General features: G+C 37.6%; 2 protein-coding genes and 1 long non-coding RNA gene across 7 annotated transcripts; 2 read left to right on the plus strand and 1 right to left on the minus strand.

Moving 5' to 3' along the window:
- The first annotated feature begins 1,271 nt into the window (after nucleotides 1-1,271).
- LOC109175159 (putative late blight resistance protein homolog R1A-3) lies at nucleotides 1,272-50,739 on the plus strand. 5 transcript variants are annotated; one of them, XM_019324412.1, is made up of 6 exons: nucleotides 1,272-1,350; nucleotides 10,638-11,348; nucleotides 11,514-12,388; nucleotides 31,442-31,882; nucleotides 37,507-37,596; nucleotides 50,632-50,690. In XM_019324412.1, the coding sequence occupies exons 2-5, from the start codon at nucleotides 11,207-11,209 to the stop codon at nucleotides 37,585-37,587; spliced, it is 1,539 nt and encodes a 512-aa protein (XP_019179957.1). In that variant the 5' UTR covers nucleotides 1,272-1,350; nucleotides 10,638-11,206; the 3' UTR covers nucleotides 37,588-37,596; nucleotides 50,632-50,690. The 5 variants fall into 5 exon arrangements, 3 of the variants coding, with proteins under 3 accessions (XP_019179957.1, XP_019179958.1, XP_019179959.1); XR_002053251.1 differs by lacking the exons at nucleotides 1,272-1,350; nucleotides 31,442-31,882; nucleotides 37,507-37,596; nucleotides 50,632-50,690 and adding exons at nucleotides 2,398-2,409; nucleotides 21,053-21,301; nucleotides 34,579-34,771 and having other exon boundaries at nucleotides 10,500-11,348; nucleotides 11,514-12,829; XR_002053253.1 differs by lacking the exons at nucleotides 1,272-1,350; nucleotides 10,638-11,348; nucleotides 11,514-12,388; ... (1 more) ...; nucleotides 37,507-37,596; nucleotides 50,632-50,690 and adding exons at nucleotides 6,259-6,347; nucleotides 7,349-7,631; nucleotides 21,053-21,301; nucleotides 34,579-34,771.
- On the plus strand, nucleotides 32,133-32,360 carry LOC109175164. Its single transcript, XR_002053256.1, has 2 exons — nucleotides 32,133-32,163; nucleotides 32,226-32,360. It is a non-coding gene; the product is annotated as an uncharacterized LOC109175164 (long non-coding RNA).
- Nucleotides 50,740-59,681: 8,942 nt separating the features above from the next.
- On the minus strand, nucleotides 59,682-61,580 carry LOC109175140 (uncharacterized mitochondrial protein AtMg00810-like). Its single transcript, XM_019324391.1, has 6 exons — nucleotides 61,541-61,580; nucleotides 61,365-61,417; nucleotides 61,136-61,295; nucleotides 60,256-60,360; nucleotides 60,081-60,223; nucleotides 59,682-60,005 (listed from the first exon to the last, which is right to left on the minus strand). Exons 1-6 carry the CDS (start codon nucleotides 61,578-61,580, stop codon nucleotides 59,682-59,684), a joined length of 825 nt encoding a protein of 274 aa, XP_019179936.1.
- Nucleotides 61,581-72,089: the final 10,509 nt, after the last annotated feature.

Genomic DNA, 72,089 nt, shown 5'->3' on the forward strand with positions numbered 1-72,089 from the left:
GTTACCGATGCTTTGGTTTTTCTTCATAATAATATTCACTACAGTGGGGTAAAACTCTCAAAAATCTCACCGGTCGTCGCCGGAGAAAATGAATGAAAATTTAGGAACTAGTTGTCGTTCTGCAGCTTCTGCTGATGATGTCAGCAATGGCTTTTCAACGCAACCGCCGCCGCCGTCCTCTGCAGAGCGATGCTGCTGACGCGAATTGATGATAAGATGATAAAGCATTAAAATCAAACGGACAACGGGAACAAGAATGGCGCGTATAACGCCGACGAGAAGAAGCCACCGTTTATTCCCTTTTTTCTCAGACCAAATTGACCATTTTACACCCCCAAAAAATTAATAAACAATTGAATTTGTTTTTCCGGCGAAAATCTACCGGCAAATTAGCCGGAAGGACTTAATGTGTAAAAAAAAAGCATACTAAAAGGACTAAATCTGTTAATTTTAAAAGTCACGAACTGAAATTACCACCCCCTATAGTCATAGGACCAAAAGTGTAATTTTCTCTTTAATTATATTACAACTGAGCTAAGGAAAAATAAAAAGGATTTGCACTTGCAGACAACACATGGCAACATAAACAAATTTTCGCTAACTGTAAGATTCCACTAAACATTAAACAATTGCAGCTCATATTATGTTGTCATTCTCTAACTCTAATCTTTACAAGTTACAATTCTGCTAACCAACTCATCTCTTACAATAAACACCTTCATTCTCCAATCTCTCCACAAAAACCTCAGATATCTCCAATCTCTCACGTCAATGGTCTTTCGCATTACCCAATTCCACTATTCATCTTGCTTCTGCTAATCTTCACACCTACACCAACAGATATAGAGATAGAGAGAGAGAAAAGAATGGCTTGTGTAGCTGTAAATTCTCTTATTAGAACATTAGAGCTTGAGTTCTTGCAACCTCACCCTCGTCCATTCGTAGAAGAAATGGAACTCATCCCTTTTAACAAAGACCTCATCCAATCTCTCCATGCAAAGCTTGGTTTTCTGATACAACTGTTCGACAAGAGCAGAATGGATGGTGCTGAAGCAATTAAATACTTAGAAACAAAGCTCAGAGATGTAGCTTTCAGAGTAGAAGATGAAATTGAACTCCATGTGGTAGATCTTTATAAAGCATTGGAAGCTGATCCCTATCTCTCTTTGGAAGATCTCTTTAAAGAAGCTGACGAGGAAATGGGACAAGGGGACACTGAAGACAAACAAACCCAGCATTCTCATAGACTTAGTCATGTATTGCAACAAGCAATAGAAGACATTGATGCCATTAAAGAAGAGCTGGAGAAAGTCATGATGGAGTACAAGCATGTCGTAGCTGTGCAAGAAAGTCATGAACTTGTCAAGATGGACGGTTCGGGTTCCTCCAATCATGCTTCACACACTGAGGGCATAATGGTCGGAAAAAACAATGAGTTGGACACTATAATGAAGATGCTAATACAACATCCATCTAAACAACGAGAAGTTGTCTCAATTCAAGGTATGGGAGGAATCGGCAAGACAACTTTAGCTAGACGAGTTTATGAAAATCCATCTATTGTCTCCCACTTTGACAAGCAAATATGGGTTGTTGTATCACAACATCAGAATAAGAGGCAAATGCTCTTAGATCTTCTTGGTTCTAAAGACAATCTAAAAAACAGCAGTGATGAGGACCTAGCATTACAGCTATACCAAAGTTTGAAGTGTCAAAGGTACTTGGTAGTGATGGATGATGTATGGAGCATAGAGTCATGGAATGATGTTAAATCTTGCTTTCCAGATGATATAAATGGGAGTCGAGTATTGTTGACTACTCGCGTTGCAGAGGTGGCTACTTGTTTTGGCTCTAACAATTACTTCTCCCATCAAATGCAGTTCTTAAATCAAAGTGAAAGTTGGGATTTATTTCATAAAAAGACATGCAAATCTCATGGTGTTGAATTTGAGACAATTGGGAGACCTATTGTTGAGAAGTGTAAAGGACTGCCGTTGGCAATTGTTGTGATAGCAGGTTTATTTTCAAAACTCAATACACTAGATGAGTGGAAGAATACTGCTAATGCTCTAATAAGTTTTTCAACTTCAACTCTAGATGATGAAGAATGTTGGAGAATTCTGTCATTGAGTTATAGTCACCTGCCCCATAATTTGAAAGCCTGTTTTTTATATTTTGGATTTTTTCCAGAAGATTATAAGATCGATGATAGCGACCTTGCAAGGTTATGGGCTGCGGAAGGACTTGTAAAGGCATTCAAGAATGAGAGTTTTGAATCGGTGGCTGAAAGGTACATAAATGAACTTATGGATAGAAATTTAATTCTTGTAAGCGAAAGAAGTAGTTGTGGGAGAAAAATTAAGAAGTTTAGAGTACATGATTTATTGCATGCCTTTTGTGTAAGAGAAGGTCAGAAGCAGAGTCTTTTGCATGTTGCGGATGAAAGTGGTTGCAATTTCCCAGAGAAAGGTGTCCGTTGGATAAGAATCCAACGGGTGTCATTTGAAGATTATGAAATCTCTGCGTTACATTCTCTGTCAAAACACTGCCGCTCCATCTTTTATTTGGCCAATCATTCAATAAATTTGGAATTTTTCAGCCTATTGAGGGTACTCTGTGTTACTGAATTCCATTCGGCGACTGTTCATATTCATTTGAGATACCTATTTACATCATGGTCACCTAATCCTTATAATTCTTCATTACTCTCCAACGCTTGGAATCTTCAAACATATATTGCTGAGCAGGAAGATATGAAATTGAACCATTTAAAGTCTCCACAACTACAGTATATTGACTGTGAAAATTTTTATGGAGCTTTTCCGAAATCTGTTCATCAAAAGTTGCAGGTCATTTATAGATTGCAGGCTAGTCAATGCGACCAAGAGTCCTTAACAAAAGTTCCATACCTAAAGAAGGTAACTATTGTTATAGGCAACCCCAATGATTGCATTAAGAACATTGTCTGTTTACAGCAGCTTGAGAGTTTGTCTCTTTTTGTTGGTCCATTGAACCTTGAAATTCCGGATATGATGGCTCAAATCATTAACAATATACTTCTCTTGAAAAACATTAGGAAGCTGAAGTTTGATTATTTGAAATGTGAGTGGAAGGCAATTAATGTTTTGAGCAAGTTACCAAGGATTGAGGTGCTCAAGTTATGGTATTCTGACCTTGGCAAAAAGTGGGAACTACCAGAGAATGTGAAATTCTGCCACTTAATTTGTTTGGAAATTCAGTCTGAAATTTTCAAGCATTGGGAAGCTGGTGCTGATAATTTTCCAAAACTTGAGCGCCTATTCCTTTATGGATGCTCTGAATTGAGAGAGATCCCGAATAGCTTTGCAGAAATTTCAACATTGAACTTAATCCATTTAGAGCGGTGTCATCCTTCTATAGTGATGTCAGCCAAGCAAATTCAGGCTGAACAACATGACTATAGAAACGAGAATATGGTTGTCATTGAGATAGACACAAGAAAGGTCTCTCGATCAATCTCCATTTCTTTTTCTCAATTGCTTTATATTTCACTCTCCTTTAATTTTTCTCCCAACTTCATTTAGTTTCATCACTTGTTTTCTAGCTTGAATAGGGTATATATTACTATATTAAATTACTGTCTTGTATCTGCTTCTAGGAATGAACAATATAATCTGCTGGATTTAAGGCTTGCTAGACATATGGATTTAAGAATTTTAGATTTTTTGTTATAAGTATTACAATATTTATCATCAGTAACAATCAATTTTATTCTAAATAGTATCACAGTTTCACATATAGTCCCGCCTTCTTTTTGCCTACTTGAAGGGAGGAACCTTGCTACTCGAGCAATACATCGATTCTATATCTTTTCAATTAACTTTGGAATCAAGAATGAAAACTAGTAAATTATAGACACTGATTCTTAGTTTTGACATTTTGGGTTGCTGAGATGAAACTGATACAAGGAAAATATGGTCCTTTAAATGCTCAAGTCCTCTCTGGCTCTTTTCAATCATTAATTAAATATTTTGATTGATTTATTTATTGGTTGATGGTATTATGGCAGGCTATAGCAACACAAAACAAGGAACAAGCTCGCCAAATATTACATAAAATTCCTAACTTACCTTATAAATACCATTCCCACCCCCAGAATTTCCTGCAAGATTCCTTGCACACAACTCATCATCATCTTCATCTTCATCATCATAGCTACTTTACCTTAGCTTCATCATCTGTTTTAACGTCTCCATCCAAACACAAAATCATGGCACCAACGTTTCTCTTTGTCTTCTTCTTCATCTTCATCGTCATCATCATTAATGCCATTGGAAAGTTCAGAGGGTGGCATCTCTAAGACTTCTCTCTAATAAATTCCTCTGTGTCATCTAATTCTTTATGATGGAAGTGCTGCTTTCAAGAATGAAAATTGCTGTTATTCTCTATGTGATTTCTGTATTGCTAAATGCAATTATTGTCCAGGGATACATTTTGAATCCTTTATGCAACCAATAAAAAGCCTTTACTCATCATTTGTTTATGACTAAGAGTTGATCCCATTAGCACTGAAATAGAAATGACCGTGGGAGTCCAATAACTGTACTAAATATATGCCTGAACTCTTGAATGATTTAACTGATTTACTGATTTATCATTCACAATCCAAGTTGTAAAAGTAGTTTCTATGCATTATTATGGAGTTTCATCTTTTGTATTATTTGTTGTCAAATGCCTTTCTGGAATCTTAATTTGTACTATTTAAAGCATATGTATGATTTTCAAGAAGTGCTATGATCTTTTTGCCTTGTCTTTTTAGCTTTTGGCCCCTAATAGGCTAATAGTGTCATTAAGATTTGCACTACAAACTTTTGATTGTCTATGTTTTTTCTCGTCAGGCTAGTTACGGATTCTGTGAATACAAGGATGAAGAAACTGCCCTGAGTGCTCTCCAGGGATATGAGATCAATGGTCGCCAATTAAGAGTTGATTTTGCTGAGAATGATAAAAATGCTGACAAGAATCGTGAACAAGTAAGATGTTTGGATGTCTAAAATAGATTTAACTCAATTATTTTCTTGACACTGGTTTCTAGTGGGCATTGTTCCTCTGTAATGATCTCTTTATGCTCTGCTTATTTGAATTTAAAAGTTTATTTAAAAATTTTGGAGCTTTATATTTTATGACACTCTAGGGTTGGCTATTAATATAGTAGTTGAGTAATGGTTCTACTACTGGAAGTCTGGAAATAGAGTAATTGAATCCTACCACGCATAGAATTATAGAGTGACTGTTTTTTTGCTTTGTTAGTTGATGAATTTGTATCAATCCCAATTCCCACAATATTCATGATGTCCAAAATGTAGGCAAGAATGTGGGATCTGCAAAACAAGGCTTTTAGCAATTTTGGGCCTTAGATCATCTTAAAAGCAAAGAATGAAAACTATCCCTAATCATTGTAGGAAAATAGTATAGATTCCTTCTATGTCTTGACTTTTGCCATTTTGCTAAGTCTTGATGAATTTGTGAAAATTTGAAGGTGAAAACTCCTGTCTCAGATTCCCCAACTATAAAAGAACTCATTCTTGAGTTCAAGGAATCATTACTCATCATCTTTTTAATAAATATTTGGAGTATAAAGAAATCTTCATGGTCTTCTTAAGTGCTAATAGAACCAATTCAATCTTCCCTAACTTTGGTGGTTTGTGTTTACTTGATTAAACATTTAAACCAACTGATTCCTTAAGTCATGCATATTTATTCAACTCCAATAAAATATACTTTCTCATAATTGTGCAAATCCACATCAAAATCATTATTAGGATTTAGGGTTCTCTTCTCTAATTACGCTTCTATCATCAACTGCTCAATTATCTCCATTTTACAAAATCAATCATCTCTTGGAACATCTTTAGAATAACTCATGTGAACCTCCAACATGCTATTTTCAAAATTGTGTTAATGAACATCCAGAACTGTTTGTTTTAATTCTTCTAAAATATCACCAATGAATCTCACTTTCTTCTCTTCATCTACAGCATAGCACATTCATTTCTAACTTGATCAATTAAAACTAAATCCTTACTGACAATGCTTCAAAATATTTCATTTGGAAATTGATCTGTATTATGGTGCCTTTAATTCCTTTCACAGTTGGTGATGTAAAAATGCTTCAAAATATTTCATTGAAGCTATTCGGCCACAGGGTAATTTGAGTGCTACCCTGGCCTGCCGATTCAAGTTGCCACTTCCACTTCCTCTTCTTTGAAGCAGGGCTTGATCCTTCTGCTAATTTGGCATATACTAGTCAACCTGCTGCACCAAATGCTGCATTCCAACCTTCACCAGCAACAGAAAAAGTTTTTCAGGTAACAATCTTAACCTGTCAGTGTATACATCAACTCGGAGATTGGGTAAATACTGTATTTTGAAATTGCTATACGAACTGGTTTAGCTTAACATTCTTTGGCCCTGTTTGGTAAAATAGTTAGCGTATTAGTCAATTTTGACTTATTTGACCACTATTAGTTGTTTGACTTGGTTAAACAATCAACATGAGTGCTTGATTAATTAGCTTTTTGTAACACAACTTTTTGCTCCAAAATGCTAAAATTCCTTTTTGAGAAAGTCATTGTTTGTAATTAGCTAACAGCTAACATCCAATTTACCAAACACTTTTCTACAATCAACTAGTTAAACTTACTTACCAAATCAGTTATCAATTAACAGCCATTTACGAAACACCCTTATGCATTTATCAAATACATGTATTTATGTGAGTAATTGTAGTATCAATGTGGTGGTAGCTCCTTGGTACCTTTTAATGGAACTCTTAAAAAAACATAAGTAGAACCGTTTTAGGGTAACATTCTTTATTGATTAAGCCCTAAGGTAATGCATTTATCTGTGCAACTACTATGTTATTAACTGGAGTTCATTGGAATGTTGATATTTTTAGTTGTGCCAATTTCATACTTATTCATAATGGAAAATGCATTTTTCCCCTCCTGATGTGCGTGCCTTATATTATGACTCAAATCCTTAAAATGACATGAGAGCTGAGGTTGAGCTAACACCTGGTGACCTGGGGATGTAATGTTGTATCCTTAATTATGGGTATGAGGGGATTATGGGAATTTAATGTTCATATGAGAAGTAATTTGAGACAGAATATGCAAAATAATAAAGATGCCTACGTAACTTGAATAGTTTTTTTTTTTTTTTTTTTTTGATAATTTGCTTTTACAACAGTATGCACGTTTCATGCTTGAAATTTTGGTCTTCACGGAGTTTTCAGTTCTTTTGGATTTTTTATTCTTTTTGACAATATGTGGTAGATGTTTTTTATTAATCTTTTTTTTTTTAACAGCCAAGCTCTTCGGCATTGTCTACTCCTCTGGAGAACATTATTAAGGGTCGTCTTGAAATCCAGATTGTTGCTAACAATTCTGCTTGGGTCAATAAAACAATTCCCACGTCAGGTTTGGCAGAGAGAGCTAGAGCCCCAAATGATAGTATAGATGCAATGAATCATCACCCATCAAAGTTACGTTGTCAAAACTAAATGATGGAAGGAGTTCCTATTTAGCTTATCTGGAAATCAAATTTCCGGAACAAAAGAGGCTTCTAGTTCTGAGAAGCATGCTCTTCAGGTAAGCTTTAACAAACATTCCTGTATTGCATCCATCTTAAGAACGGCAGAGGCTTCTAGTTCTGAGAAGCATGCTCTTCAGGTAAGCTTTAACAAACATTCCTGTATTGCATCCATCTTAAGAACTGCTGTTATTATTATTATTGCTAGTGTTTTATATCCCATCAAATGCAAGTGAATTACTTATACGACTAGTGTATTATTTGTTGTGTTTCAAACAGTTTAGTATATTGTTCTTAAGGTCCCAGTGTATTATTTGTTGTGTTTCAAACAGTTTAGTATATTGTTCTTAAGGTCCCATTTGATTTCCTTTAAAATCCTGAATCAATTTTCATCCAAGACCTCTCTTTCACACCTGCAGATGTAGAGTTTGCCTTATTAAATGAGTACTATCTCAAGGTAACTTATATAATTTTTATTTATTTTCAATTTGTAACTACTTTGAAGTTAGTAAATTTAGTTTTCACTTTTCAATTAATAACTTAGGATTCCATTAATTAAAAGAATTCAATACCTAGCCAATTGTTTGATGGACTCCAACTTTTTTTTTTATTACAAAGGAAGGGGGATACTCATACAAATTACACCTACAATGAGGCTCAAAACCTAGACCTCCCACATAGGAGAGCAATCCAATACCAGTGAATCACAAGCCACTTGATATGGACTCCAACTTTGATAATCATGAAATAAATTTATCATATTTCTTTTACTTTATTAATTGGAAACAAATTTATCGAATTTCTTATATTGTATCTTAATATATATGTATTCGGAACGGATACATGTTACTCTTCAATTCTTATACAATATTTGTTCCTTTGAAACAAAATTACGTTACAGCTACACAAGTACATTATATTCCCAAATGATTGGCTGAGAGATACTATTGCAACTGTCTTCTACACACTTGAACTATTCCCAAATGTTTTGCACCGTTAATGTTGTTGGGTAATATGGTTGAAAATCCCAAAAATAATAATAATTCTACGGAAAGATTAATATTATTTGGGAAAACAGAAAATTGGGAAGGAAAAGGTTGAGTGTTTGGGTATAGGTTTAGCACGAGTTCGAACACAAGGTTCTTTTCCTTAAAACCTTATTTGCTACCTCCCACAAGTGCTAGGAGCGTTGTAGCCTAGGTTTCCCAGGATAAAACGTGCTACGATTCCTTGTTTAAGCACCTAAACAAGGAACCCGGCAAACAAAGCAAAGTAGAGAACACTAGTTGGTAAAGAAGAGAGTAGAAGCAGAGTTTTGGGAAGCTGAAAGCTACTGGAATTCCTTTCGTTTTTGTACTGTGTAAAATGCTACTGCTTCTACCTCTCTTTATATAGGGATGTTGGAGTGATAGCATTCAACATGGCCATTAAATTGGTGTTAAAACCAATTGTGTAATACCTGTAACGGTCACCACTAAGTAGGATTAAACTCAGAATTTAAAAATTGGAATTAAAACAGTATTAATTCCGTAACAGATGAGTTTAATCTTCTGCACTTTCGGGTTGCAGGTTCACACGGACCAGTCGTCGTGCCCGCAGGTGCCGGCGAGCTCGGGCTTGATATCAAGCCCGGGTTTCAGACCGTTGGGTTGCAGGTTCACACGGACCAGTCGTCGTGCCCGCTCAGACCGTTGGGTTGCAGGTTCACACGGACCAGTCGTCGTGCCCGCAGGTGCCGGCGAGCTCGGGCTTGATATCAAGCCTTTTTTATGTCCTCTAGTTGGATTTTGATTTGCACCCCCCCCCCCCCCCGCGCGCGCGCGAGAGAGCCTCTATGCTATACAATTCTACAAGCTTGAAAAGAGCTCATGTATATAAGGGGGGCAAATCTTGTTTCCAAACCAATGTGGGACAAAGTCCTACATTTTCCCTTCATTTCCCAACTTAAATGGGTCTACTTTGAGAATCAATATCTCATTCACCCATTATCCGTTTTGAGCGTACAATATATCAATCTCTTCGTCTTACTACGAAGAATCCGAATCCACTTTGACCCGACCCAAATCGGAAGTGGACCCCACTGATAATTGTACCACAAAATAGCCACTTAATATGCCATTTTAAGCTAATTTTCCCAACAAATGTAAGTTGTTGATTGGTAGTTTCTTACATATCACATAAATCTGGGAGATTATGATATAAATCCACTTATGAGAACAATTAAGATTGAACTCTTGCAAATTTTGAAGATCAAAACTTCCAAATCTAGAAGATAATACTGCACTGGGTCTCATTTTGTGGGACGAAACTAATTCAGTTCAAATTTACTCAGATCATTCTTCCGTCTCTATTTGATTGGTTGGTGAAAAAAAAAAAAAAAAAAAAAAACATTATGCCCTGGCCTACTTTTGAATTATTGCACCAAGTAGTGGAAACTTTAGAGCTGGAAAGCTAAAGGTTAAAAAAGCTGTCGGCAATGAATTATTGCACTCAGATCAGTGGCATTACCCAATTCCACCCATCGTGCTTTACTTCGATCTGCTAATCTGCACTCAAACAATCTGAGAAAAACTATTCTCATTTGATTTACATTACACCTATACTAACACAGATATATAGAGAGAAAAGAATGGCTTGTGTAGCTGTAAATTCTCTTATCACAACATTAGAGCTTGAGTTCTTGCAACCTCACCCTCGTCCAATCCTACAACAAATGGAACTCATCCCTTTTAATGAAGAGCTGATCCAATCTCTCCATGGAAAGCTTGGTTTTTTGATACAACTGTTTGACGAGAGCAGAATGGATGGTGTTGAAGCAATTAAAGAGTTGGAAACAAAGCTCAGAGATGTAGCTTTCGGAGTAGAAGATGAAATTGAACTCCATGTGGTAGATCTCTACAAAGAAGCTAACAAGAAAAATAGACGAGGGGACACTGAAGCCAAAAAAACCCAGCATTCTCATAGACTTAGTCATGTATTGCAACAAGCAATAGAAGACATTGATTCCATTAAAGAAGAGGTGGAGAAAGTCATGATGGAGTACAAGCATGTCATAGCTGCGCAAGGAAGGAAGACTACACTTGATGATGATGTTATTCCGAAATTTGATGATGAACTTGTCAAGATGGACAGTTCCGATTCCTCCAATCATGCTTCACAGACTAAGGACATAATGGTTGGGAAAAACAATGAGTTTGAGACTATAAGGAAGATGCTAATACAACATCCATCTAAACAACGAGAAGTTGTCTCAATTCAAGGTATGGGAGGAATTGGCAAGACAACGTTAGCTAGACGAGTTTATGAAGATCCATCTATTGGCTCCCACTTTGACAAGCAAATATGGGTTGTTGTATCACAACATCACAATAAGAGGCAAATGCTCTTAGATCTTGTTGCAGGTTCTAAAGACAATCTAAAAGACAACAGTGATGATGACCTAGCATTACGGCTCTACCAAAGTTTGAAGGGTCAAAGGTACTTGGTAGTGATGGATGATGTATGGAGCAGAGAGTCATGGAATGAAGTTAACTCTTGCTTTCCAGATGATATAAATGGGAGTTGAGTATTGTTGACTACTCGCGTTGCAGAGGTGGCTACTTGTATTGGCTCTAACAATTACTTTTCCCATCAAATGCAGTTTTTAGATCAAAGTGAAAGTTGGGAATTATTTCATAAAAAGGCATGCAAATCTCAGGGTGTTGAATTTGAGACAATTGGGAGACCAATTGTTGAGAAATGTAAAGGATTGCCTTTGGGAATTGTTGTGGTAGCAGGTTTATTTTCAAAACTAAATACACTACATGAGTGGAAGAAAACTGCTAATGCTCTAATAAGTTCTACTTCAACATCAACTCTAGATGACGAAGAATGTTGGACAATCCTCTCATTGAGTTATAGTCACTTGCCCCATAATTTGAAAGCTTGTTTTTTATATTTAGGAGTTTTTCCAGTAGATGAAGTGATCAATGCTAACAACCTTGCAAGGTTATGGGCTGCGGAAGGACTTGTAAAAGCATTCAAGAATGAGAGTTTTGAAGCGGTGGCTAAAAGGTACATAAATGAACTTATGGATAGAAACTTAATTCTTGTAAGCAAAAGAAGTTGTTGTGGAAGAAAAATTAAGGAGTTTAGAGTACATGATTTATTGCATGCCTTTTGTGTAAGAGAAGGTCAGAACCAAAGTCTTTTGCATGTTGTCGATGAAAGTGGTTGCAATTTCCCTCAGAAAGGTGTCCGTTGGATAAGAATTGAAAGGGTGTCATTTAAAGATTTTGACATCTGTGCACTACATTCTCTGTCAAAACACTGCCGGTCCATCTTTCATTTTGGGCGGTCGCCCACAGATTCAATAATTTTGGAAATTTTCAGCCAATTGAGGGTACTCTATGTTGCTGAATACCTTTCGCCAACTTCGACTGATGTTCATATTCATTTGAGATACCTATGGATAACCAGGCAATGTGATTCTTCTCATTCATTTTTCTCCAACGCTTGGAATCTTCAGACATATAGAGTGAATGAAGGTATAGAATTGAACCATTTGAAGTTTCCACAACTACAGTATATTAAGTGTCATGAACTTTATGGATCTTTTCCCAAATCTGTTCATCAAAACTTGCAGGTCATTAATAGATTGCGGGCTAGTAAATGTGACCAAGAGTCTTTAACAAAAGTTCCATACCTAAAGAAGGTATCTATTACTATAGACGACCCCAATGATTGCGTTAAGAACATTGACTGTTTACAGCAGCTCGAGAGTTTGTCTCTTCATTTTGATTCATGGAGCTATGGAATTCCGGATATGATGGCTCAAATAATTAACAATATTCTTCTCTTGAAAAACATTAGGAAGCTGACGTTTGATTATATGACATGTGAGTGGAAGGTAATTAATGTTTTGAGCAAGTTACCAAAGCTTGAGGTGCTCAAGTTAATGGTTTGTGACCTTGGCAAAAAGTGGGAAGTACCAGAGAATGTGAAATTCTGCCACTTAATTTGTTTGAAAATTTCGTTTGGTAGTCTCAAGCATTGGGAAGTTGGTGCTGATAATTTTCCAAAACTTGAGCGCCTATTCCTTCAAAGTTGCTATTCATTGAGAGAGATCCCGAATAGCTTTGCAGAAATTCCAACATTGAACTTAATCCAATTACAGTGGTGTCTTCCTTCTGCAGTGATGTCAGCCAAGCAAATTCAGGCTGAACAGCATGAATATGGAAATGAGAATATGATTGTCATTGAGGAAAACACAATACAGGTCTCTCTATCAATCTCCATTTCTTTTTCTCAATTGTTTTTTATTTCACTCTGATCTCCTTTAATTTTTCTTTATTTAGTTTCATCACATCCTAATTTGTTTTCATTCATTCATGACAGCCTAACCCTGAAGATGAAGTCGAGTCTGATGAAGATTTGGAGTAGATGATGCAAAGCTATAGCAAAGAAACTAAGGGTGTGGGAAGAGCAGATGGTTGTTAGTTGTGGCTGTTTTTGGTGTTTGAAATGGTTTGTGGTTCACATACAGCTTCTTCAGCTGCAAATTTGAATAGGGTATACATTACTATATTACTGTCTTGTATTGGCTGCTTCTAGGAATGAACAATATAATCTGCTGGATTTAAGGCTTGCTAGATGGATTTAAGAAATGTAAAAATATTTTGATCTGATCAACAATATTATTCTCTTTAACTTCAACGTTGCTGCATTAGCTTGGTGTTCTTGATCTAATATTTATAACCAAAGCTACCCTCCCCTCTAAAATTTTCTCTTATAATCTTCCCTCCTTACATGACATTTTCTAATTGGGTAATTAATTAACTTTCTTTTTAACTAATGGTGTGGGGCAAAAGCTTGTGTGGAACCGTCTCACAGATTCTTATCCGTGATATGAGTTGAGCTATAGACAACCGGGTGAGATGCTCAATGAAGGCACACTTTGTACGTACAATCCTCAAATAAAAAAAAAAAAAATCTAAAAAGAGTTGAATGATTCATGACAGCCTGAGACTAAGGAAGATGATGAGTTTGGTGCAGTTGAAGAGTAGAGGATGCAAAGCTTGAGCAATGATCATAAAAGACTCTAATCTAAAGTACTGCATATTTAGAGTACTTACTGTCTATATATATATATATATATATATATATATATATATATATATATCCTTGAGGCAAGCATGTGCAGAACTGTTGAATTTGAAGCAATGAATGAACAAAGAGGCATTGCATTTGGGCCTTTAATTTGAATTCGATCTTCCAATATATATGTATGTAATTGTACTATCAGTTCTTGAATCTTCATGTGTACTGTCATATTCATATTTCAGCAAATGTTGAACTTGGAATACTTTGAGCCTTCAAAATCTGCTCTCTACTACTTACTCAATATTTATTTGTCAACTTTATTTTCTTAAACTGCGGTTACTACGGCAAATTATGCTATGCGCACGTGCGCACCTTGCAAGGTGCGCATGGCGCACGGCGCTAAAACGGCGTCATTTTCACTGAAAACGACGTCGTTTTAACTAAAAAAAAAATATTTGTTCGAAACGCCGTTAACGGCGTTAACGGCATATTCGTTATGAAATTATGAATATACAGTTATGACATTATGAATGTACAGTTATAGAATTATGAATGTACATTTATGGAATTATGAACTTACAATTATGAACATAGAGCTTCGAAAATTATGAATGTTCGGTATGGAATTATGAATATATAGTATGGAATTATGAATGTACAGTTATGAAATTATGAATGTACAGTTATGAAATTATGAACGTACAGTTATGAAATTATGAACATAGAACTCTGACATTATGAACATAGAGCTTCGAAAATTATGAATTTACAGTTATTGAATTATGAATGTACAATTACGGAATTATGAATGTACAGTTATGAAATTATGAATGTACAGTTATGAAATTATGAACACAAAGCTGTGAATATATGCTCCTATAACGAACCGGTCTGAAAATAAAATTTATAAAATAAAATAAAAAAAAAAAAAAAAAAAAAAAAGAGGAAGATAACGTTACCGTGCCCATGATGCACGCTGGGCACGATTCCACAGCATAACGTCTCGGTTACTACTGGACTTAAACACATATGTAATTATCTTCATCTCATCTTGTTTTGTTTAACATTTTTCTTGCTATGGGAAACCGCAGACAGTTAAATGAAGCACTGGGAAACCGCAGCTGCAAAAAAAAAAAAACAAAAAACAAAAAACAAAAAAAAACAAAAAAAAAAAAAACAAAAGGTGACTTTACTTTGAAGCTATTAAAGCAGTGAGAAGCATACATCTGTGTAGCTCTCTCTCTTTCTGTGTAGCTCTAGGGTTAGTCAACCACACCTTAAATACAAGTTGGTTCTAAACTGATATGGTATGCCAATATTTAGTTTCCTAAAATATGGGATACTCAATCACACAGAATATTCTATAACACTCCCCCTCAAGTTGGAGCAAAGATATTGATCATGCCCAACTTGTTACACAAATAACTGACTCGGGTTCCAGTAAGGGCCTTTGTGAATAAGTCCCCGAGTTGTTCTCCTGTCTTCATAAATCCTGTGGAGATTAACCCTTGTTGTATCTTCTCACGTACAAAGTGACAGTCAATTTCTATGTGCTTAGTTCGTTCATGGAACACCGGGTTTGAAACCAGACTCATACAAAAGGTTGTGTATCTACATCACTTCACTTGTTGATTGTGCCATCGCTCTATATTCAGACTTTGCACTCGAACGAGATACTACATTCTGCTTCTTACTCTTCCAGGAAACCAGATTACCTCCAAAGAAAACACAATATCCAGTTGTTGATCTACGATCCTCTTTGGAACCTACCCAATCTGCATCAGTAAAACACTCAATCCGAGTGACCATGATTCTTATACAAGATTCCGTGTCCTGGGGCTCCCTTTAAGTAACTCAAGATGTGCTCCACAGCTGCCCAGTGATCAATAGTTGGAGATGACATGTATTGACTCAAAACGCTAACTGGGTATGCAATATCTGGACGGGTTACGGTCAAGTAGTTTAGCTTCCCAACCAATCTCCTATACCTCTCAGGATCTTCAAACAATTCCCCCTCCTTTGTCAATTGCAAGTTCGGTATCATGGGAGTATTGCATGGTTTAGTCCCTAGTTTTTCCGTTTCAGAGAGTAAGTCAATAACATATTTTCGTTGAGATAGTAATACACCTGTCTTGTTCCTCATAACTTCGATACCCAGGAAATACTTCAGTGGTCCCAAATCTTTTGTTTGGAATTGACTGTGAAGAAATGACTCGAGAGACAAAATCCCTTCGGTGTCGTTCCCTGTAATGACAATGTCATATGCATAAATCACCAACCAGATGATACCTGTTTTGGACCACTTGTAGAACATGGAATGATCCGATTTGCCTTTCACCATCCCAAAATTCTCAACAACCTGACTAAATTTTCCAAACCATGCACGTGGACTTTGTTTCAGCCCATACAACGATCGCCGAAGACGACATACTTTTCCAGACTCCCCCTGAGCAACAAACCCAGGAGGTTGCTCCATGTACACCTCTTCATGAAGATCCCCATGAAAAAAGGCGTTCTTGATATCAAGCTGATGCAAAGGCCAATCATGAATGGTAGCCATTGAGATGAGTAACCTTACAGAAGTAAGCTTAGCCACAGGTGAAAAAGTGTCAGAATAATCAACTCCATAAGTTCGGACATATCCCTTAGCCACAAGACGAGCTTTCAATCGAGCCACAGACCCATCCGAATTAACTTTGACGGTAAACACCCATTTACAACCAATAGGTCTTTTACCTGTAGGCATAGTGACCAACTCCCAAGTACCGTTGTGATCCAAAGCGTCCATCTCCTCAATCATGGCATTTCGCCACCCAGGATGGGACAAGGCGTCCCTAACAGTCTTAGGAATCGATATAGAATCAAGGGAAGCAATGAAAGAAAACGAGGCAGGTGACAGCCTATCATATGATGCAACATAGGATATAGGATAAGTACAACTACGTTTACCTTTCCGGGTAGCAATCAGACGTTCATCAACTAAGACTGGATCAAATGACACAGAGGTGGTGTGAGGGCATGGAGCTGAATCTGGAAGGGGAGCGGGAAGTGGTGTCGGTACGAGTGTGTCAGGCCGAGGTCGACGAGAATACACATGTAAGACAAGAGGGGTAGGAACAGGGGAAGGAACAGACGCCGTGACCGTATACATCAATATATCTTCCTCCTCCCCCTTACGAACAACCTCTGGGGGTGAAGGAAAGAAAGGGACGTCCTTATGAAAGGCAACATCAATGGAAACCAGATACCTTCCAAGCTCAGGAGAGTAACACCTATACCTTTTTTGCACACGGGAATATCCAAGAAACACACACTTCAAAGACTTGGGATCTAACTTGGTGACATGGGGACGGATATCCCGAACAAAGCATACACAGCCGAATATACGCGGGTCAACATGGAACAAAGTCTTTGAAGGAAACAGAGTGTGGAAAGGTGTTTTCCCACCCAAGACCGCAGAGGGCATCCGATTGATCAAGAAACAAGCTGTGGAAATGGCATCAGCCCAAAACTGCTTGGGAACCCCCATTTGAAACATCAAGGCTCTTGCAGTTTCAAGCAGATGCCGATTTTTGCGCTCAGCGACCCCATTCTGAGAAGGTATATCAACACAAGAGGACTAATGTAACATACCCTTCTGACGCATATAAGAGACAAAAGAGAGCGAAAAATATTCTTTAGCATTGTCACTACGTAAAATTTTCATAGGAACACCAAATTGAGTCTTAATTTCAACGCAGAATCCACAAAACACCTCAAAAAGTTCAGAACGAGACTTCAGTAGATATAACCATGTTATTCGAGAAAAATCATCAACAAACGTAACAAAATATTTAAAACCGAGTTTAGAGGTCAAAGAACACGGACCCCAAATATCATAATGCAATAACTCAAAAGGAGCAGGCGCTCGTTTGTAAACTCTAGGACTCAAAGGCACACGATGGTGCTTGGACAACTGACACGACTCACAATGTAAAGAAGACAAACTTGAAAACTGCGGACACAATTTCTTCAATAAGGGTAGGGATGGATGCCCCAAACGACAATGAGCTTCTACTGGAGTGACAACACCCGAACAAGCAACAGGCTCTCGCCTCGTGGTGTCAAGAACGTAGAGGCCCCCAGACTCGCGCCCCTTACCAATAACCCTCTTCGTCAAAAGATCTTCAAACAGACAATAATCAAGGAAGAACGTAACAGAACAGTTTAAAGTATGGGTAAGTTGGCTGACCGAAATTAAGTTGAATGAAAAATTAGGTAGATGCAAGACAGAAGACAAGGGGAGCGAAGGGATGGGCGTAATGGTACCAGACTCAAGAACATGGGAGGTAGAACCATCTGCTAAGGTGACGGGGGAACTGTGTGGGCGAGAAGAAAGCGTGGAAAACAGAATAGAGTTACCTGTCATATGATCCGTGGCACTCGAGTCTATAACCCACTTGGAAGAGGATGAGAGAAGGCACGTAGTTGCATTACCTGAGTCAGCAATAGCAATGATTGAAGAGGATGAACGCTTTAAAGATTCTTGATACTGAGAAAACTTGGCAAACTTGTCGGCAGATACAGTGATCAACTTGGAAGATGCCTCAGTTGTGGATGCAGCATTAGCAGTCGGATTTCCTCGCTCCCTCAACCATCTCCTACAATCCCTTTTTATGTGGCCAGGTTTATGGCAATAATGACACACAATACCACCAGAAGTGTATCCCTGGGAATTTTTCCCATTCCCACTGCGAGGATGACGGCCAACGAGAGCATTGTTTGATGGGATGGTAGCCTCAGACATACTTGGTTGCGATTGCATCGATCGAATCAGACGTGACAAAATATTAGCAAGAGAAGGGATTGCAGAGCTACTAAGAATTGCAGACCTCGCCGTGTCAAACTCAGAAGGGAGACCTGCCAAAAAACTCAGAACAGCCAATTGTTCACGTTGGTTTTGCTGCTCTTTAATGTCAGCAGTGAATGGCATAAGCTGATTAAGTGCCTCATAAGTCTTCTTAAATTCCATAAAGTATGCAGGGAGAGACAAATCATGTTTTTCAGCACGGAAAAGGACTTACAAACATCATAAACACGAGTGATATTCCATTTCCCAGCGTATAAGTATTCCAAATACTCCATCAACTCCTTAACAGAGGCACAATGACTAATGAACCCAACAATACCCTCATCAATAGAATTACGGATTTGCAGGAACAAACGGGCATCATCCCGTACCCAAGTAGCATCTTGGTCAGCCAAAGGTTTGGATAGGTGGTCACTCTTATCCAAACTAGTAAGATAAAGCTTAATGACATGAATCCATTCCAAGTAATTAGAGTCATTAAACTTACAATCCGTGAGTTTAGAATTAACAGGAACTATATCAGTGACAACCACAGACATATTCCCAGCCATACCCACAAATTTATGACTGCAAACAGATCAGAAAACACACAAAAAATGGAGCCGAAGGGTAACGAAACAACCTGACCTTAGAACCGAAAAGACCGACGCTAAACTGGTCCAAACTGAGCCCGGAACCGAGACCCCCGAACTCAGGCGACCCTGGGAAGACCGACCGGAAGAAATTCAGGTCACCGGAGACCCCTCACGCGCCGGCACGTGGCGGCGGCTGTCGATGGCGAGTGGCGGTGGACCGGCGGTGAGGACAGGAGACGCCGAAAAAAAAAAAACTATTGCCCTGGCTCTGTTACCATGTTAAAGCAGTGAGAAGCATACCTCTGTGTAGCTCTCTCTCTTTCTGTGTAGCTCTAGGGTTAGTCAACCACACCTTAAATACAAGTTGGTTCTAAACTGATATGGTATGCCAATATTTAGTTTCCTAAAATATGGGATACTCAATTACACAGAATATTCTATAACAGAAGCTAAAATTTAAATTACATAAGCAAAAAAAAAATGTTAATGTTAAATAACTTAAAAATAAGATTCACATGTTCTCAAAAATTTTACATGCACAATAACATTCATGAAAAAAAAAATTCTAGCTACTTTTTTAAATGCAAAACAATTCATAACCGCCTTTTTTCCCCCTCATCTCAAGCCTTGGATCATCAAAGCAAAGAATGAAAACTATCCCCAGCTAATCATTGTAGGAAAATAGTGTAGATTCCTTCTATGTCTTGACTTTTGCCATTTTGCTAAGTCTTGATGAATTTGTGAAAATTTGAAGGTGAAAACTCCTGTCTCAGATTCCCCAACTATAAAAGAACTCATTCTTGAGTTCAAGGAATCATTTTTCATCATCTTTTTAATAACTATTTGGAATACAAAGAAATCTTCATGGTCTTCTTAAGTGCTAATAGAACCTATTCAATATTCCTTGGACATGTGGTTATTATCACACTGTATTTAATGATCTTTCAAATTTGTAGTTACAGATGCCTAATATTCGACAGTCCTCTGTTCCTCCACCTCATTCCATATTGCCAGACAGTTAGAACACTTCCTTGGGGGATACCTCCCCCTCAGAGTTCATTGGACCAGACACAACCTCAGCTTCAGCTTCCACAAGCAGCTGAAAACAACATTTTGCAACATGGGTATTAATTTGACTCAAGCTATTTGGCCACAGGGTAATTTGAGTGCTACCCTGCCGATTCAAGTTGGCACTTCCACTTCCTCTTCTTTGAAGCATCAAATGCATCATCCTTTGTTACCTCAAGTAGGGCTTCTTCCTTATGCAAATTTGACATATACTAGTCAATCAAAATAATATTAATAAAGATGCCAACCTAACTTGAATAGTTTTTTTTCAAGTTTTCATTGGGTTTTTGCATCTTTTTGACAATATGTGGAAGATGTTTTTTATTATCTTTTTTTTTTTTAACAGCCAAGCTCTTCGGCATTGTCTACTCTCTGGACAACATTATTAAGGGTCGTCTTGAAACCCAGATTGTTGCTAAAAATTTTGCTTGGCTCAATAAAATGTACATCAATTCCCACTTCAAGTTTGGCAGAGAGAGCTAGAGTCCCAAATGATAGTATAGATGCGATGAATCATCGCCCATTAAAGTTGTCAAAAATAAATGATGGAAGGAGTTCTTATTCACCAACTGAATTAAATGTTGGTAACAAGACCTTCAAGGTCAACTAGCTTATCTGGAAATCAAATTTCCGGAACAGAAGAGGCTTCTAGTTCAATTCTGAGAAGCATGCTCTTCTGGTAAGCTTTAATAGACATTCCTATATTGCATCCATCTTAAGAACTGTTGTTATTATTATTATTATTGTGAGTGTTTTATACCCCTTCAAATGCAGGTGAATTACTTATACGACTAGCGTATTATTTGTTGTTTTTTAAACAGTTTAGTATATTGTTCTTTAAGGTCCCATTTGATTTTCGTTAATCCTGAATCAATTTTCATCCAAGACCTCTCTTTCACACCTGCAGATAACCCCAGATGTAGAGTCTGCCTTATTGCAGCAAGTGATGAGTCTCACGCCAGAACAGTTAAACTCATTGCCCCCGGATCAGTGACAACAGGTCCTTCAGCTTCAACAGATGCTTCGGCAGCCAACATAGGCCAAAGGATCGGACTGAGAGTTCGGATCCCCAGTACAGTTATCAGTGAGCTGCTCTTCCACTCATCCGAACAAATATCGAATGGGGGTCATCATCAGCACAGCCACGAAGCAGAATGTGTACAAAACGGTTGCCTTTGTGTGGCATGCAATGCTGTTTCTTAAATCAATTTTCCTATTGTAAATTTATCTTATTTTTTAAAGATTAGCATAGGATAAATTCTAGAAAGGTTTTCCATTCATGTAACGATGTATTAGCACAGATTGAATGAATAGGGAGGAGAAAATTTTGGGATTTTTTTGGCACTGTTTTGCTCACTATAGTTTGAGATGGACTGAGTTACAAATTCATGTTGAGAACTATATACATAAACTATATTGTTTTCTCTTTTCCCTCCACTCATAATACTTGCCTATTACCTTATCGTTTATACAAACATGTATGAAAGAACTATTATAGTGTATAACATGTATGAAAGAACTATTATAGTGTATGGTTTAGAGTGAATCAAATAATATTTTGTGAAAACTAAACTTATTTATGAATTTGATACCTATTTAAAAAACCCTATGGATTAATGGTTAATTCCTCATATTGAATAATGTTGATTAAATGTGGCAATGTCACAATAATCAACGACCAAAATTGAAAAATTTGTCAAAAAAATTAAGTAAAACTCTAAATGAGTTTAATAGTTCTGTTCCAACACCGTAAACTAAAACTTGAGCAACTCTTTCTTTGGAATTAGCGTAAATTGAGAGAGATCCCAATTGACTTTGCTGAAATTTCAACAATGAGGTTAATCGAATTACTATGTTTTCTATTTAGAACGAACGACGTGAGATGAGAGTGTATGTAAAAGTGTTGTATTTAGTAGTAATGTCTGAGAGTACAGATAGCGAATATATGATACTAGATAGAGTCCTAGTTTAACACGAATAATATAGTCCTAGTCTAATATGAATAATATAGTCCTAATACTCTCCTCAAGCACAAGGTTGGCTAGCCAAAACATTGAGCTTGTCACGAAGAGAATTAAAACGAAGAGACGAAAGAGACTTTGTAAAGATATCCGCTAGTTGATCCTTGGTTGAAATAAAGTGCACCTCTAACTCCTTTTTAGCAACTTTATCGCGAACAAAATGATAGTCAATCTCAATGTGCTTCATGCGGGCATGAAACACTGGATTGGCACATAAGTAAGTAGCTCCCAAATTATCACACCATAGTCGAGGAGGAAACGCAGGAGGGATGCCGATTTCGTTTAACAGGGAAACAAGCCATGTAACCTCTGCAAATACATCAACTAGCCCCTTGTATTCTGCTTCAGTTGAAGAACATGCCACAGTCCGTTGCTTCCGACATACCCAAGATATAAGATTACTGCCCAAGAACACAGTAAAGCCACTAGTAGACTTGCGATCATTCGGATCGCCAGCCCAATCTGAGTCAGAATAGGAGTGAATATCCATAGATGTAGACCAAGAAATCCGTAGACCAAGATTCAGGGTGCCCTTGACATACCGCAGGACTGTTTTCAAAGAGGCCTAGTCCGTAGTAGTGGATGCATGCATGTGTTGACACAAGAGATTAACAACATAAGATAAATCAGGACGAGTTACCGTAAGATACTGGAGAGCACCTGTAAGACTCCTGTACTGTGTAGGATCAGCATAGGGAACGGCGACTTCGTTGGTGATTTTCGCAGAAGAGACGGGCGTGACTACTGGCTTGCAGTCAACCATGCCAGCACGTTTGAGAATATCCTTCATGTACCGTTGTTGTGATAAAAGCATACCGCCAGATAACGTGACAGTTTCAATACCCAAAAGGAAAGAAGGCACACCCATATCACGAACCTTAAACTCAAGGGCCAATTTATCAATAATAGCAGTAACACGATCTGAGTCAGAACCCATAATCAAAATGCATGTCATCAACATACACCAAGAAATAAAGACGAATATTGTCACGAGAATAGATAAAAAGAGACACATCAGTCTTTGAAGGCGAGAAGCGCACAGAGACAAGAAAATCATGCAATCTTGTGAACCAAGCATGCGGAGCCTGTTTGAGCCCGTATAGAGATTTTTGAAGCAAACACACATGATCAGTTAATGACTTGTCCTCATAACCAGGCAGCTGTTGCATATAAACAGTCTCAGCTAGCTCACCATTTAAAAAGGCGTTGTGAATATCCAATTGGCGAATAGTCCACCCACGAGATAGGGCTAAAGATAAGAGAAGGTGTACAGTAGTGGGCTCAACCACGAGACTAAAGGTCTCAAAAAAGTCTTCTCCAGCAACCTGATTAAAACCCTTGGCCACCAGCCTAGCTTTATGACGTTCTATTGAACCATCGGCCTTTTGTTTGGTTCTGAAAACCCACTTGCAACTAACAACATTCATACCTGGGTGAAACGGAACAAGACACCACGTATGATTATGGACCAAGGCATTGATCTCGGCGTCTATCGCATCACGCCACTCAGGAAACTTGACCGCCTGAGTGTAACAGGTGGGCTCAAGCACTATGGTAGAAATAGTGGGTAAGGCAACATGTTGATGCGGACCCGAGCTACGAGTGTTCATAGCATGCGACCGAGGAGGAGGAGTGACTTGCCGAGGACGTCCGTGCGGCCTGCCGCGCTGCTCAACCTGCTGGTCCGAGACAGTCTGCTCACTTGATGAGGACTGCTCGAGACCATTATCGTCACCATCGCCAGAAGCCGAGACGGGCTCATCAAATTATCGAGCGTTATCAACAGCCGTGGCTGAGACACTACCACCTCGGCACGTCACAATTGGTGCAGTAGCCCAAGGTTCGGAACATGGTCTAGCAACCTGCGAGGCAACAGGAGAAACAAAGGGAAACACAGTCTCATCGAATCGCACATGGCGACAGATAAAAACCTTGTTAGTGTTAGTGTCCAAACAGCGATAGCCGCGATAAGACGGAGGATAACCTAGAAAAACACAGGGAGACGAACGAAACTGGAGTTTATTGCGATTATATGGACGAAGGACAGGAAAGCACAAACAACCAAACACTCGCAAGTAAGAGTAGGAAGGGGGAGAACGATGCAAACGAAAATGTGGAGACTCATCAGACAGAACACGAGTAGGCATTTTATTTATAAGATAAACAACAGTCTCAAACGCATAGTCCCAAAAACGAGAAGGAACAGATGCCTGAGCCATCAAAGACAGTCCTGTCTCAACAACATGATGATGTCTGTGTTCCACTCGACCATTTTGCTCGTGAGTCACATGATTTCCTGTGACGAATACCCAGAGAAGAAAGAGCGGAACCAAGCTTTTTATATTCTCCCCCTAAATCATATTGAAAAGAAATAATCTTGCGAGAAAAAGAACGTTCAACCAGTGACCGAAACTTATCAAATATGTCATATAACTCAGATTTAGCATGCATTAGATAATACTACATATAATGTGTATAATCATCCACAAACAACACAAAATATTTAAAGCCATTCGCAGAAAGTAACGGTGCAGGGCTCCAAATATCATAATAAATTAATTCTAAAGGATGCGTACTAGTGGTTTCAACACGAGATAATGGAAAATGAGAAGATTTTCTCAATTGACAAGATGGACAAACATTGGGAAGATCACTATAATTAAATTTACTAACAGATGAAGACGCTATAATTTTACGTAGGCCACTTGTAGAGACCCCAGACGCATGCCCCTTAAAAAGAACCTTCTTTGTCAAAATGTCCTTCACATAGAAACAAAGTGGGTGAAACTCAAAGAAAACATTATTGTCTTTCGCAAAGCGTTGAACAGACAGCAAAGAAGAGGAGAGACCAGGGACATGCAAAACATTATGTAACTTAAAAAACCTAGAATCAGTAGCTAACGAAGCGGAACCAACATTAACAATAGGCAAACATGTACCACTACCGACTCGCAGAGTTTCCGGGCCATCATAACTTGTCGCGAAAGTCATCAAGGATGAATCAGGCGTAGCATGATTCGTAGCACTAGTGTCCGGGAACCATTCATGAGGACCACTGGGATCACCATTCTCACCTTAGACAACCACATTTTCTTGCGTTGCCGGGGGTCGAGAAACGATACTTACACGAGAGGGCCCCGTGTCTTTGTTTGTCACAGATCTGGCACCGTGGTCCCGTGCTCGAGCCACGCCCGCGTCCACGGCCACGCCTGCCGCCTGAGCCCCGACCGCGACCTTGCTGTTGCGTCACACCGCCACGGCCAGAAGTCGCACCGCCACGACCAGTGGCCATCGCAACCGGCGGTACACCGTCGACTCCATTGTCAGCGCAGATCCACTCCTGCGACACCAAGAAATCCGCCACCTCCGCAAGCGGAACCGCAGAACCTCGAGCTAGGGTTGCTACAAGCGAACGAAATTCAGACCGTAAGCCACGAAAGACGTATAAGTTCTGATCGTCTAACGTAACATCATGACTGGCAAGAACGAGATCATCAATCAAAAGTTGTGCACAACCAACATAATCTGCTATGGAAGAGTCACCCTGCCGAAGAACTTGCAACTCACCGAACAACCGCAACGCCCGAGAACGCGAGGAAGAAGCGAGAGATTGTTCGATGGTGAGCCAGAGTTGCCGCGAAGTAGAACGACCAACGGCGAACCGCATCGTCTCCTCTGAAAGGGACGAAATTAAGAGAGACAATATGGCTTTGTCTTGCCTCCTCCAAGCCACCTGCCGGGCTACGAGCTCACCCGCCGCTGCTAGGCTGTCAGCGGTCGAGGCAATGACGTCGGCGGCGGTGACCGGTGCTGCGATCGGATACGGTATACTACCATCGATGAAACCAAGAAGACCTTGACCCTCTAGGAATGGCAACATCTGTGTTCGCCAAAAAAGATAATTACGGGGTCAGTTTCAAAGAGACAAAGTGATGAGCCGATGAGAGGCTGTTCCCGGTGGGCACAGGGGAGGTCTCGGTAACGGCCCGTTCAGAAGACCGAACAGAGCCATCATCAGGGAAACCGAGACCATCCATGAGAGAAAAACCTGAAAGCTGATACCAGATGAGAGTGTATGTAAAAGTGTTGTATTCAGTAGTAATGTTTGAGAGTACAGAGAGCAAATATATAGATACTAGATAGAGTCCTAGTCTAACACGAATAATATAGTCCTAGTCTAATATAAATAATATAGTCCTAATAGTGACTATGAAAACTAAAATATAGTTGCTATTAAGAAATGTACATTCATGTATGTTGCCTTTTCTCTTCCTCAATTACATTTTTTCAACTTGTGCTAAGCAAATATAAATTCAATGATTCATGACATGATTGAGGATCATAGAAAAGGGTGAGGCAATAAAGAAGAGTCAGAAGATAACGGTTAAGAATACTAGTATTTTCATCTGTGCGTTGTACGAAATGGATTTGTTATAATATTTTAAGAATATTTGAATCGATATACAATTATATAAATTATAACAACGAATATTATATAGTGCAATTGATGAAATGAGTTGGATTGATTATGTTTTCAAATGTTATTCTTGTTTGAATTCGAGCAAATAATTGCCCAATTACCCGTGCGATCCACATATAAAATTTTTGTTATATTATTTATATTGTTAGATAATAAAACTAAAGATGAAATTTTAAACAATTCTAATATTTGAAAGCGTGCATTTATTTGGTTAAAAGATTAGTGCAAAAGTATTACTCAAATAATTAAATAATATATGACTTGTTTGTCTACAATTATCTTTAAAAAATCCAAATTCAATATGATTTGTGTAATTATATTAGGGGAAAGTGTCAAATTGGCCCCCTAAATCATTTGAATAGTGCAATTAGATCCCCTAAGTAAAAAAAGTTTCATTCGGGTCCCCTAAACCTGTAAAATAGTTCAATTGAGTCCAAATTTACTTGTATAGCAGGTTAATTCATCCACAACTTGACACGTGTCGCCTTTAAAATATTTTTTTTATATTCTTTTAAAAAATTATTTATTATTAGATTATTAGAAATTGAAAATTAAAAATTTTTTTTAAAAAAAAGAAAAAAAAAAAGAAATTTCAGCCACCGGCTGTCTGGCGAGGACAACTGGTGGCTGCCTCCTTCACGGACAGCCACAGCTGTCAATATGAGGTCCAGATCTGGACCTCAAACGGTTGAGAATGAGGGCGGCGGCCATGGCCCCCGCCCTCGTTCCCGGCCATGGACGGCCATGGCTGTTCGAGACTAGTGGCTGAATTTTTTTTTTTATTTCATTTTTTAATTTTTAATAATTTAATAATAAATAATTTTTTTAAAGAATAAAAATAAAAAAAATATTTTAAAGGTGACACGTGTCAAGATGTGGATGAATTAACCTGCTATATAGGTAAATTTGGACTCAATTGAACTATTTTTCAGGTTTAGGGGACCTGAATGGAGTTTTTTTTTTGTTTTTTCTTTTTTTTTTTTTACTTAGGGGACCTAATTGCACTATCCGAATGACTTAGGGGGCCAATTTAACACTTTTCCCATTATATTAATACTAAAATAAATATGAAATCATATGAGAAATAATTTAATTATAATTATTATAAAAATAAATCCAACGACTCATGTTTAGCTTAATTACCATTATAATTATTAGATAATTATTATTAAAAAATTATATTAATATCTGTGCAATTAAATTTTTATATCTTTAAGTATATCCCTTTCACTATATGGCATTTACTTTTTTCCTCCACCCTCCATATTTGAATGAATTAATTGTAATTATTATAAAAAAAATTGACCCATTTTTAATTGTAATTATATTAATATCCGTGTCATTATTAACTTAATTAACATAATAATTATTAGTCGATGATACTAATATATGTGTAATTAATTCCTTAATTACCATAATAATTATTAGGTAATTATACTAATATTGTGCGATAACACTTTTTTGCCTTCACTCTCTCTCTCTCTCTCTCTCTCTCTATATATATATATATATATATATATATATATATATATATATAGAGAGAGAGAGAGAGAGAGAGAGATTAGCATAAAATACCATTGTAATTACACGAAGATTACAAATGATCATTTTTTTTCTCTATTTTTTTTTTCATTTGTTCTTCTTCCGCCAACAACAATGTTTCTCCTTCTTCCAATTAGGGGAAACGCAATATATGTCACGTTTTAAAAATTGAGGAACAATATTTACACTACTTCACGAGTGACATTGATAATTGACATGTTTGTGAGGGGTATAAATTACAGTTTTTCCTTATTTAATTAACTCATAGTATTGGTTTAGCATTGAGAGAGTGGCCTTGGTGGGTACAAGCCATGAAAAGCAATCGTTATACCGTGCACCAGGGTGCACATACCAATGTGCACCCCACGCCTCCCAAAACAACGTCGTTTTGTATTCTGTTATAAAATTTTGTACATTTTGTTATACAATTCTGTACATTCGAAACATGGGATTTTTGTCCTTTTAAAAAAGATTATGTGTATTCAGTTATAAAATTATGTGTTTTCAGGTATAAAATTCTGTCCATTCTATTATATAATTCTGTACATTCTAAATATGAGAATTTCTAGTTATAAAATTTTGTGTTTTCAGGTATAAAATTCTGTGTTTTCAGGTATAAAATTCTGTGCATTCTATATATAATTATGTACATTCAAAACATGGGAATTTTCAGTTATAAAATTCTGTGTTTTTAGGTATAAAATTCTGTGTATTCTATTATACAATTCTGTACATTCAAAACATGAATTTTTTTTTAAGAAGTTAATAACAGACACAAAAAGATCCAAAAAAACATTATTTTGGGTCATAACGCACAATGCAATGTGCGCCCTAGTGCACGGTATAATTTGCCCATAAAAAGTCTGTGGGTTTAATTGTTTAATTGCACATGGACAACTAACACATATGGCACATAAAAAATTCACCCATTTAATTATATTACAAGTTGGCAAGTTGCAATTCTGCTGACCCACTCATCTCTTGCAACAAACACCTCCATTCTCCAATCTCTCCACAAAAAGCTCAGATTTCTCCAATCTCCAATCACTCATGTCAATGGTCTTTCACATTACCCAATTCCACTCATCTTGCTTCTGCTAATCTTCACACCTACACCAACAGAGAGAGAGAGATAGAGATTGAGAGATCGAGAAGAATGGCTTGTGTAGCTGTAAATTCTCTTATCAGGACATTAGAGCTTGAGTTCTTGCAACCTGAGCCTCGTCCAATCCTACAAGAAATGGAACTCATCCCTTTTAACAAAGACCTCATCCAATCTCTCCATGAAAAGCTTGGTTTTCTGATACAACTGTTGGACGAGTTCAGAATGGATGGTGTTGAAGCAATTAAAGAGTTGGAAACAAAGCTCAGAGATGTAGCTTTCAGAGTAGAAGATGAAATTGAACTCCATGTGGTACATCTCTATAAAGAAGCTAACAAGAAAAAGAGACGATGGGACACTGAAGCCAAAAAAACCCAGCATTCTCATAGACTTAGTCATGTATTGCAACAAGCAATAGAAGACATTGATTCCATTAAAGAAGAGCTGGAGAAACTCATGATAGCTGTGCAAGGAAGGGAGACTACACTTGTCAAGATGGACGGTTCCAGTTCCTCCAATCATGCTTCACACACTGAGAACATAATGGTCGGGAAAAACAACGAGTTCGAGATTATAAGGAAGATGTTAATACAACATCTATCTAAACAACGAGAAGTTGTCTCAATTCAAGGTATGGGAGGAATCGGCAAGACAACGTTAGCTAGACGAGTTTATGAATATCCATCAACTGTCTCCCACTTTGACAGAAGACTATGGGTTGTTGTATCACAACATCACAATAAGAGGCAAATGCTCTTAGGTCTTCTTGGTTCTAAAGACAATGTAAACAACAGTAGTGATGAGGACCTAGCATTACAGCTCTACCAAAGTTTGAAGGGTCAAAGGTATTTGGTAGTGATGGATGATGTGTGGAGTAGAGAGTCATGGAATGATGTTAACACTTGCTTTCCAGATGATATAAATGGGAGTCGAGTATTGTTGACTACACGCATTGCAGAGGTGGCTACTTGTATTGGCTCTAACAATTACTTCTCCCATCAAATGCACTTATTAGATGAAAGTGAAAGTTGGGAATTATTTCATAAAAAGGCATGCAAATCTCACGGTGATGAATTTGAGAGAATTGGGAGACAAATTGTCGAGAAATGTAAAGGATTGCCTTTGACAATTGTTGTGATAGCAGGTTTATTTTCAAAACTCAATACACTGTATGAGTGGAAGAATACTGCTAATGCTCTAATAAGTTCTTCAACATCAAGTCTAGATGATGAAGAATGTTGGAGAATCATCTCATTGAGTTATAGTCACTTGCCCCATAATTTGAAAGCTTGTTTTATATATTTAGGAGTTTTTCCAGAAGATTATAAGATCAATGCTAACAACCTTGCAAGGTTATGGGCTGCTGAAGGACTTGTAAAGGCATTCAAGAATGAGAGTGTTGAAGTGGTGGCTAAAAGGTACATAAATGAACTTATGGATAGAAACTTAATTCTTGTAAGCAAAAGAAGTTGTTGTGGAAGAAAAATTAAGAAGTTTAGAGTACATGATTTATTGCATGCCTTTTGTGTAAGAGAAGGTCAAAACCAGAGTCTTTTGCATGTTGCAGATGAAAGTAGTTTTAATTTCCCTAAGAAAGGCGTGCGTTGGATAAGAATCCAAAGGGTGTCATTTGAAGATTTTGACATCTCTGCGTTACATTCTCTGCCAAAACACTGCCGGTCCATCTTTCATTTTTCGCTGTCACCCATAGATTCAATAATTTTGGAATTTTTCAGCTTATTGAGGGTACTCTATGTTACTGATTTCTCTTTGCCAAGTCCGACTGTTCATATCCATTTGAGATACCTACCAACATCCAGGGCATTATTCTCCAACTCTTGGAATCTTCAAACATTTTGTGTGTGTGAACATATACAATTGAACCATTTGAAGTTTCCACAACTACAGTATATTCGCTGTAGTAAATTTTATGGATCTTTTCCCAAATCTGTTCATCAAAACTTACAGGTCATTTCTAGTTTGCCGCCTAGTCATTGCGACCAAGAGTTCGTAAGAAAAGTTCCATACCTAAAGAAGGTAACTATTATGGGCATAACCCATGAATGCAGTAAGAACCTTGTCTGTTTACAGCAGCTCGAGAGTTTGTCTCTTTGCGTTGAAACATTTTCGGGCTATAAAATTACGGAGGATATCATTAACAATATTCTTCTCTTGAAAAACATTAGGAAGCTGAGGTTTGATTTTGTGAAATTTGAGTGGAGGGCAATTAATGTTTTGAGCAAGTTACCAAGACTTGAGGTTCTCAAGTTAACGTATGCTGACCTTGGCAAAAAGTGGGAAGTACCAGAGAATGTGAAATTCTGCCACTTAATTTATTTGGGAATTTCGTCTGGTAAACTCAACCATTGGGAAGTTGGTGCTGATAATTTTCCAAAACTTGAGCGCCTATTCCTTAAAAAATGCTATAAATTGAGAGAGATCCCGAATAGCTTAGCAGAAATTCCAACATTGAACTTAATCCACTTAGAGAGGTGTCATCCTTCTGCACTGATGTCAGCCAAGCAAATTGAGGCTGAACAGCATGACTATGGAAATGAGAATATGGTTGTCATTGAGATAAACACAGGACAGGTCTCCATTTCTTTTTCTCAATTCCTTTAATTTTTCTCCCAACTTCATTTATTAGTTTCATCGCATCCTAATTTGTTTTCAATTGATTCATGACATCCTCGCTCTCTAGCTAGCTTGAAGATGACTCCGATGAAGATGAGGAGTAGATGATGCAAAGATATAGCAAAGAAAGACTCTAATGCTGCTAATTAATTGCAATAAAAGAAGGGTGTGGGAAGATCAGAGCAGATGGTTGTTAGTTGTGGCTGTTTTTGGCGTTTGAAATGGTTTCTGGTTCACAGGTACGTTCTTCAGCTGCAAATTTTAATTACTATATATATTATTGTGTTGTATTATATTGCAGGCCGAGCTGCTTCTAGGAATGAACAACATAATCTGCTGGATTTAAGGCTTGCTAGATATATGGATTTAAGAATTGTAAAAATATTTTGATATCTGATCAACAATATTAATAGTGATGAATTCTCTTTAACTTCAACGTAACTGCATTAGCTTCTCCCAAATGCCTGTCCGCACAAGGAACTATCCACTTTAAATTCAAACATTGGTCTTTTCTCCCAAATACTGCCTACTGAACTATTAAGCTAGCCTGTGCGGACAACATAATTGATCTGTGTTAATATGTTTTCATATGCATAGAATCAAATGTATTTTTCATATGCTATGCTGCTTTTTTGGAAATTGATCTGTGTTATGGTGCCTTGAAATTCCTTTCACAGTTGGTAATGTAAAATTGCTTCAAAATATTTCATTGGTCTGCACGTCTATTGGCAGTATGACCAGCTTACAATTATTATTACTTGTATGAGTGTGTTCTTATATCCGATCCTTAGCAAGTTTGTCTCTTACTTGCATTGCAGGCACAACTAATGCTGGGATTGGTTACTCCTCAAATGGTTTGTTCTGTCGAATCTCTGTTGTATTCTATTGGCTCAACTTTCCTTTTTCCCTTTTTGTTTGCTATAACTTTTTTACCCTGATTGACATGTGCTTATTATCACACTGTATTTAATGATCTTTCAAATTTGCAGTTACAGATGCCTAATTCGACAGTCCTCTGTTCCTCAACCTCATTCCCTATTGCCACAGTCATCGCAATCAACAGCTAGCAGTTCGAACACTTCCTGGTGGTATCAATGTGGTGGTGGTACCTTTTAATGGAACTCTTAAAAAAACATATGTATAACCATTTTAGGGTAACATTCTTTATTGACTAAGCCCTAAGGTAATACATTTATCTGTGCAACTACTATGTTATTAACTGGAGTTCATTGGAGTGTTAACCAATTTCATACTTATTCATAATGGAAAATGCTTTTTTCCCCTCCTGATGTGACTTATACTTATTGGGCGCCCATGAATTTGCTGACCCACTTGTAATCAAATACTAAAGAATCCAATCAAATAACTAAAGGTTACTACTTTAGAATGGAATTGTGTTTATTCTTAAACAATGAAACTTAGATGATGAAATCATACAAGCAAGGCAGAAGTATTAGTCAGTCAAGTAAATGGTTTTAAATTTTTAATATCTTCAACATTTATTTTTGGATACTTCAATGGAAATATTGATTACTTCCTGTAAGAGGAAGAGGTAGATCTAACTTATTTATCTGGTGGATGCCAACTGAATTTGAATTAAGGTGTAGTTGAGCTGAGTTGTACTTGCCTCAAATCCTTAAAATGACATGAGATCAAGAACTGAGGTTGAGCTAACACCTGGTGACCTGGGGATGTAATGCTGCATCCTTAATTATGGGAATTTAATGTTCATATGAGAAGTAATTTGAGGCAGAATGTGCAAAATAATAAAGATGCCTACCTAACTTGAATAGTGTTTTTTTTTTTGTTGATAATTTGCTTTTACAACAGTATGCACGTTTCATGCTTGAAATTTTGGTCTTCATGGGGTTTTCAGTTCTTCATTGGGTTTTTTATTCTTTTTGACAATATGTGGAAGATGTTTTTTATTATCTTTTTTTTTTTTTTAACAGCCAAGCTCTTCGGCATTGTCTACTCCTCTGGACAACATCATTAAGGGTCGTCATGAAACCCAGATTGTTGCTAACAATTCTGCTTGGGTCAATAAAACAATTCCCACTTCAGGTTTGGCAGAGAGAGCTAGAGCCCCAAATGATAGTATAGATGCGATGAATCATCGCCCATCAAAGTTGTCATAACTAAATATAATGATGGAAGGAGTTCCTATTCAGCAGCACAGCTGAATTAAATGTTGGTAACAAGGCCTTCAAGGTCAGCTAGCTTATCTGGAAATCAAATTTCCGGAACAGAAGAGGCTTCTAGTTCTGAGAAGCATGCTCTTCAGGTAAGCTTTAATAAACATTCCTGTATTGCATCCATCTTAATAACTGCTGTTATTATTATTATTATTGCGAGTGTTTTATATCCATCAAATGCAGGTGAATTACTTATACGACTAGTGTATTATTTGTTGTGTTTCAAACAGTTTAGTATATTGTTCTTAAGGTCCCATTTGATTTCCGTTAATCCTGAATCAATTTTCATCCAAGACCTCTCTTTCACACCTGCAGATAACCCCAGATGTAGAGTCTGCCTTATTGCAGCAAGTGATGAGTCTCACGCCAGAACAGTTAACAGCGACAACAGGATGGGACTGAGAGTTCGAATCCCCAGTTATCCGAACAAATATCGAAAGGGAGTCATCATCAGCACAGCCACGAAGCAGAATGTGTACAAAATGGTTGCCTTTGTGGCCATATAAAGTATGTGTTCCTGATGAGATCCTCAATATTCCTCTTCTCACAGAGCTTGGCGTAGAGGCTAGGCCAGTACGACTCCACGGTGACATTAGCCGACTTCACAAGTGCAGCAATCTTCTCCGCAGTAACGGGGATTCCATCATCGTGGTACAGGTGAGTTCTCCGATCGACATTCTCGATCTTCAATCTACTCGGAACAGTTACATCTCAGATCGAGAGAGAAAAGAATGGCTTGTGTAGCTGTAAATTCTCTTATCAGAACATTAGAGCTTGAGTTCTTGCAACCTCACCCTCGTCCATTCCTACAACAAATGGAACTCATCCCTTTTAACAAAGACCTCATCCAATCTCTCCATGCAAAGCTTGCTTTTCTGATACAACTGTTCGACGAGAGCAGAATGGATGGTGTTGAAGCAATTAAAGACTTGGAAACAGAGCTCAGAGATGTAGCTTTCAGAGTAGAAGATGAAATTGAGCTCCATGTGCTTGATCTCTATGAAGATGATCTCTATTTGGTAAATCTCTTTAAAGAAGCTGACGAGGAAATGGGACAAGGGGACACTGAAGCCCAAAAAAACCAGCATTCTCATAGACTTAGTCATGTATTGCAACAAGCAATAGAAGACATTGATGCCATTAAAGAAGAGCTGGAAAAAGTCATGATGGAGTACAAGCATGTCATAGCTGTGCAAGGAAGGGAGACTACACTTGTTGATGATGTTATTCCAAAATCTGATGATGAACTTGTCAAGATGGACGGTTCCGGTTCCTCCAATCATGCTTCACACACTGAGGACATAATGGTTGGGAAAAACAATGAGTTCGAGATTATAAGGAAGATGCTAATACAACATCCATCTAAACAACGAGAAGTTGTCTCAATTCAAGGTATGGGAGGAATCGGCAAGACAACGTTAGCAAGACGAGTTTATGAAAATCCATCAACTGTCTCGCACTTTGACAGACGACTATGGGTTGTTGTTTCACAACATCACAATAAGAGGCAAATGCTCTTAGGTCTTCTTGGTTCTAAAGACAATGTAAACAAGTGCAGTGATGAGGACCTAGCATTACAGCTCTACCAAAGTTTGAAGGGTCAAAGGTACTTGGTAGTGATAGATGATGTATGGAGCATAGAGTCATGGAATGATGTTAAATCTTGCTTTCCAGATGATATAAATGGGAGTCGAGTATTGTTGACTACTCGCTTTGCATAGGTGGCTACTTGTATTGGCTCTAACAATTACTTCTCCCATAAATTGCAGTTCTTAGATCAAAGTGAAAGTTGGGATTTGTTTTGCAAAAAGGCATGCAAATCTCACGGTGTTGAATTTGAGACAATTGGGAGACCAATTGTTGAGATATGTAAAGGACTGCCATTGGCAATTGTTGTGGTAGCAGGTTTATTTTCAAAACTCAAAACACTAGATGAGTGGAAAAATACTGCTAATGCTCTAATAAGTTCTTCAACATCAACTCTAGATGATGAAGAATGTTGGAGAATCCTCTCATTGAGTTATAGTCACTTGCCCCATAATTTGAAAGCTTGTTTTTTTATATTTAGGAGTTTTTCCAGAAGATTATAAGATCAATGCTAACAACCTTGCAAGGTTATGGGCTGCAGAAGGACTTGTAAAGGCATTCAAGAATGAGAGTTTTGAAGCGGTGGCCAAAAGGTACATAAATGAACTTATGGATAGAAACTTAATTCTTGTAAGCAAAAGAAGTTGTTGTGGGAGAAAAATTAAGGAGTTTAGAGTATATGATTTATTGCATGACTTTTGTGTGAGAGAATGTCAGAACCAGAGTCTTTTGCATGTTGTAGATGAAAGTGGTTGCAATTTCCCTCAGAAAGGTGTCCGTTGGATAAGAATCCAAAGGGTGTCATTTGTAGATTTTGACATCTCTGCGTTACATTCTCTATCAAAACACTGTCGGTCCATCTTTTGTTTTCCGGAGTGGGCCAAACCACCAATAAATTTGGAATTTTTCAGCCTATTGAGGGTACACTATGTTACTGAAATCTATTCCCCAAGTCCGACTGTTTATATCCATTTGAGATACCTAAGGATATCCAGGCAATGTGATCCTTGTCATTCATTATTATCCAACGCTTGGAATCTTCAAACATATAGTGTGTATCACGATATGGGATTACGCCATTTGGAGTTTCCACAACTTCTGTATATTCATTGTTATCAATTTGAAGGAGCTTTTCCCAAATCCGTTCATCAAAACTTGCAGGTCATTTCTAGATTGAATGCTAGGTGTCATTGGGACCAAGAGTCCTTAACAAAAGTTCCATACCTAAAGAAGGTAACTATTATTATAGGCAAAACCGATGATTGCACTAAGAACCTTGTCTGTTTACATCAGCTCGAGAGTTTGTCTCTTTGTGTTGATGTGTGGCACTATGAAATTCCGGATATGATGATGGCTCAAGTCATTAACAATATTCTTCTCTTGAAATACATTAGGAAGTTGAGGTTTGTTTTTATGAAATCTGAGTGGAAGGCAATTAATGTTTTGAGCAAGTTACCAAGGCTTGAGGTGCTCAAGTTATGGTATTCTGACCTTGGCAAAAAGTGGGAACTACCAGAGAATGTGAAATTCCGTCACTTAATTTGTTTGAAAATTTGGTGTGAAAATCTCAAACATTGGGAAGTTGGTGATGACAATTTTCCAAAACTTGAGCACCTATTCCTTTACAGTTGCTATAAATTGAGAGAGATCCCGAATGGCTTTGCAGAAATTCCAACATTGAACTTAATCCAATTAGAGGAGTGTCATCCTTCTGCAGTGATGTCTGCAAAGCAAATTGAAGCTGAACAGCATGACTATGGAAACGAGAATATGGTTGTCATTGAGAAAGACACATTAAAGGTCTCTCGATCAATCTCCATTTCTTTTTCTCAATTGCTTTTTATTTCAGTCTCCTTTAATTTTTCTGCCAACTTCATTTAGTTTCATCACATCCTAATTTGTTTTCATTGATTCATGACAACCTCGCTCCCTAGCTTGAAGATGACTCCGATGAAGGCGAGTTTGATGAAGATGACTCCGATGAGGCGAGTTTGAGGAAGATGATTCTGATGAAGGCGAGTTTGATGAAGATGACTCCGATGAAGGCGACTCTGATGAAGATGAGGAGTAGAATAAAAGAAGGGTGTGGGAAGAGCATGCAGATGGTTGTTGTGGCTGTTTTGCAATTTTGGTGTATGTTTGAAATGGTTTGTGGTTCACAGGTTCTTCAGCTGCAAATTAGAATAGGGTATAGATTACTATATTACTGTCTGTCTTGTATCTGCTTCTAAGAATGAACAATATAATCTGCTGGATTTAAGGCTTGCTACTTGCTAGATATATGGATTTAAGAATTGTAAAAATATTTTGATCTGATCAACAATATTAATAGTGAATTCTCTTTAACTTCAACATATATAGCTGCATTAGCTTGGTCTTCTTCATCTAATATTTATAATCAGAGTAAGCTACCAACCCCTCCAAAATTTTCTCTTACTATACAATCTTCCCCTCCTCACATGTCTTTTCTAATTGGGTAATTAACTTTCTTTTTACCTAATAGTACAGTGGAGAGCAAAAACTTGGGTGAACTGTCTCACAAATCTTTATCCGTGATATGGGTCGAGTTGTAGACAACCAGCTGAGATGCTCAATGAAGGCACACTTTGTAAGTATCACAATTTTAAACTTTTAGTTATAAGTATTACAATATTTATCATCTGTAACAATTAATTTTATCCTAAATAGTATCTATCATGTGTAACAATCCATTTTATCCTAACTTAAAAAGTGTGCTAAACTAGCATTGTCGCTATTTAATTTATTTAATTATTATTTTTGAAATATTCATGATTCTTCGAATCTATGACCATTCATTAGGAATGGTAACCGGTATAGTATCACACTACATGATAGTGGTAATTTATTTAAGAGTAAATGACCGATTTGGTCCTCCGACTATTGCGAAACTACCGATTTGATCCTCGATTATAATCCTCACCAAATTAAGTCTTCAACTTTATAATTTTTACCCGATTTCGTCCTCCGTCTCTTTGACGGTAAAGCCTCCGTCTTTCCCAAGGACAGTAATGTAAATACACACAGCTATCGCGCCATCCCAGACCAGACCTTCGTTCGTAGGTCCCTAATCTATCTCCGTCAAGAAAAACAGAGACCTGACGCGGTGGAGACTCTTCACAAATCATCACAGTCTTCGTCGGTGGGGCAATTCCTGGTGATCCAGTCTGTTGATCAAGGATCGAGTGGTAGGGATGGAGTCGTCTCGTTGCAACAATCCTCCTCCGATGGTTTAATTGTTGATCAGCCACCACCGTCTTCCATCGAAGTCGGTGCCAACCGGTTTTCGTCGACAGGGCAGTTCCCTGCGATCCAGTCTGTTGATCAAGGATCGAGTGGTAGGGATGGAGTCGTCTTGTTGCAACGATCATCCTCCGATGGTCTGATTGTTGATCGGCCACCATCGTCTTCCACAGAAGTTGGTGCCAACCGGAGGTTTTTCGGCCATTAAAGACGTCGAACAATGAGACGGATGGCGGTGCTGGTCTTGGCTGGTCAGCGACTACTAGCTTTGCCGGGCATAACCCTATTCGACAGACCCCTACCCCAACCCTAGCTCTGGCCGATGGTGGAGTCGCTGTCGTTGCTGGTGGCGGTGAGCTCCCGGTGACCGGAGGTTGTTCTCCACAGCCGCGACATACTGAACGGTGAAACAGTTTGGTGGATGGGGCTACGGTTGGAAATGGTGATCTCGTCTCCTTTGTGGCGATAGCTGTATGTATTTACATTACTATCCTTGGGGAAGACGGAGGCTTCAAGGTCAAAGAGATGGAGGACGAAATCGAGTAAAAATTGAAAAGTTGAGGACTTAATTTGATAAGAATTATAGTCGGGGACCAAACCGGTAGTTTCGCAAACAAAAATGATATACTACGTCACTTAATAGAAGGCGATTTTTTAAATAATCGCCTTCTAATATATATTGTAATACTACGGCACATAATAGACGGCGATTTTGTAAATAACCGCCTTCTATTATATACTATGTCACTTAATAGACAACGTAACGATTTTTAAATATCCGCCTTCTATTGTATACTACGTCACTTAATAGACGGCGAGTTTTAAATAACCGTCTTCTAATATATACTTACATAACTTAATAGATGCCGATTTTTAAATAACCGTCTTCTATTATATACTACGTCACTTAATAGACGGTGATTTTTAAATAACCGTGTATGTGTAAAAATAACCGTCGTGACAACTATGTTTTGTAGTAGTGGGAGGACCAAGTCAGTCATTAACTCTTTATTCAATTACTTGAATGAAATATAGTTTAAAATGCCTCTTTCTTTTATAATGCCACACGGCCGTGCAATAGTTACATAATAATAAGGCCATAGCAGAAGTAGAATGAGATTACAATATATATATATATATATATATATATATATATATATATATATTTTTTTTTTTTTTTTTTGAGATTACAATATCTTATTTAATTAGATTTCTAGAACAGTAGTTATATAGCAATGTATGGTGTATGATGTAGAGCATTACTAGGTTTTAGAATCCACTCTAATAATTTGGTAGAATAATCTACATACATACATACATACATACTTTCAAAAAAAAAAAAAAACATACATACATACATACATACATACATACATACATATATATATATATATATATATATATATATGTATGTATATATGAGTAAATTTCATTTTTGGTGCTACTGTTATAGGGGTCATTCCAATTTTAGTCCATCATTATGTTTTGGCACATTGCGACCAATGTTATTACAAGTGTTTCAATTTCAGTCTACCGTTTGAATTTTCGTCAATTGACCGTGTATTCCAAGGGTATTTTTTTCTTTGTTTGTTTTTGTCTTCTCCTTTAAACTTTTGACTGTATTTCCTTTCCCTTTCCTAACCAAGTTATGAACCCAATTTTGCGAGACTTTCCGACGTTCTTGCGGTGGCCGGTGCCTTCTTTCTTCTTCTTCACTACATTAAGAGATCACACATGTGTCATATCTCAATTTCAGCATATTCACCCTATGATTTCCAGTTCTGTAGTACCAAATAAGAAACCAACACATTTTAAACACAGAAATTTCCAATTTTTCACATCAAAACCAATCATTTTTATAAATAACTACCTTACATTGAATGCAAAAAGTATAACAATCTTATCCTACAACTCAGTAAGCTCAAGCTTATTGATTTCAGTATATTCAACCCCGATTACCAGTCCATCGAACCTAATCACAATCAACATAGCTCCAGAAGATCAAATTCGAAATCCAAGAGCAATCACTGCCCTATTAATAATGTAAATAAATAACACAAGCAAAATCAACATTTTGGAATTGAATTTAGGACTACAATTAAGAAAATAATAAACCCTATGAAACTGAAAAGTGAAATTTTGTTTCGAGGTGGAAAGAGGTGACCTTGGTCTTTGTCATCCTCACCAGTTTTTGGCTTGCCTTTCCTCCATTTTTGAGGAACAAGCCAGATGTCAAAGGATGCGCAGAGGTTCTTGCCTTTATCTAGTTTGTTAAGCATAAAAAACTAGATGGGTAGAAGAATTCGTCCGTAATTTGGTTGGGAAAGGAAAAGCAAAACCAGTGAAAAGGGTAAAGGGGAAGCTTCAACCATAAAAGGATAGAAATGCCCTTGGATTACACGGCCATGAGACGCAAATGTTAACGATGGACTAAAAGTGGAACACTTTTAATAACAATGGTCGCAATGTGGCAAGACAAATAATGGTGGACTAAAATTGGAATGACTTCTATAACAGGACCACAAATGGAATAGACTATATATATATATATATATATATATATATATATATATATATATATATATATATATATATATATATATAGTGAAAGGTTCATGTGCGGTTGTGCGGTTGATTAATGTGCGTGAGATTTGTACTCAATGTACGTGAGTATTGTGTTTAATGTGCCTGAGATTTGTACTTAATGTGCGTGAATATGTAATGTTAATGTGCGTGAGTTTTGTACTTAAGGTGTGCGAGTCTTGTGCCTAAGGTGCGTGAGTTGTGTGCTTAATGTGCGTGAGTGTGTTCTTCATCCACTGCTGCAAAAATTATGTGCATCCACTGCTACATTTTCTTCTTGTTTTTGTTTCGAAGGGGTGGAGGAATGAATTTTGTCTTGTTTTGCTTTGCATACCGAGGGTCTGCTAATGAGAGCGAAGCTGCTAATGAAAGCTTCAAAGATTGTGAAAAAGAAGGAGACTGTGAAAATTTTCTGTTCTGCTTCCTTCTGAGCTCGTAATTTTAAACTACTCACGTACATTAAGTACAAATCTCAGGCATATTAAACAGAAGACTCAGGCACATTAAGTACAAAACTCACGCACATTAACATTACACACTCACGCACATTAACATTACACACTCACGCACAATAATTACAAAGCTCAAGCACATTAAGCACAAGACTCACGCACATTAAGTACAAAGCTCACGCACATTAATCAATCGCACAACTGCACGGGAAGCCACAAATGTACCTGATCCCTTCCCTATATCCCTGGGAGAAGTTCCGCACCTGATCCCATATATATATATATATATATATATATATATATATATATATATATATATATATATATATATATATATATATATATATATATATATATGTGTGTGTGTGTGTGTGTGTGTGTGTGTGTGTGTGTGTGTGTGTGTGTGTGTGTATTCAAATGAGGACAAGTATATTATAGAGGACTGTGAGGACAAATGTAGTGTGTGCCATTAGCCGGTATGTCGTGTGCATGACCGAATGTAGTCGTGTGCCACAGTTTGTATGACGCGTGCTAGATTTGTTAATTTATAGAGCCTGGGTTCAAAACCTGATGTTTACATTTATTCTTGTGTGACATTATTTATTAAGTTGTGTGCCTGGTATTAATTTGTTGTGTGCCCATAATTTGTCCTCACAGTCCTCTATATATTGTTGTTCTCATTTGAACTCAACCATATATATATATATATATATATATATATATATATATATATATATATATATATATATATATATATATATATATATATATATATATATATATATATATATATATATATATATATATATATATATATATATATATATAGGGAAGGGATCAGGTGCATTTGAGGCTTCCCGTGCGGTTGTGCGGTTGGAAGCACAGAGACTCCGAAACTTGTCTGCGTTTAAGAATGAGTAAACAGTGGCTAAAAACAAACAAAATAGTAAAGGTTAAGTTAGATTATCTGCACAACTTCACTTGCGTACAAAGAAATGTGGTTAAGAATGAGTAAACTGTGGCTAAGAAGAAACAAAACAGTGAGAGGTTAAAGTATACACTCACGCATATTAAGCACACAACTCACGCACATTAAGCACATAACTCACACACTTTAAGTACAAAATTCACGCACATTAAGCACTACACACTCACGCACATTAAGTACAAAACACACGCACCTTAAGCATAAGACTCACGCTGTCACGCACATTAAGCATAAAACTCACGCACATTAAGGTTGTGTTGTTATTGAGCGATGCCCAATTCCTAACTCAAGTCCTTCAATGATAATACATCAGGTTGTTGCAGGCTCAAGCAAGCAACCAACAAGATTGAATATGTCTCTGCATAGCATAAGAAAATAAAACACAACAAACTAAAGAAGAAAAAAAACATACATAGATATCGTAACGTAACGATCGAAACGCAAGGTGAAGAAAGAAGTACTTACCCAGCAATCCAAGTGAGAAGAAAGAGAAGGGAGATTCCATGGCTGGATCGGACTTTGTGTGAAAGTTGGTGAAAATCATTAACATTACATACTCACACACATTAAGTACAAATCTCAGGCACATTAAGTACAAGACTCACGCACATTGAGTACAAAACTCACGCACATTAATCATAAAACCACTCACCTTAATTTTGACCTAGATGCAAAAATTACAAAATTGTCACCGCTTTTTTTTTTTTTTTTTTAATTTTGGTAATCTTGGACGTTGATTTAAGCGAGATGAATGGCTCAGATTAAATCGCATAACCGCACCTGAGCTGTTCACCCGCATGAGAACCGATTTCTATATATATATATATATATATATATATATATATATATATATATATATATATATATATATATATATATACGGGATCAGGTGCGGAACTTCTCCCAGGTGAAACATGCAGATTAATTATAGCCAGGTAAAACATGCAGATTAATCATAGCCATTGATCTTGTCAAAATCAACAGCCCGGAATGAAAAGAAAAAAAAAACTTGGTGACATTATGATAATTTTGCATATTGTTGAAAGCTTATGGTGCGTAATTGTAAAGTTTAAGGTGCGTATTTTCAAAACTAATTAAGTATGTAAGTTTAAAACTTAAGGTGTGTAAGTTTATAGCGTTAGGTGCCTATGTTTAAATCTTAAGATGCTTAAGTTTAAATCGTAAGATGTGTAAGTTTGTAGCTTAAGGTGCGTATGTTTAAAGCTTAAGGTGCACCCATTTGAACGTTACGGTGTATCAGTTAACAATTAAGTTATTAAGGTGCATCAATTTGACATTTAAGGTGTGCGTCAATTCTACACTTAAAGTGCATCCGTTTGATACGTCAGTTCTACACTTAAGGTGCGTCATTTTAACACTTAAAGTGCCTCAATTCAACACTAAGGTGCGTTAGTTTCACACTTAATATGCGTCAGTTTTACACTTAAGGTGCATAAGTTCTACACTTAAGTTGCGTCATTTTAACACTTATATGCGCCAATTCAACACGTAAGGTGCGTTAATTTAACATTTAAGGTGCATCAATTTGACACTTTAAGGTGTATCAATTTAACACTTAAAGTGCGTCAATACGAAACTTAAGGTGCGTGAGTTTGAAACTTAAGGTACAAAATTTTGAACCTTAAGGTGCATGGTGGTAGGAGGAGAATGCATTCAATTTTAGGGAACGCGTTTTTTATTTTTTTATTTTTTTTATGTTTGATTTGAGCTATTGATCTAGATTAGATCAACGGCTCATATCTCACCCCATCTTCCACCTAGGAAACTCTTCACACACACACACACACTCTCTCTCTCTCTCTCTCTCTCTCTCTCTCTCTCTCTCTCACACACACACACACACACATTTAAAATATAATATTAAAAGTTGAAGAGTTACCTATGATGACAATTGGAATACTTATGCGATTTCATATGACAATTTGCTTTCAAATATAATTCTAAAAGTTTATATTCTAATATTTTTTTCGTGTTAATTCCATCAGAGGTCCCTTGTCTTTGATGACAATTTCAAATTTAGTCTCAGATTATCGTTTTTGTCATTTAACATCCTAGACTATTATTTTTTGAGCTCCAAAATAAGCTCTTATTTTAAGCTACGAGTTTATTTTGAAAATATTACCAAACAGAACTTATAGCTTATTAGTAGCTTAAAATAAGCTATAAGCTCCAAAATAAGCTTTGCCAAACACAGCCTTAGAATTTTAAACTTGAGCACCTAATTCTTCATAATTATTGTCATTTGAGAGAGATCTTAAATTGCTTTGCAGAATTCCCCTATGTTTTCCATTTTTCATTTCTTGAATTTTCCATTTCTCTTGTTTAAATTAGGGCTATATTATTCATATTAGACTAGGATTATATTATTCGTGTTAGACTAGGACTCTATCTAGCATTTATATATTCGCTCTCTATACGCTCAGACATTATTATTGAATAATACAACACAATTATATTCTCATCTGGTATCAGAGCCAGGTTCGATCCTGGGACCTGTGGGTTGTCTAACACGAATAATATAATCCTAGTCTAATATGAATAACATAGTCCTAATAGTTTTCATTTTTTCTAAGAAAAAAGGGTTAGAAATGAAATGTTGTTGTAAGGGATTGAAATGTAGATCTACTTTCTCCATTTCTTCAAATTTGGAGATCGAATTAGTTAAATGAATTCTCCAAATTCTAAAAAAAATGTTTTCCATTTTTCAATTTGGAAAAAAGGTTTTAGTAAATAAGTTTGGCCATCTTCTATTTTTCAATTTCTCCAAATTTTTTTTAAATGACTCATTTCTTCAAAGTATGAAATTGTCTTCCTTTTGGCATCAGACTCTAGTGGCTATGGCGCTTGAGGAATGACGAGGTGTTCAATAACCATACGTCGTCGATAGACCAAAAGATGGAGTGGCTTAATTGCTAAGATACTGAGGTAAAGGCGGCGTTTGCAAAAAGATGGACTCCGGTGAGGAGAAGCACACCGACTGTCAACTCCCAAGTAGCATGGACTAAGCCGGCCAATGGTTGGATGAAACTCAACGTCGACGACTGCTACAAGGGTAGTGGAGTGGCAGGCTGTGGTGGCCTTTTAAGAGACTCGCATGGGAGCTGGTGTAGAGGCTTCACATATAACTTAGGGAGATGCTCAATTGAAGAGGCTGAGGCTTGGGCTATTCTGCAGGGGATCCGTTTGGCGAAGGATTATGGCGTAACTACACTCTTGGTTGAATGCGACTCAAAGACCATTGTGAATAGCTTGCGCAGTGATCCTGATGGGTATGCCTAAAGCAACAATATTGTTCGGGGATGCGTTCGAGAGGCAGCAAGTCTAATTGAAGTGGCCTTCAACCATGTTTACAGGGAACCGAACAAAGTTGCTGATAGCCTGGCCTCGATGGCACTCTCCCACCAGATCGGGCTTCGAATTTTAGAGGATTTCCCCCAAGAGCTTTGGGATGCTATTCTTCAAGATCAGATTGGAGCCAAATTTTCAAGGAGAATTCCCCACGATAGAGTTAGGGGAAACGATTGTAGCTAGTGTTTTTGGGTGTCCCCCTCATCTATAATAAAAAAAAAAATGAAATTGTCTTCCTTTTGCCATGAGTCACCCAAGCAAATTGAAGCTGAGCAGCGTGACTATGGAAACAACACACTAAGGATCTCTCACCCTTACTCTTTCTCAATTGCTTTTCATTTCACTCTCAACACATCAGTTAAGGTGTGTTTGGTTCATGGGTTTACACACTAGCAATGTGAATCAAAATTATAGTTAGTGTTCTGTTGACAACTTTATAAAACAAAACTATGGGATTTGATTAACCTTTTAATTAAAAACTCCATCCCATAATTAAAAAGGTATTTCATTCCATCTTATTGGTAATTAATATGATTTTTAAGTTTGGATTAGTGCCTTTAAATTTTTGATTTAATTCTTTTTTGTTCATATTAGTGTTTTGGATATCATTATATTAAGATAAATTGCCTTAATTTTTTATTTTTATATTTTTAAAACCTTTATTCTCATTATAGAGTGATACACAACCAAACATCAATATTGACAATCATTCATATTTCACTATACTACCAAACATGTAAAATACTTTTACCAAAACACATTACCATTATCAAGTATTTGATTCTCATTTCGATTCTGATTTCCTTAGCTAACTAAATACACCTATAGTTTCATCATATTATTCACTCTCGAACATGCCAATAGTATTGACATAACTTTATTTAATTAACTCACAATAGTGGTTTAGCATTGAGAAAGTGGTGGGGTACAAGCCATGAAAAGTCTGTGGGTTTACACTACTGGAAATTATTGAATTTCCGACCACCTGAAAGTGATCTTAAATCAAGTTGAAAGCAAAAAGTGGTCGGAAATAGCAACAAGGGTTTTTCCGGATACCAAAAGTGGTCGGAACAAGGCTTTCGACTTGATTTAAGATCACTTTTAGGTGGTCGGAAATTTCAGAATTTCCAGTAGTGTTAATTGTTTAATTTATTTAACAACTGTGCACATGGACAACTAACACATATGGCACATAAAAAATTCACCCATCTAATTATATTACAACTAAGCTAAGGAAAAATAAAAAGGATTTGCATTTGCAGACAACACATATGGCACATAAACAAATTTTCGCTAGCTGTAAGATTCCATTAAACATTAAACAATTGCAACTCATATTATGTTCTCATTCTCTAACTCTAATCTTTACAAGTTGCAATTCTGCTAACCAACTCATCTCTTGCAACAAACACCTTCATTCTCCACAAAGACCTCAGATTTCTCCAATCTCTCACGTCAATGGTCTTTCGCATTACCCAATTCCACTCATCTTGCTAGCTTCTGCTAATCTTCACACCTACACCAACAGAGATAGAGATAGAGAGAGAGAGAAAAGAATGGCTTGTGTAGCTGTAAATTCTCTTATCAGAACAATAGAGCTTGAGCTCTTGCAACCTCACCCTCGTCCATTCGTAGAAGAAATGGAACTCATCCGTTTTAACAAAGACCTCATCAAATCTCTCCATGCAAAGCTTGGTTTTCTTATACAACTGTTCGACGAGAGCAGAATGGATGGTGTTGAAGCAATTAAACACTTAGAAACAAAGCTCAGAGATGTAGCTTTCAGAGTAGAAGATGAAATTGAACTCCATGTGGTACATCTCTATAAAGAATTGGAAGCTGATCCGTATCTCTATTTGGAACATCTCTTTAAAGAAGCTGACGAGGAATTGGGACAAGGGGACACTGAAGCCAAACAAACCCAGCATTCTCATAGACTTAGTCATGTATTGCAACAAGCAATAGAAGACATTGATGCCATTAAGGAAGAGCTGGAGAAAGTCATGATGGAGTACAAGCATGTCGTAGCTGTGCAAGGAAGCGAGACTACACTTGATGATGAACTTGTCAAGATGGACGGTTCCAGTTCCTCCAATCATGCTTCAGACACCGAGGACATAATGGTCGGGAAAAACAGAGAGTTCGAGATTATAAGAAATATGCTAATACAACATCCATCTAAACACCGAGAAGTTGTCTCAATTCAAGGTATGGGAGGAATCGGCAAGACAACGTTAGCTAGACGAGTTTATGAAGATCCATCTATTGTCTCCCACTTTGACAGACGACTATGGGTTGTTGTATCACAACATCACAATAAGAGACAAATGCTTTTAGGTCTTCTTGGTTCTAAAGACATTGTAAACAACAGCAATGATGAGGACCTAGCATATCAGCTCTACCAAAGTTTGAAGGGTCAAAGGTACTTGGTAGTGATGGATGATGTATGGAGCATAGAGTCATGGAATGATGTTAAATCTTGCTTTTCAGATGATATAAATGGGAGTTGAGTATTGTTGACTACTTGCGTTGCAGAGGTCGTGGCTACTTGTTTTGGCTCTAACAATTACTTCTCCCATCAAATGCACTTATTAGATCAAAGTGAAAGTTGGGAATTATTTCATAAAAAGGCATGCAAATCTCGCGGTGTTGAATTTGAGACAATTGGGAAACCAATTGTTGAGAAATGTAAAGGACTACCTTTGGCAATTGTTGTGGTAGCGGGATTATTTTCAAAACTCAATACACTAGTTGAGTGGAAGAATACTGCCAATGCTCTAATAAGTTCTTCAACATCAACTCTAGATGATGAAGAATGTTGGAGAATCCTCTCATTGAGTTATAGTCACTTGCCCCATAATTTGAAAGCTTGTTTTTTATATTTAGGGGTTTTTCCAGAAGATTATAAGATCAATGCCAACAACCTTGGAAGATTATGGGCTGCAGAAGGACTTGTAAAGGCATTCAAGAACGAGAGTTTTGAAGATGTGGCTAAAAGGTACATAAATGAACTTATGGATAGAAACTTAATTCCTGTAAGCAAAAGAAGTAGCTGTGGAAGAAAAATTAAGGAGTTTAAAGTACATGATTTATTGCATGCCTTTTGTGTAAGAGAAGGTCAGAACCAGGGTCTTTTGCATGTTGTGGATCAAAGTAGTTCCAATTTCCTTCAAGAAGGTGTTCGTTGGATAAGAATCCAAAGGGTGTCATTTGAAGATTTTGACATCTCTGCATTACATTCTCTGTCAAAACACTGCCGTTCCATCTTTTTTTTTCCGAAGTGGCTCAAACATTCAATAAATTTGGAACTTTTCAGCCTATTGAGGGTACTCCCTGCTACTGATATCCGTCAGCCAAGTCGGACTGTTCATATCCATTTGAGATACCTATGGTTATTCAGGGAAACTACTGTTTTTGATACATTATTCTCCAATGCTTGGAATTTTCAAACATATCGAGTGCCTGAACATACACATTGGGGCAATTTGAAGTCTCCACAACTACAGTATATTTACTGTAATAGCTTGTATGGACGCTGGTTATTTTCCAAATCTGTTCAGCAAAACTTGCAGAACATTTCTAGATTGCAGGCTAGTCATTGCGACCAAGAGTCCTTAACAAAAGTTCCATTCCTAAAGAAGATATCTATTATTATGAACAAAACCAATGATTGCACTAAGAACCTTGTCTGTTTACAGCAACTCGAGAGTTTGTCTCTTTCTGTTAATATATTGGGCATTAAAATTCCGGAGGATATGATGGCTCAAACCATTAACAATATTCTTCTCTTGAAAAGCATTAGGAAGTTGAGGTTTCATTTAATGATATTTGAGTGGAAGGAAATTAATGTTTTGAGCAAGTTACCAAAGCTTGAGGTGCTCAAGTTAATGGTTTGTGACCTTGGCAAAAAGTGGGAAGTACCAGAGAATGTGAAATTCTGCCACTTAATTTGTTTGAAAATTTCGTTTGGTAGTGTCAAGCATTGGGAAGTTGGTGCTGATAATTTTCCAAAACTTGAGCGCCTATTCCTTCAAAGTTGCTATTCATTGAGAGAGATCCCGAATAGCTTTGCAGAAATTCCAACATTGAACTTAATCCAATTACAGTGGTGTCTTCCTTCTGCAGTGATGTCAGCCAAGCAAATTCAGGCTGAACAGCATGACTATGGAAACGAGAATATGGTTGTCATTGAGAAAAACACAGGATAGGTCTCCATTTCTTTTTCTCAATTCCTTTAATTTTTCTCCCAACTTCATTATTTAGTTTCATCACATCCTAATTTGTTTTCATTGATTCATGACATCCTCGCTCTCTAGCAAGCTTGAAGATGACTCCGATGAAGATGAGGAGTAGATGATGCAAAGCTATAGCAAAGAAAGACTCTAAACCTGCTAATTAATTGCAATAAAAGAAGGGTGTGGGAGGATCAGAGCAGATGGTTGTTAGTTGTGGCTGTTTTTGGTGTTTGAAATGGTTTCTGGTTCAACGGTACATTCTTCAGCTGCAAATTTGAATAGGGTATATATTATTGTGTTGTATTATATTGCAGGCCGAGCTGCTTCTAGGAATGAACAACATAATCTGCTGGATTTAAGGCTTGCTAGATATATGGATTTAAGAATTGTAAAAATATTTTGATCTGATCAACAATATTAATAGTGATGAATTCTCTTTAACTTCAATGTAGCTGCATTAGCTTCTTCCAAATGCCTGTCCGCACAAGGATCTATCCACTTTAAATTCAAACATTGGTCTTTTCTCCCAAATACTGCCTACTGAACTATTAAGCTAGCCCGTGCGGACAACATGCATAAGCTCCTTTATATTCTTCCCCTTGTCTAGCTATATCATATGCATAGAATCAAATGTATTTTTCATATGCTATGCTGCTTTTTTGGAAATTGATCTGTGTTATGGTGCCTTGAAATTCCTTTCACAGTTGGTAATGTAAAATTGCTTCAAAATATTTCATTGGTCTGCACGTCTATTGGCAGTATGACCAGCTTACAATTATTATTACTTGTATGAGTGTGTTCTTATATGGCAGCAGCATAGTCATTTCGTGTGTTTTCACATCCGATCCTTAGCAAGTTTGTCTCTTACTTGCATTGCAGGCACAACTAATGCTGGGATTGGTTACTCCTCAAATGGTTTGTGCTGTCGAATCTCTGTTGTATTCTATTGGCTCAACTTTCTTTTTTTCCTTTTTGTTTGCTATAACTTTTTTACCCTGGACGGACATGTGCTTATTATCACACTGTATTTAATGATCTTTCAAATTTGCAGTTACAGATGCCTAATATTCGGCAGTCCTCTCTTCCTCCACCTCATTACATATTGCCAGACAGTCATCGCAATCAACAGTTAGCAGTTCGAACACTCCCTGGGGGGATACCTCCCCCTCACAGTTCATTGGCCCAGACACAACCTCAGCTTCAGCTTCCACAATCAGCTGAAAACAACATTTTGCAACATGGGTATTCACCCACAGGGTAATTTGAGTGCTACCCTGCCGATTCAAGTTGGCACTTCCACTTCCTCTTCTTTGAAGCAGCAAATGCATCATCCTTTGTTACCTCAAGCAGGGCTTGTTCCCTCTGCTAATTTGGCATATACTAGTCAACCTGCTGCACCAAATGCTGCATTCCAGCCTTCACCAGCAACACAAAAAGTTTTTCAGGTAACAATCTTAACCTGTCAGTGTAAAATCAACTTGGAGATTGGGTAAAAACTGTATTTTGAAATTTCAATACGAACTGGTTTAGCTTAACATTCTTTATGCATTTATCAAATACATCTATTAATGTGAGTAATTGTAGTATCAATGTGGTGGTAGCTCCTTGGTACCTTTTAGTGGAACTCTTAAAAAAACACAAGTAGAACTGTTTTAGGGAATGAAACCATTATTTTATTTGGGTATGGGTTTTTCAATTGATGGGGTATTCAAAACCCATAGTAGTGTTCTAAAAACCTATCAACCAAACAATAACAATCACTTTCATACCCATTCCTATGGGCAAAACCCATCAACCAAACACACCCTTAGTTCTCTCTCTAGCTCCTTTGCGTTTCTATATTAGAGATGGTGATTTTGCTATTTAAACTTTCCCTTTTGGGGAACACGGGAATGGGAATGAGAATTGAATACTTCAGTTATGTTGTGTTGCAAATGTATAATATTTATAGTACTAAGGAAAGAAACAAACTTTTTGGTTAATTTGCAACATCTTTGATGGTGATATGTAGTTGGGAATATACCATATGATGCTACTGAGGAGCAGCTAGTTCAAATCTGTGAGGAGGTTGGCCCTGTTGTTTCCTTCAGGTTAGTTTCCTATTCCATTTCACTTCATTTTGTTAATCCACAATCCTGAGACTTCCACTTTAGATTTTATAGGTAAGGAGAATAGCAAAGTCTTTCAATGAGTTTTTGAATTCATGAAAAAAAAAAAGAATCAATTTTGTTACACTGTGTAAATATTTAATTGCAGTCATGTTATGTACCAGTCAGGTGTTTTGTGTAATGATGATCTTTCAATAGTTTATTGAATAAGAATATTATTACCCAATTAAGGAAACTGACAGGTTTTGCAAGTGTGACTGGAAATCGTTAGGTTTTTCTTGTTGTCGTGTTATGAGTTATTTTACTAAGTGGCCAGGTCACAATCAATAATCTATAGAGCATTAGGGAATGCTTTTCTCTTCCCTCACCCCAAGGTTATTGCCATTGGAAAGTTCTGAGGGTGGCATCTCTAAGACTTCTCTCTAATAAATTCCCCTGTGTCATCTAATTCTTTATGATGGAAGTGCTGCTTTCAAGAATGAAAATTGCTGTTATTCTCTATGTGGTTTCTGTATTGCTAAATGCAATTATTGTCCAGGGATACATTTTGAATCCTTTATGCCACCAATAAAAAGCCTTTACTCATCATTTGTTTATGACTAAGAGTTGATCCCATTAGCACTGGAATAAAAATGACTGTGGGAGTCCAATAACTGTACTAAAAAAAAGAGTCGACTTTTTTCTTCTAGACTAGAGTTTGTCTAATATTAATTTCCTAAAAACTTCCAAAATGCCTGTCTGTAAAAGTCACTTTTTTTTTTTTTGACTCTTTCCTGTTAGACATCCATCCGCTTCTCAACTCTCGTGGTAGATTTGTTCCTTGCACCCAGTGGATCATTACATTTTCCAGAAATGCTCTTTATATGCTATACTATCGTACTTTACTCCAGTGAATCATTCTTTCTTGTAACACTGAATAAGACATGAAATCTAGCCATGAAATGGAGCTATGGACTGAGAATTTTAGGGTGGCTATACTGCCTAATGATATGAACCCATTCACTTGATTGCTATGTCTTTCTTTCCTTTGGATTCAAGTTGGGATTGGTGGTAAGAACTATTCCATTTGAATCCTTTTAATGCTAAGTCTAGTGTAACCTGTTGCACTAGAATAGCTTTATTAACAACTACCCATTAAAATTTGGTCAGTCCCCTCTTTTCCTACTACAGTACTACTACAATGTTATTACTCCTAACTCCTTGGCATAGTTATTGTTTCTCATAAAATTGCTTAGTATAGGACATTTTGTCTCCCACTATAGTCCCACCTTCTTTTTGCCTACTTGAAGGGAGGAACCTTGTTACTCGAGCAATACATAGATTCTATATCTTTTCAATTAACTTTGGAATCAAGAATGAAAACTAGTAAATTATGGACACTGATTCTTCCCTTCCCTGTAAAGAAAATGGGGTTACCGTAGAGGGATACACTTGCTTTTCATTTCTCATACTTCAACTTCCAATTTCCAAATATAACCTTCATGATTTTGTTTTCTTACAGGGCCGTGGTGGACCTGGTATGGTTGCAGGTGCTGGTGTGTTTCATTCTACTCTCTTTTTAAGCATTTCTTGTCCCCCTTCCCACCAGTACAAATTTATTATATTTCATTTCTCTTCAACTTGGAATTGCAGATCCACAAAGACTTGGGGGACCAGCTGCTCTTGGCAATTCAAGTTTACATCAGCCAATTGGACATGCAGTAGCTACCACTGCTGCTACTGTCATGGCTGGAGCTCTTGGAGCTGCTCAAATGGGTAGCTCACTGACGCAGACAGGTTTACCTAATCAGTTTGGATCTGGCATTGATCCTTTGTCACTTTATCTTTCCAAAATGTCAAGGAGTCAGCTGTATGAAATTATTTCTGATATGAAGGTTTGTATAAAATACTGTGGTTATGGATACCTTGCTTAACCCATTTTTTTTTTACATCGTTGTTGTTTTCTTTGGGAACAAATAAAAAATATACGAGTATGCACCATTATCATGTAGTATGTCACACCAATCACCCCCACCTGCCAGCCTCCCACGATGTATACCATACCTCTTGATCCTACCCACCCTAAATAACTATCTCCTCTCAACTTGTCCATTCCAACCACCACTACAAGCAAGAAAAGAAGAGTGAAAACATAAGCGTAAAAATGTTACCAAACACACTTAGTTTTGACATTTTGGGTTGCTGAGATGAAACTGATAAAAGGAAAATATGGTCCTTTAAATGCTCAAGTCCTCTTTGGCTCTTTTTAATCATTAAATATTTTGATTGATTTATTTATTGCTTGATGTTATTATGGCAGGCTATAGCAACACAAAACAAGGAACAAGCTCGCCAAATATTACATACAATTCCTAACTTACCTAAAGCAATTTTCCAGGTAGCTAATGATCTTTTACTTTCTTTATTGCAAGATTCTACATGATCACCTATCTCTTGGGGTTAATGACCACAGAAATTTCTGCTTTAATTGTTTATTCACTAGTTTATTTGCCTTTTTTCCCCCCTCATCTCAAGCCTTGGATCATCTTAAAAGCGAAGAATGAAATCTATCCCTAATCATTGTAGGAAAATAGTATAGATTCCTTCTATGTCTTGACTTTTGCCATTTTGCTTAGTCTTGATGAATTTGTGAAAATTTGAAGGTGAAAACACCTATCTATGTCTTGATGCTTTCTGAGACAATCCTAACACTCCTGTCTCAGATTCCCCAACTAAAAGAAATCATTCTTGAGTTCAAGGAATCATTACTCATCATCTTTTTAATAAATATTTGGAGTACAAAGAAATCTTCATGGTCTTCTTAAGTGCTAATAGAACCAATTCAATCTTCCCTAACTTTGGTGGTTTGTGTTTACTTGATTAAACCAAGTGATTCCTTAAGTCATGCATATTTATTCAACTCCAATAAAATCTACTTTCTCATAATTGTGCAAATCCACATCAAAATCATTATTAGGATTTAGGGTTCTCTTCTCTAATTACGCTTCTATCATCAACTGCTCAATTATCTCCATTTTACAAAATCAATCATCTCTTGGAACATCTTTAGAATAACTCATGTGAACATCCAACATGCTATTTTCAAAATTGTGTTAATGAACATCCAGAACTGTTTGTTTTAATTCTTCTAAAATATCATCAATGAATCTCACTTTATTCTCTTCATCTACAGCACAGCACAGCACATTCATTTCTAACTTGATCAATTAAAACTAAATCCATACTGACAATGCTTCAAAATATTTCATTTTGAAATTGATCTGTATTATGGTGCCTTTAATTCCTTTCACAGTTGGTAATGTAAAAATGCTTCAAAATTTTCATTGGTCTGCACGTCTATTGGCAGTATGACCAGCTTACAATTATAATTACTTGTATGAGTGTGTTCTTATATGGCAGCGGCATAGTCATTTTGTGTGTTTTCACATCCTTAGCAAGTTTGTCTCTTACTTGCAGGCACAACTAATGCTGGGATTGGTTACTCCTCAAATGGTTTGTTCTGTCGAATCTCTGTTGTATTCTATTGGCTCAAATTTCCTTTTTTCCTTTTTGTTTGCTATAACTTTTTTACCCTGGACATGTGGTTATTATCACACCGTATTTAATGATCTTTCAAATTTGCAGTTACAGACGCCTAATATTCGGCAGTCCTCTGTTCCTCCACCTCATTCCATATTGCCAGACATTCATCGTAATCAACAGTTATCAGTTCGAACACATCCTGGGGGGATACCTCCCCCTCACAGTTCATTGGCCCAGACACAACCTCAGGTTCAGCTTCCACAATCAGCTGAAAACAACATTTTGCAACATGGGCGATTGCCAATACATTCTGGAGTTCAAGCTATTCGCCCACAGGGTAATTTGAGTGCTACCCAGCCGATTCAAGTTGGCACTTCCACTTCCTCTTCTTTGAAGCAGCAAATGCATCATCCTTTGTTACCTCAAGCAGGGATTGTTCCTTCTGCTAATTTGGCATATACTAGTCAACCTGCTGCACCAAATGCTGCATTCCAGCCTTCACCAGCAACAGAAAAAGTTTTTCAGGTAACAATCTTAACCTGTCAGTGTATACATCAACTTGGAGATTGGGTAAAAAATGTATTTTGAAATTGCTATACGAACTGGTTTAGCTTAACATTCTTTGGCCCTGTTTGGTAAAATGGTTAGCCGTTCAGCCAATTTTGACTTATTTGACCACTATTAGTTGTTTGACTTGGTTAAACAATCAACATGAGTGCTTGATTAATTAGCTTTTTGTGACAACTTTTTGCTCCAAAATGCTAAAATTCAAAAAGCTACTCAAAGTAGCTTTTTGAGAAAGTCATTTGTTTGTAATTAGCTAACAGCTAACAGCCAATTTACCAAACACTTTTCTACAATCAACTAATGCTATCAACTAGTTAAACTTACTAACCAAATCAGCTATCAGCTAACAGCCATTTACGAAACACCCTTATGCATTTATCAAATACATGTATTTATGTGAGTAATTGTAGTATCAATGTGGTGGTAGCTCCTTGGTACCTTTTAATGGAACTCTTAAAAAAACATATGTAGAACCGACGAAGCCCTAAGGTAATGCATTTATTTGTGCAACTACTATGTTATAAACTGGAGTTCATTGGAGTGTTGATATTTTTAGTTGTGCCAATTTCATACTTATTCATAATGCAAAATGCTTTTTTCCCCTCCTGATGTGCGTGCCTTATATTTATTGGGCGCCCATGAATTGGCTGACCGACTTGTAATCAAATACTAAAGAATCCAATCAAATAACTAAAGGTTACTACTTTAGAATGGAATTGTGTTTATTCTTAAACAATGAAACTTAGATGATGAAATCATACAAGCAAGGCAGAAGAATTAGTCAGTCATGTAAATGGAAACATTTTTTTTTTTTTAATAATTTGCTTTTACAACAGTATGCACGTTTCATGCTTGAAATTTTGGTCTTCACGGGGTTTTCAGTTCTTCATTGGGTTTTTTATTCTTTTTGACAATATGTGGAAGATGTTTTTTAGTAATCTTTTTTTTTTTTTTTACAGCCAAGCTCTTCGGCATTGTCTACTCCTCTGGACAACATTATTAAGGGGCGTCTTGAAACCCAGATTGTTGCTAACAATTCTGCTTGGGTCAATAAAATAATTCCCACGTCAGGTTTGGCAGAGAGAGCTAGAGCCCCAAATGATAGTATAGATGCGATGAATCATCGCCCATCAAAGTTGTCAAAACTAAATGATGGAAGGAGTTCCTATTCAGCAGCTGAATTAAATGTTGGTACCTTGGTAACAAGGCCTTCAAGGTCAGCTAGCTTATCTGGAAATCAAATTTCCGGAACAGAAGAGGCTTCTAGTTCTGAGAAGCATGCTCTTCAGGTAAGCTTTAATAAACATTCCTGTATTGCATACATCTTAAGAACTGCTGTTATTATTATTATTATTGCGAGTGTTTTATATCCATCAAATGCAAGTGAATTACTTATACGACTAGTGTATTATTTGTTGTGTTTCAAACAGTTTAGTATATTGTTCTTAAGGTCCCATTTGATTTCCGTTAATCCTGAATCAATTTTCATCCAAGACCTCTCTTTCACCTCTGCAGATAACCCCAGATGTAGAGTCTGCCTTATTGCAGCAAGTGATGAGTCTCACGCCAGAACAGTTAAACTCATTGCCCCCGGATCAGCGACAACAGGTCCTTCAGCTTCAACGGATGCTTCGGCAGCCAACATAGGCCAAAGGATCGGACTGAGAGTTCGGATCCCCACTTATCAGTGAGCTGCTCTTCCACTCATCCGAACAAATATCAAAAAGGGGTCATCATCAGCACAGCCACGAAGCAGAATGTGTACAAAATGGTTGCCTTTGTGGCGATATAAAGTATGTGTTCAGTGTGGCATGCAATGCTGTTTCTTAAATCAATTTTCCTGTTGTAAATTTATCTTATTTTTTAAAGATTAGCATAGGATAAATGCTAGAAAGGTTTTCCATTCATGTAACGATGTATTAACACAGATTGAATGAATAGGGAGGAGAAAATTTTGGGATTTTTTTGGCACGGTTTTCTCACTATAGTTTGAGATGGACCGAGTTACAAATTCATGTTGAGAAATATATACACAAACTATATTGTTTTCTCTTTTCCCTCCACTCATAATACTTGCCTAGTACCTTATTGATTATACAAACATGTATGAAAGAACTATTATAGTGTATGGTTTAGAGTGAATCGAATAATATTTTGTGAAAACTAAACTTATTTATGAATTTGATACCTAATTTAAAAACCCAATGGATTAATGGTGAATTCCTTATATTGAATAATGTTGATTAAATGTGGTAATGTCACAATAATCAACGGCTAAAAGTGAAAAATTTGTCAAAAAAATTAAGTAAAACTCTAAATGAGTTTAATAGTTCTGTTCCAACACCATAAAATAAAACTTGAGCAACTCTTTCTTTGGAATTAGCGTAAATTGAGAGAGATTCCAATTGACTTTGCTGAAATTTCAACAATGAGGTTAATTGAATTACTAGGTTGTCAATTTAGAACAAACAACGTGACGATGAGAGTGTATGTAAAAGTGTTGTATTCAGTAGTAATGTCTGAGAGTACAGATAGCAAATATATAAATACTAGATAGAGTCCTAGTCTAACACGAATAATATAGTCATAGTCTAATATGAATAATATAATCCTAATATTCCCCTCAGGCACAAGATTGACTAGCCAAAACATTGAGCTTGTCACGAAAAGAATTAAAACGAAGAGATGAATGAGACTTTGTTGAAATAAAGTGCACCTCTAACTCTTTAGAATTACTCACGCTAGTTGATCCTTGGTTGAAAATAAAGTGCACCTCTAACTCCTTTTTAGCAACTTTATCGCGAACAAAATGATAGTCAATCTCAATGTGCTTCGTGCGGGCATGAAACGCTGGATTGGCACATAAGTAAGTAGCTCTCAAGTTATCACACTATAGTCGAGGAGGAGACGCAGGAGGGATGCCGATTTCGTTTAATAGGGAAACAAGCCATGTAACCTCTGCAGATACATCAGCTAGCCCATTGTATTCTGCTTCAGTTGAAGAACGTGCCACAGTCCGTTGCTTCCAACATACCCAAGATATAAGATTACTGCCTAAGAACACAGCAAAGCCACTAGTAGACTTGCGATCATTCGGATTGCCAGCCCAATCTGAGTCAGAATAAGCGTGAATATCCATAGATGTAGACCGAGAAATCCGCAGACCAAGATTCAGGGTGCCCTTGACATACCGCATGACTGTTTTCAGAGAGGCCTAGTCCGTAGTAGTGGACGCATGCATGTGTTGACACAAGAGATTAACAACATAAGATAAATCAAGATGAGTTACCGTAAGATACTGGAGAGCACCTGCAAGACTCTTGTACTGTATATGATTGGGATAGGGAACGGCGACTTCGTCGGTGATCTTCGCAGAAGAGACGGGCGTGACTACTGGCTTGCAGTCAACCATGCCAGCACGTTTGAGAATACCTTCATGTACCGTTGTTGTGATAAAAGCATACCGCCAGATAACGGGAGAGTCTCAATACCCAAAAAGAAAGAAGGCACACCCATATCACGAACCTTAAACTCAAGGGCTAATTTATCAATAAGAGCAGTAACACGATCTGAGTCAGAACTCATAATCAAAATGTCATCAACATACACCAAGAAATAAAGACGAATATGGTCACGAGAATAGATAAAAAGAAACACATCCGTCTTTGAAGGCGAGAAGCCCACAGAGACAAGAAAATCATGCAATCTTGTGAACCAAGCACGCGGAGCCTATTTGAGCCCGTATAGAGATTTTTAAAGCAAACACACATGATCAGTTAATGACTTGTTCTCATAACCAGGCGGCTGTCGCATATAAACAGTCTCAGCTAGCTCACCATTTAAAAAGGCGTTATGAATATCCAATTGGCGAATAGTCCACCCACGAGATAGGGCTAAAGATAATAAGGCGTACTATAGTTGGCTTAACCACGAGACTAAAGGTCTCAAAAAAGTCTTCTCCAGCAACCTGATTAAAACCCTTGGCCACCAGCCTAGCTTTATGACGTTCTATTGAACCATCGGCCTTCCGTTTGGTTCTGAAAACCCACTTGCAACCAACAACATTCATACCTGGGTGAAACGGAACAAGACGCCACGTATGATTATGTACCAAGGCTTTGAACTCCGCGTCCATCACATCACGTCACTCAGGAAACTTTACCGCCTGAGTGTAACAGGTGGGCTCAGGCACTATGGTAGAAATAGTGGTTAAGGCAACATGTTGATGCGAACCCGAGCTACAAGTGTTCATAGCATGCGATCGAGGAGGAGGAGTGACTCGCCGAGGAAGTTCGCGCGGCCTGCCGCGCTGCTCAACCTGCTGGTCCGAGATAGTCCGCTCACTTGATGAGGACTGCTCGGGACCATTATCGTCACCATCGCCAGAAGCCGAGACGGGCTCATCAGACTGCTGAGCATCATCAACAGCCGTGGCTGAGACACCACCACCTCGGCACGTCACAATCGATGCAGTAGCCCAAGGTTCGGAACATGGTCTAGCAACCTGCGAGGCAACAGGAGAAACAAAGGGAAACACAATCTCATCGAATCGCACGTGGCGTCAGATAAAAACCTTATTAGTGTTAGTGTCCAAACAGCAATAGCCGCGATAAGACGGAGGATAACCTAGAAAAACACAGGGAGATGAACAAAACTGGAGTTTATTGCGATTGTATGGACGAAGGATAGGAAAACACAAACAACCAAACACCCGCAAGTAAGAGTAGGAAGGGGGAGAACGATGCAAACGAAAATGCGGAAACTCATCAGACAGAACACGAGTAGGCATTTTATTTATAAGATAAACAACAGTCTCAAACACATAGTCCCAAAAACGAGAAGGATTCGTAGCGCCAGTGTCCGGGAACCATTCACGAGGACCACTAGGATCACCATTCTCACTAGAGACAGCCACATTCTCTTGCGGTGCCGAGGGGTCGTGTAACACCCCGTGTTACGGCCCTTAATCCTGAATTAATTATTTAATTAATTCCATTAATAATAATTAAAAAGGATTTAATGTGATTAGAAATCCCTTTAATTAATTAACGTGGTCCACCACGGATCATGGACCCTTGCCTAAATTAGAGCCTTAAGCCTATTAGGAATAAAGAAAGTAAACCTTTTACTATTCAGATTCTGATTAGGAATCCTAGACCTAGTTATCTATTAGGAATAAAGGAAGTAGGTCTTTTACTATTCAGATGATGATTAGGGTTCCCTTTAATTAATTAATATGGTCCACTAATTCCAAAAGAAATAGAATTAGCAAGCCTATAATATTAGTTCCTAATTAGGACTCCTAAATATATAAATAGGGGACTTAATAGGCACCTAGAACCCCACACGTCTACACGCCCCACCACCCCAGGAGAGCTCCAAGAATTCCCTTAGGAGAAATCAAGAAAGCTTAAAGAAAGATCCTTCATAGCCAAGGAGTTAATTAAGGCTAAGAGGTAACCCATGTCTCAACAAAACCTATTTTCATAGTTAAGATTTCCCCTTAGGGTTTCCCCCGTTTATGATGAATGGCGTGATTGTGATGTTTATTACTATTGGTGTTGAATTGATGATTCCATGGGGAATCTTTATAATCTTGATATTGGGAGTTTCTTGATAATTATGATGTTCTTGATGATTAATTGGGATTTGATGATTATATGTTGTTCTTGATGATTATGATGTTCTTGATGATTAATTAGTATTCTTGATGATTATGTGTTGTTCCTAATAATTGTGTGATGTTCTTGATGCTTATGAGTTATTCTTACCGAATCTTGCAATTAGAAGATGAATCGTATTCTTGTTGATATAAAAGTGATTAGAACCCTAGGTTGTATCGTATGATCTTATTCTTGGATTATCGGGTGGGGAAATCGCATGTTTGGGTGTTGATTATGTTTAGAAAAGCATGATAGGTTATGTGCCGTTCGTTTCTCGTATTTGATTCGTTAAATTGTCTACGTGTGGTCGTTGATTGCTTTGTAAAGTGTCTAAGCATGGTTTCGGGTTCCACATCGGTTCCCGGGACGAAGTAGTTGTGAAAAGAGTCAGTGGGGGGTAGGTGGGGGGTAGGGGACCCGCCACCTACCCACGGCCAGACTTGCTGTTTGGGCAGCGGGTAGCCGGCGGGCGGGCAGCTGCCCACCGGCGACCCGCTGCCCGGATTTACTGTTCCGGCGGGCAGCCGGCGGGTGACCCCCACCCACCGGCTACCCGCTGGAAATTGTCCCCCTTGGGACCCCGGCTTCCCCGTTTGATGTTTCCCCGATCCCCGTGGTGTCCCAACGGACCCCGTTTATCGTGCGTATGTCTAGTTTGATGTTTCGGGTACCGTTCGTAGGTTTATGAGTCTGTTATATTGCATGCTAGTTGAATTGGTACGCGGTTGGCCTAGGTGGAAGAGGTATGAACCCCTTAGGGCTATTCCTAGCATGTGATGGATCACGCATAGGTTTCGTTATACGTTTATTCCCCTTCCCAACGTGTAATGTGGGTTGCATGTGTTTGCTATGTGTTATGTGTGCGTGGGGCCAATTCGGTAAAGGATCGGATTGGTCATCCCGAACAGAGGGTTCGGAGGCTGGCTGTAGTCAGGTGGGTTTCCTGGCTGCAGTCAGGTGACGTTATCCTGGGCAGCGGCCCAGAAGCTGGTTGTAGTCAGATGGGTATTCCTGGCTGCAATCAGACGACACCTCCTGAACAAAGGGTTCGGAGGCCGGCTGTAGTCAGATGGGTTTCCTGGCTACAGTCAGAGTGCACGTCCTTATGGGCTTGGTTCATTGGGAGCCAAAGCGATGACTCCTCCGTGTGGATACGGGGCAGGGTGCTGCGGGGCCGTGTCAGAGCTATATGCGCTGACCCTCATGTATGGGCATGCGATTGGTCCTGTGGCGCCAACAAAGTGTGCTATGTGATGAGATATGGATGAGTTGTTATTATGAGTATCTTGGGGATGTGACTATGGGTTTTATATTGGGGATTGTTCATATTGGGTTATGATTATTGTCTATGCCTTACCTTAACTGCCTTATCTGTTGTGAACTGCATATGCGCGTTATGACTGTTGCTCGTGTCTGGTCTTATCTGTCGAGTCATTCCCGGTTTTAAAGCTAGAGTTCGTAGGATATATCTTCATGCTCAAATGGTTTTTGTATATCTATATATATGTATCTCTATATGTATTGTATTTCAACGCGTTGAAGTGGGTTACCAGCATCTCTCGCTGAACAGATATATTTGGCTTTCAGGCACAGATGACTAGAGCACTGGAGCGCGCTAGAACTGGAGCGTAGAAGTAGAGTAGTTTCCCATCGGCCTGCGTGCCATGTTATGCATTATGTTTCAATGGATATTAGTTAGACTGCCTGTGCACCTGGGTTCTCTAGCCCAGGTGTGGCATAGCACCCCATACTCTTGTATTATGTTTTGGGATTTAATGGGATTTCACCCTTATTCTATAAGTTTTAAATTTCTTGAAAATCTGGGGTGTTACAGTTGGTATCAGAGCCTAAGTTTGACCCTAGGATAAGACTCGTAAGACCAGACTTTAGGACATTAGGCTTGAACTCTAGGTATTTAGAAACATAGGATTTAGGAATCTTAGGACGCGCAGTGAGATTGTGAGTCTACCTATCATCACATAACCTCCCCTCACTTTATCCCTCACTAATTTAAAGAATTCCCCCTTCGCTTATCACATCAAGGTAAGGGTACAACACATTAACTCTTCATTCCACATACTTACCCTAGAATTTTGTGATGTCCTTGCATGCTTTTACCTACTTTGTTGCTTATCACTCTTTGATTACCATACTTGTTCATTTGCATAAGCATATGTTCCTAATGGATTTTTAGACCAAGTTAAGAACTGCATACTATTGCTTAACTATTTGATCAAACATGCGTTATTTGGATATCTATTACTTGATAAAGTATTTTCTTAGAAATTCTATTCGGCCTATAAGAGCTCACTTGTCCTAATCATAATCGACCAATATAGTTAACTCACTAATAACCCGATAAGTACTTACATGAGTTGCATGGAGGGAAATTCTGGGGAACATAGCTTTAATTAAGAAGGGGAAGGATGAGGCGTAGGATCCTTATGATATCTAGTTGAAGTCTCCCATAATCCTCATTAGTATTATAATAAAGTGATCCCTTGAGTTTTCCATACCCCTTTCGTTGTCCACATAAGTATGGAATTCCCTGAAACTTATAATTGTCCATTCTCGGGGCCTTTTCGGAAGTGATTCCTCCTTCACATTCACGTTCCAGTGGGGCCTTGGCAGGAGGTCGACCACCCACCACGTGCCCACTGCCACATTCCAGTGGGGACTTGACAGGCGGTCGACCGCCCACCTCGCGCCCACTGGTCCGGTATGTTTTCTTGACTTCTCATTTTTATTGACCCATTGTGCCTTTGTGTGTCTCCCTTGATACTCCCTATGTGTTTAAACATATAAATAACAATCTAATGCTTGAACATGAAAATCGAATTATCTTCCTAATTGATTTGTTTATATGTCACATAGAAACTATAAGGACTGATCCTATTTCTAAAAATCTAAACCCTCGGATACATTGTGTATTAAGTTTCGACCCGAAATTCAATCTGAGTGAGACCGGTAGAAACCTAAAACAAGTGGTCATCGAAAAGTTATCCTTGGAAAAATATATTGCGCCCCCAAACTATCTTAAAACTATACCTCTAGACCTTGGTCCATGTTGCATAATAGACCACGAGCTTCCCATACCTTGTTTAGGACCCTTTACCACTAAGATAAGGACCCCCCTAAACAAACATTTATACATAAATAGGTACATCACTACTATTCTAGATATATTCCCCTAAAACTCCTATCATATATATATATATATATATATATATATATATATATATATATATATATATATATATATATATATATATATATATATATATATATATATATCCAAAATGTGTAGTAAACCCCAATTACATTCATATGCTACACTTACACCAAATTGTTATTGTTATTATTATTATTATTATTATTATTATTATTATTATTATTATTATTATTATTATTATTATTATTATTATTATTGCTATTATTATTATTATTATTATTGTTGTTGTTATTGTTGTTATTGTTGTTATTGTTGTTATTGTTGTTATTGTTGTTATTGTTGTTATTGTTGTTATTGTTGTTATTGTTGTTATTGTTGTTATTGTTGTTATTGTTGTTATTATTGTTATTATTATTATTATTTATTATTATTATTATTATTATTATTATTATTACTATTATAATTATTATTATTATTTTTATTGCACCCTAATCCTAAATCACCTTGCCTAATCTGAAAAATGGTTGCGTCATGTACGGTACGTCCCTATACGCTTAAATCTATATATATGTGTATAAACTTGTGAGCCTATAGAACATCCTCCCTATTCATACGTATTCATATAAATTGTTACATTATATACAATATATCCCTAGCCCCCAAACCATACACACGCACCCTAGCTACAATAATCTTACGCACACCTATAAGCTTGCCCTTAGCATATCCTAACCCTGAAATATCATTCCGTACAAATTACATCACTATTATATATATACAGATATATACACATATCCTGGGGTAGCCCTGATCCTACTTTTCCCCCTTGCATGACCTCCCTGTTAACACTCCTACCTTCCCTAAATAATTAAAAACTTTAGTCTCATCATCAGGTCATCAATTGGTTTAGGAATTAGCAACCAAGGGTCTTCAACTCTAAAGTTGTTTAGGTATCCCGGGCTTCTAGAGGTAAGATTTATGCCTACCTAAAATCAAATTACCACCAAGATAAAACTAATTTTCCTAAGTGCTTGTGCGATTAAGTTCTCAAGATAGAACCTCTAGTACTTGTGAACCTAGGCTATCCTACTCGTAATTTCTAAAATATTTGTATGCAAATTGCATGGTCCAAACTATAGGTTGAAATTTGCATTGTGCATTACATGTCAAATCACATAGCTCACATGTTTATGTAAAATACACACTTACACGCATTCATGTATATATACAAAGCACGTTAGACAAAAACAGTATGTTATAAGGCGTCCCACTATACATATATACACTATTATTGATTACAAGCAATCTGCATATAAGTGTCAATACTTGTTATGTGATCGCCCACCGTTACCCATGATGTACAAAATAAAGATCCTAATTCTATTGTCTCCCCAGAATTTATTTACCCCATAAAAAGTAAGAGCCTTCCTCCTAACTACTTACAATCTTTTCCTCAGAATCTAAATTTCGCTATTTGAATAATATTGTTATATGAGTTACGACCCTCCTGAATTTATATGACAAAAGTTGGTTATGCAATGATATTAAGCACGTAAATTTAATTGTTAAATCATGAACTAGACTAACATGTGGAATAATACATATATGTGCTTTGTGATTCCATGGGACTAGCGATTATTTAAGACTTGAAATAGGCCCACATGCCTTCACACTCTATGCCTATAGACTTAAGAAATTGCATATTTAGCATAATTACGATTGAACACATATAGGCATGCCAACTTGCGGGTTTCGCATATAACAGAAATAGCTAATTATCATACATGTTAGGCTTGTTATTTCGTAACTGTGAATATTTGGTATAACTGCTAAAGCACAAAGATTAGGCATAGGTCCGACATATATGGCATCTAGGATCACAACATGCTACACTACATAATTAAACACCTGCATCCATTCGTAAATGAGGTTCGCCTGTGTTGATATATGTGCATATATACTTATGTGACTATCCGAATCTGCACCGCATAATATTTTCCTCTCATATAGGTACATAAATAATTACATGATCAGCACAACTTGCGATCCTATATGTTAAATCATTATAAAATAATTAATTAAAGAACATGCCATATGTAAGACTCCTGTGTTATGTATTAGTCACCCGTAAAACTTACATATTGTATGTTGCATATTCATGACCTTGTTATTTGATGCATTTTAGTTAGGCTCAAACCCAGTGAATTTATATGTGTATGTGTATATATTTCCCATATAATACTTTCCTTATGAACTACTATACTAATTCGGGCTCTTTACCCCAAAATGATTTCTAAGCTTCGGGGACGAAGCATCTTGTAAGGGGGGGAGAGTGTAACACCCCGTGTTACGGCCCTTAATCCTGAATTAATTATTTAATTAATTCCATTAATAATAATTAAAAAGGATTTAATGTGATTAGAAATCCCTTTAATTAATTAACGTGGTCCACCACGGATCATGGACCCTTGCCTAAATTAGAGCCTTAAGCCTATTAGGAATAAAGAAAGTAAACCTTTTACTATTCAGATTCTGATTAGGAATCCTAGACCTAGTTATCTATTAGGAATAAAGGAAGTAGGTCTTTTACTATTCAGATGATGATTAGGGTTCCCTTTAATTAATTAATATGGTCCACTAATTCCAAAAGAAATAGAATTAGCAAGCCTATAATATTAGTTCCTAATTAGGACTCCTAAATATATAAATAGGGGACTTAATAGGCACCTAGAACCCCACACGTCTACACGTCTACAGTTAATTAAGGCTAAGAGGTAACCCATGTCTCAACAAAACCTATTTTCATAGTTAAGATTTCCCCTTAGGGTTTCCCCCGTTTATGATGAATGGCGTGATTGTGATGTTTATTACTATTGGTGTTGAATTGATGATTCCATGGGGAATCTTGATAATCTTGATATTGGGAGTTTCTTGATAATTATGATGTTCTTGATGATTAATTGGGATTTGATGATTATATGTTGTTCTTGATGATTATGATGTTCTTGATGATTAATTAGTATTCTTGATGATTATGTGTTGTTCCTAATAATTGTGTGATGTTCTTGATGCTTATGAGTTATTCTTACCGAATCTTGCAATTAGAGGATGAATCGTATTCTTGTTGATATAAAAGTGATTAGAACCCTAGGTTGTATCGTATGATCTTATTCTTGGATTATCGGGTGGGGAAATCGCATGTTTGGGTGTTGATTATGTTTAGAAAAGCATGATAGGTTATGTGCCGTTCGTTTCTCGTATTTGATTCGTTAAATTGTCTACGTGTGGTCGTTGATTGCTTTGTAAAGTGTCTAAGCATGGTTTCGGGTTCCACATCGGTTCCCGGGACGAAGTAGTTGTGAAAAGAGTCAGTGGGGGTAGGTGGGGGGTAGGGGACCCGCCACCTACCCACGGCCAGACTTGCTGTTTGGGCAGCGGGTAGCCGGCGGGCGGGCAGCTGCCCACCGGCGACCCGCTGCCCGGATTTACTGTTCCGGCGGGCAGCCGGCGGGTGACCCCCACCCACCGGCTACCCGCTGGAAATTGTCCCCCTAGGGACCCCGGCTTCCCCGTTTGATGTTTCCCAGATCCCCGTGGTGTCCCAACGGACCCCGTTTATCGTGCGTATGTCTAGTTTGATGTTTCGGGTACCGTTCGTAGGTTTATGAGTTTGTTATATTGCATGCTAGTTGAATTGGTACCCGGTTGGCCTAGGTGGAAGAGGTATGAACCCCTTAGGGCTATTCCTAGCATGTGATGGATCACGCATAGGTTTCGTTATACGTTTATTCTGTAACACCCCGTGTTACGGCCCTTAATCCTGAATTAATTATTTAATTAATTCCATTAATAATAATTAAAAAGGATTTAATTTGATTAGAAATCCCTTTAATTAATTAACGTGGTCCACCACGGATCATGGACCCTTGCCTAAATTAGAGCCTTAAACCTATTAGGAATAAAGAAAGTAAACCTTTTACTATTCAGATTCTGATTAGGAATCCTAGACCTAGTTATCTATTAGGAATAAAGGAAGTAGGTCTTTTACTATTCAGATGATGATTAGGGTTCCCTTTAATTAATTATTATGGCCCACTAATTCCAAAAGGAATAGAATTAGCAAGCCTATAATATTAGTTCCTAATTAGGACTCCTAAATATATAAATAGGGGACTTAATAGGCACCTAGAACCCCACACGTCTACACGCCCCACCACCCCAGGAGAGCTCCAAGAATTCCCTTAGGAGAAATCAAGAAAGCTTAAAGAAAGATCCTTCATAGCCAAGGAGTTAATTAAGGCTAAGAGGTAACCCATGTCTCAACAAAACCTATTTTCATAGTTAAGATTTCCCCTTAGGGTTTCCCCCGTTTATGATGAATGGCGTGATTGTGATGTTTATTACTATTGGTGTTGAATTGATGATTCCATGGGGAATCTTGATAATCTTGATATTGGGAGTTTCTTGATAATTATGATGTTCTTGATGATTAATTGGGATTTGATGATTATATGTTGTTCTTGATGATTATGATGTTCTTGATGATTAATTAGTATTCTTGATGATTATGTGTTGTTCCTAATAATTGTGTGATGTTCTTGATGCTTATGAGTTATTCTTACCGAATCTTGCAATTAGAGGATGAATCGTATTCTTGTTGATATAAAAGTGATTAGAACCCTAGGTTGTATCGTATGATCTTATTCTTGGATTATCGGGTGGGGAAATCGCATGTTTGGGTGTTGATTATGTTTAGAAAAGCATGATAGGTTATGTGCCGTTCGTTTCTCGTATTTGATTCGTTAAATTGTCTACGTGTGGTCGTTGATTGCTTTGTAAAGTGTCTAAGCATGGTTTCGGGTTCCACATCGGTTCCCGGGACGAAGTAGTTGTGAAAAGAGTCAGTGGGGGTAGGTGGGGGGTAGGGGACCCGCCACCTACCCACGGCCAGACTTGCTGTTTGGGCAGCGGGTAGCCGGCGGGCGGGCAGCTGCCCACCGGCGACCCGCTGCCCGGATTTACTGTTCCGGCGGGCAGCCGGCGGGTGACCCCCACCCACCGGCTACCCGCTGGAAATTGTCCCCCCTTGGGACCCCGGCTTCCCCGTTTGATGTTTCCCCGATCCCCGTGGTGTCCCAACGGACCCCGTTTATCGTGCGTATGTCTAGTTTGATGTTTCGGGTACCGTTCGTAGGTTTATGAGTTTGTTATATTGCATGCTAGTTGAATTGGTACCCGGTTGGCCTAGGTGGAAGAGGTATGAACCCCTTAGGGCTATTCCTAGCATGTGATGGATCACGCATAGGTTTCGTTATACGTTTATTCTGTAACACCCCGTGTTACGGCCCTTAATCCTGAATTAATTATTTAATTAATTCCATTAATAATAATTAAAAAGGATTTAATTTGATTAGAAATCCCTTTAATTAATTAACGTGGTCCACCACGGATCATGGACCCTTGCCTAAATTAGAGCCTTAAACCTATTAGGAATAAAGAAAGTAAACCTTTTACTATTCAGATTCTGATTAGGAATCCTAGACCTAGTTATCTATTAGGAATAAAGGAAGTAGGTCTTTTACTATTCAGATGATGATTAGGGTTCCCTTTAATTAATTATTATGGCCCACTAATTCCAAAAGGAATAGAATTAGCAAGCCTATAATATTAGTTCCTAATTAGGACTCCTAAATATATAAATAGGGGACTTAATAGGCACCTAGAACCCCACACGTCTACACGCCCCACCACCCCAGGAGAGCTCCAAGAATTCCCTTAGGAGAAATCAAGAAAGCTTAAAGAAAGATCCTTCATAGCCAAGGAGTTAATTAAGGCTAAGAGGTAACCCATGTCTCAACAAAACCTATTTTTATAGTTATGATTTCCCCTTAGGGTTTCCCCAATTGATTGTGAATGGCGTGTCCATGATGAGTATTACTATTGATGTTGATTTAACGATTCCATGGGGAATCTTGATAATCTTGATATTGGGAGTTTCTTGATAATTATGATGTTCTTGATGATTAATTGGGATTTGATGATTATATGTTGTTCTTGATGATTATGATGTTCTTGATGATTAATTAGTATTCTTGATGATTATGTGTTGTTCCTAATAATTGTGTGATGTTCTTGATGCTTATGAGTTATTCTTACCGAATCTTGCAATTAGAAGATGAATCGTATTCTTGTTGATATAAAAGTGATTAGAACCCTAGGTTGTATCGTATGATCTTATTCTTGGATTATCGGGTGGGGAAATCGCATGTTTGGGTGTTGATTATATTTAGAAAAGCATGATAGGTTATGTGCCGTTCGTTTCTCGTATTTGATTCGTTAAATTGTCTACGTGTGGTCGTTGATCGCTTTGTAAAGTGTCTAAGCATGGTTTCGGGTTCCACATCGGTTCCCGGGACGAAAAAGTGGTGAAAAGAGTCAGTGGAAGGTAGGGGACCCGCCACCT

This window comes from Ipomoea nil, unplaced genomic scaffold, assembly GCF_001879475.1.
Source record: "Ipomoea nil cultivar Tokyo-kokei standard unplaced genomic scaffold, Asagao_1.1 scaffold0684, whole genome shotgun sequence".
Classification (NCBI taxonomy): domain Eukaryota; kingdom Viridiplantae; phylum Streptophyta; class Magnoliopsida; order Solanales; family Convolvulaceae; genus Ipomoea; species Ipomoea nil.

What these genes read in the sequence shown, in the direction of transcription:
- LOC109175159 (XM_019324412.1), top strand. Translation starts at nt 11,207, where the DNA reads ATGCAGTTTTTAGATCAAAGTGAAAGTTGGGAATTATTTCATAAAAAG. An exon ending in GGGAATTGTTGTGGTAGCAG is followed by an intron (nt 11,349 to 11,513) that starts GTTTATTTTCAA and finishes TTTTATATTTAG; the next exon opens with GAGTTTTTCCAGTAGATGAA. An exon ending in TTGAGATAAACACAGGACAG is followed by an intron (nt 31,883 to 37,506) that starts GTCTCCATTTCT and finishes GACACATTAAAG; the next exon opens with GTCTCTCGATCAATCTCCAT.
- LOC109175140 (XM_019324391.1), bottom strand. Translation starts at nt 61,580, where the DNA reads ATGCCTACTCGTGTTCTGTCTGATGAGTTTCCGCATTTTC. An exon ending in TGGACACTAACACTAATAAG is followed by an intron (nt 61,296 to 61,364) that starts GTTTTTATCTGA and finishes GTTGCCTCGCAG; the next exon opens with GTTGCTAGACCATGTTCCGA. An exon ending in GACTCTCCCGTTATCTGGCG is followed by an intron (nt 60,224 to 60,255) that starts GTATGCTTTTAT and finishes CGGTACATGAAG; the next exon opens with GTATTCTCAAACGTGCTGGC.